The 71,567-nt window shown below is 40.5% G+C and overlaps 2 protein-coding genes and 10 non-coding genes across 13 annotated transcripts; 1 reads left to right on the top strand and 11 right to left on the bottom strand.

Annotated features, from left to right (window-relative positions):
* Window positions 1-25,893: 25,893 nt before the first annotated feature.
* mtpap (mitochondrial poly(A) polymerase) lies at window positions 25,894-36,652 on the bottom strand. Of its 2 annotated transcripts, XM_067486274.1 has the most exons (10): window positions 36,480-36,652; window positions 35,098-35,264; window positions 34,744-34,977; window positions 34,393-34,617; window positions 33,456-33,667; window positions 32,306-32,360; window positions 32,134-32,185; window positions 29,525-29,617; window positions 29,345-29,418; window positions 25,894-26,484 (listed from the first exon to the last, which is right to left on the bottom strand). In XM_067486274.1, exons 1-10 carry the CDS (start codon window positions 36,625-36,627, stop codon window positions 26,161-26,163), a joined length of 1,584 nt encoding a protein of 527 aa, XP_067342375.1. In that variant the 5' UTR covers window positions 36,628-36,652; the 3' UTR covers window positions 25,894-26,160. The 2 variants fall into 2 exon arrangements, with proteins under 2 accessions (XP_067342375.1, XP_067342376.1); XM_067486275.1 differs by having other exon boundaries at window positions 32,134-32,360; window positions 36,480-36,650.
* A 336-nt stretch (window positions 36,653-36,988) lies between these two features.
* On the top strand, window positions 36,989-45,336 carry map3k8 (mitogen-activated protein kinase kinase kinase 8). The gene is made up of 8 exons (XM_067486276.1): window positions 36,989-37,144; window positions 37,646-38,005; window positions 38,148-38,318; window positions 39,420-39,681; window positions 40,547-40,653; window positions 42,196-42,348; window positions 44,074-44,320; window positions 44,482-45,336. Exons 1-8 carry the CDS (start codon window positions 37,094-37,096, stop codon window positions 44,604-44,606), a joined length of 1,476 nt encoding a protein of 491 aa, XP_067342377.1. The 5' UTR covers window positions 36,989-37,093; the 3' UTR covers window positions 44,607-45,336.
* Window positions 45,337-47,684: 2,348 nt separating this feature from the next.
* Window positions 47,685-47,756, bottom strand: trnaa-ugc (transfer RNA alanine (anticodon UGC)). The gene has a single exon. It is a non-coding gene; the product is annotated as a tRNA-Ala (tRNA).
* A 4,203-nt stretch (window positions 47,757-51,959) lies between these two features.
* On the bottom strand, window positions 51,960-52,031 carry trnaa-cgc (transfer RNA alanine (anticodon CGC)). The gene has a single exon. It is a non-coding gene; the product is annotated as a tRNA-Ala (tRNA).
* A 1,443-nt stretch (window positions 52,032-53,474) lies between these two features.
* Window positions 53,475-53,546, bottom strand: trnaa-ugc (transfer RNA alanine (anticodon UGC)). The gene has a single exon. It is a non-coding gene; the product is annotated as a tRNA-Ala (tRNA).
* Window positions 53,547-56,522: 2,976 nt separating this feature from the next.
* On the bottom strand, window positions 56,523-56,594 carry trnaa-cgc (transfer RNA alanine (anticodon CGC)). Its single transcript has one exon. It is a non-coding gene; the product is annotated as a tRNA-Ala (tRNA).
* A 1,443-nt stretch (window positions 56,595-58,037) lies between these two features.
* Window positions 58,038-58,109, bottom strand: trnaa-cgc (transfer RNA alanine (anticodon CGC)). The gene has a single exon. It is a non-coding gene; the product is annotated as a tRNA-Ala (tRNA).
* Window positions 58,110-60,431: 2,322 nt separating this feature from the next.
* Window positions 60,432-60,503, bottom strand: trnaa-cgc (transfer RNA alanine (anticodon CGC)). Its single transcript has one exon. It is a non-coding gene; the product is annotated as a tRNA-Ala (tRNA).
* A 1,471-nt stretch (window positions 60,504-61,974) lies between these two features.
* Window positions 61,975-62,046, bottom strand: trnaa-cgc (transfer RNA alanine (anticodon CGC)). The gene has a single exon. It is a non-coding gene; the product is annotated as a tRNA-Ala (tRNA).
* Window positions 62,047-63,047: 1,001 nt separating this feature from the next.
* trnaa-cgc (transfer RNA alanine (anticodon CGC)) lies at window positions 63,048-63,119 on the bottom strand. Its single transcript has one exon. It is a non-coding gene; the product is annotated as a tRNA-Ala (tRNA).
* A 4,974-nt stretch (window positions 63,120-68,093) lies between these two features.
* On the bottom strand, window positions 68,094-68,165 carry trnaa-cgc (transfer RNA alanine (anticodon CGC)). Its single transcript has one exon. It is a non-coding gene; the product is annotated as a tRNA-Ala (tRNA).
* A 1,443-nt stretch (window positions 68,166-69,608) lies between these two features.
* On the bottom strand, window positions 69,609-69,680 carry trnaa-cgc (transfer RNA alanine (anticodon CGC)). The gene has a single exon. It is a non-coding gene; the product is annotated as a tRNA-Ala (tRNA).
* Between the last annotated feature and the right edge of the window lie 1,887 nt (window positions 69,681-71,567).

The raw sequence follows: 71,567 nt of genomic DNA, 5'->3' as shown, positions 1-71,567 counted from the left end.
TATAAGTTTGCAGTAATGTATAATTACACCACAGCTAGTCTAATTACCAGCCTGACAATGGGGAGACAAAGCATTATTTCAGGGTTAAGTGATGATATAAAGGGTGACAGACTCTGATTTGTTTCCCCTAAATTGTGACAAGCATATTTTCCTATTTTAACTCTTGTGCCACCTGCAGGCACACAAATACAATTTGTATTTGTATTTATATTACTTATTTGAGGAAGTTAATTATTTTATATATATATATATATATATATATATATGATTCATAGAACAAACTATTGTCATTGGTACAATTATCTAGCAAAGAAATAGTAACTTTTAAATGTAACCTTTTAACACTGAACACCTCAATTAAAGATTCTTTACACTGTGCTGAGTCCTGATGTTTCACTTGCTTATGCAAAATCTCAAACTGTGTTTGACTCTTCTGTTGTGCTAAAAAATGTCCCTCAGGTTTCTAATCTACATTCTAAGATAAATGAGTATTTACCAGCGCAACAGTAATGAACAATCCACATTCTATATTACACAAAATCAACTCCCCCTTGAGAGTGACATGATATCTACCCATGCTTTGTGTAGTAATCCTTGTGTGTAATCCTTTTTTGATTTTTTAGATGGAATCTGTCAAAAACATTTGGTCCTCTCTGTCATCCCGTGGTTACAGTATAGGCAAGTCTGGACAAAGCCCTTAGGAACAGTGAGTAGTGATCCTACACCCTGGGGGGCCCCAAGCAAAGAAGCCCATAGACCCCCCACCCCTATCACACTGCTTTTGGGTACCCTAAAGATAAGCTTGTTTCAATAAGCTGAAGCTGATGTTCATAGGCTAGTACCATTGGGGCTCCCTTTCACAATTTCTTTTGGGGGGCACTAAACATTTGCCTGGTTTACTTATTTGCCTGGTTTAATTTCCGATTCTGAGTCTGATTCTCTGAATTGGTGCAATGGCCAACTTTCATGTTCACTGTATGCGACACAGTGGCCCAAACAAGCATTTTTCATGTTAAAAAACTACTGTAAAAGTAGAGGCCATGAACTGGTTTTTGGAATATAATCTTATTATTTAAATATCTGGAAGATCTGAAGAAGGCCATTATACCCATTCCTATGTGCAGGGAGCCAAAATGGACAAGAATGTTAAGGACCATTCTCTATTTGGTGTCCGAAAATACAGGAGCTTTCATTTGATAGAAACGTGCCCCTGGATGTGATCCCATATACAGTTCTCCTCAATCCATCCATGGTCTGGACCAGCTATGCCACTGACTTCCTCTCCTACTGTGGCCCACCTGATGCGACACCATAGTTTCCATCTCTTCTAGATCATTACTGTGGGCTCAAAGGCAAGGTCTTTTTCGCAAGCAAACATTAAGTGCATTAGTTACCTGCATGTTCTCCAACTATTTACATGACAAAAAGAAGGATTCTAGAAAGTACAACTATTTTCTCCACAGACATGTTACTGTATCTTACTAGAACACCGCTTATTTGTCAGTTTTTTGGCAAGACACTGCTTAGCCACCAGGGAAATTTTGCCCTTGTTTGCTTAAAGTTTAGGTTATTTTTAAATTCCAAACCCACTTTTTTGGTCATTTAGTTTAGAGTCTTTACTATCTTTATCCAGAGATAGAGATGGAACCATATGGCATACTGAGCAAGTATGTTGAGAATTTACATATTCTGGAAAAGGAAGTGTAAATGAGTCACTGAGTCTGTTCTCTTTGCAATTCACATCAACTCAACTTTTCCAAAGTTAAAAACTTGCACATTGGTATGTTATTGTCTCTCTGAACTATTTGAATGGCTATTAACTATTATCACAAGTCAGTCAACTAATGACTCTGAAGTGAATGATCTGTGTGCCCATCTCTGCCCATCCACCTCCAGTTACCTCTCCCCCCCCTTTAAGCCACTATATCCCAGCAGTAGGGTGATGATGAGCATGCGGGAGCCACTGACACGAGATTACATAACTCACACCTGGAGCCACAAACAAGATCTCCATTCAGCTTTCACTAGAACGAAAGGACATAAAAACCCTCACTTAAGTCAGAAGAAGCATATCTTCCCAGTGGAGTCTACTACATTTGACCTCTACTAATTCATTGTTCAGTGAGTGAGGAGAGTTCAGTTAACAAGAGGCAGGAAGGGAACATTGAAGCAAACCACAACCACAGGATTGAAGAATGTCTATAAAGCATTTCCTATCAAAACTATAAAGAAATTCCAAAATAGCTAAATGTGATGATAACATGTTTATTGAACTAAAACCAGTAACCTTTTGGTGCTGTTAGCCTTTTTTTTTGTTTTTTGTTTTTTACAGACACTACACATGCAAACGTTATGATTTACTCTCATGTGCATGCTATTATCACTCACTTCCCAGAAGAGATATAAGCAGTATGATATGATTTGCTCTGTGGGGGCCAACAGGTGTGAGAGATGGATGACGGAGAAAACAAGCACACACACACGCTCACACACACAAGACATGGTTTGGATTCCTCGGCTGGGTCCCTCCCTCTCTTGATAGGTTGCTCAGGGATAAGGAACTCTCTCTCCACCCTGAGGACTCACAGCAACCACTGTTAGCTTTTCACAGAACTTGTTCAGTGACTAATTATAGTGTCAGCCTATCTGCACCCACTTTTACATCCAGCTGTTCCACATACTCCCTGACCTTCACCTCTAGCAGAGAATATTGCAGAAAAAAGCTAACTTAGTTCTTACCATACCGGATGGTGTCCGTGGGAGTGAAGTGGAAGCCGATGGCATGAAAAGCACTTCACATAATGTTACATAAGTTCCATTGCACTTAAAAAAGAAACTCACCTGTGGGTCCTACTGCAGCTCATACCAGTTGAACTACATGCTTGGCAAATGCTGCCCAATGCAGAAGTTTGAGAGAAACTGAGCCAAATAGAGAAAAACAACTGAATTGAGGACAAAGAAATTAGCAGATACATGGCACTTTGAAAGGAGTGAGTGGGAGAGGTGTGTCGTGAGTGTATCAAAACAAAACCACTCAACTTTTTCAAGCTCAATTGAACATTAAATCGCTTTGGGCAAGGGAAATATGACACTGTGTTATTTTTGGTCAGCTCCAAAGCACTCTTGAGAGGTAAAGACTGAGACTGAGGCAAGAAGACTAAAAGCATTTGTTGTTTTTCTGCATGTTTATCCTAAATGGAATCTAACCTTTGTGTGCTGTTTTGTTCCGTGCAATGATGGAGGTCTAAGACAAGGAGTGTCTCAAGAATGTAGTTAAAGGCTCAATCTGGAACTCTCAAGGACCCATTTTTGCCTCTTGTTATTTCTACAAAGCTGCATTCTGTGGGACGCATCTGTCATGTGTGTCATGCTTATAGCCCATTGCTCCTCTCAAGTGTATTGTGCATTGTAACAGGGGAAAGAAAGAAGCTGAGGGACGTAATCTGGATTCTCCATTGTGCAGCGAGCCCCACCCGATTAGGTCTGCTTTCAATCAGCAACATGTAGACCTCCTAAGATGCAGCTGCATGTGCACACAGTGCTCAACACGTTCCACTTACTTCCAGCATCTCATTTATTAACATTATCAGCAATTGCCCAGTTCATGGTGAGTCCACTGATGCAGACTGGAGACAGGATGTAGGGTCAGTCCCAGTGCATCACCACTGAATCATTCTTTTAGAGTTTACTAAGAGCCATAGCACCAATCCTGCTGAATACAGATGTTCTAACCTCTATGTGAACCTTGTAAGGTGTATATACACTATAATCTTTGCAACCAGTAATTGGAAGATGTGACATTTTTGTTAAAACACTGTAGAGCTGCCTGCTTTTACCATGATATATAAAACATAATCTTTGTGAGCTGATTAAGTCAGTATAGGATATAAGGAAGGCAGTTTATGGTTTAGCTCTGTAACTGAAGGAATAAATGTTTAAATTCATGTTTTGAAATAAGATACTTACGTAGTTCATACTATGACCGTGTCATAGAGGATGTTTGTTAATATTATGAATACATTTTTCATAAAGATTGCTGTTATAACCCCCTCATGTCCTGCTTCAACACAGTCCTAAAAGCACTGGACACTAAATTATACATTTCACATTAAAAAGCAGTTTACATTGGCTCATTTTTTTTCCTGACTATCCGAGGCTTCAAATTTCACCTTGTCATAGTGATTTTGTAGATGTCTCGTGTACCCCATTTGTGTCACTACTAATTTTGGTGGTGATTACTTTAAACTGCATGGTAAGTTCATACATACTGTACATACCTAGTGCATTTAAATTAATAAGCTGTTCCCTCTATGCATCAAGTCTAATATATTTTATTAATAACTACTGGGCTTTGCAAAAATTGAAATCAGCTTTATCCTGCTGTTGCCTCCCCTTACTGTAATGCTTGAAATTGTGCCTGAAGGAAAGCATTAAATTTTCTTAAATTCTAACAAGGCGTGAAATGCACTTTCATACAGTACTGTTAAGCATTTAGCAACATTTAGCTAATTTCCTTTTTGTCCCTGGTTGTGAAATTTGACCTACTTGCCCTCTGCCCTAAAATCTATTGATATAGGTGCTGGTGAAAGCATGAATAGAGCAGTGCAGGTTAGGAGCTCAGTCATGTTGCAGGGCAGATCTGGAGCTGCCTGGCAGAGACTATTTTGCTCTGAGGTTTGTATGCACACAACCTGTGATCTAAAGCCAGCAACCAACTATCCAACCAGCCACCTCCACCACGTCCCTCTTCCTTTGTAAACAGAGTAATCTGCAGTCCAGCTGCAGCTCAGGGACAGTGGTGGGAGTCAGGGACATGAGGCAGCTCAATAGCAGCTAAACAGAGATGGGATCATGTATAATGTGGCTAACAATTGACTGGATTTCTTTTTGTTCTTTATCTTTAAAAGGTTACATTTAATATCACGCCAATGCAGTCATCCCACAATGGCTGGCTGTGTGTCAGCTATGAGAGGCAGTGCCAGCTTTATAGTATTTTCCAGTGCCATCATTGTTTAGGAGAGGAATAGACCTCCCCACACATCAGGGTGATTCCCCACATGTACTGCATTTCAGCATTCCACACTCTTTCCCCCCATGTGCCATCCAAGAAACCCCCCAAAAGAACAGACTAGACTGTGCCATAAAATCTGATGTAAGGAGGACCACCAACATAGTGAGGGTTGTTGGAGGGCCCATTAACTGATCGTTTTCTACAGCCTCCCTTACCTCCCCAAGCTATTGGGTATTACAATGTCTGTCCAGCAACATCAACCTCAGTGATGTCTACAGGAAATGAGACAGAGTAAAAGACAACTATGAAAACACTGATGCAAGTGCTGGGTGTAAAGGTTGGCAGTGAGGTAGATTTTGTGATAACACTGCTTACTGCAGAGTGACTAGATGATGTTTGTAAGTAAGGCAATAATGAATGCGTACATCTACAACAGTGGACTGGAAGAAAGAACCCACTATTAAATGGTGTGGTGCTGTTGCAAACAGCTGTTGGTGAGGTAACCCACTATGTTTTGTGGTTTTATTCTAATTAGCCAAATGGAGATGAATCAAAAGCAGATATCTTCTTTTTAAAGTCATTTTTAATGCCAAAGTTTAGTCATCTTAAAGGCGAAAAACCCATTTTCTCATCGAGCTGTGGTCTCTGTACAACAGAATGCAAATGCAATGCAAACAAACACAAGTCATTTTGAGCAAAAACCACAGATCTCACCTGGAGAATGTCCCCTGCCATAATTATGTCAATGTCCTGCCTGAAGACACTTTGACATACTGTATGTAGAAGCTGGACATTGACCCTCTAATTAATGGACAAACTGCTTGCCCTCCTGATCCACAGCTGCCCCCAGGCCCTCATGACTGCTCACTACAAGTGTTGTTTGCACTGAAGATGCATCCATCCATTCATCATCTGCTCTGTTTGTCCTTATCTAGTCTTTTTCTATTGTCTTATTGTCCACCTGCAAGTTACTTGAACTTGATTTAGTACTGAGGAGCATGTGAGGGGGGCTAAAATGTAGCTTTCCACCACCTGAACCAAGGAAAAATGTTCAGTTACGAGTCAGTAGGTTCCTACAGTGGAAAACTTCTATTTGAGACAGACAGCCATTCATGCTCACATTCAGAGTCAACGGTTAACCTAATCTGCATGTTCTTAGACTGTGGGAAGAAATAGACTACTGTAAAAAAAAAAGCCTATACAGGCACAGAAAGAAAATGCAAACACCACACAGACAGGCTCCAACCCGATTCAAAGCCAGGACCAGAAGCCACCATGCTACCCCATATTCCAGAAATCAAAAATAAATATCACCTACCTCTGGAGCTCCTCTTTACAGCCTACAAATTTGGTTCAGTTTTAGTGCTCCTGTCCCCTGTTTTCATGTACAAGCAACAACTGTTCATAGGGGGCTAATTGCTCAGCAGTAAACAGATAAGTAACAAGCTGGTGAAGAGATACATAGATATTTCCCTTCAGACATGGTGGACACTAAAATCCAAACTAAAAATGCTAACATCTTGATGATGATAATGATGATGTGTTTCGGTTGTGTGTAAAGCCTGTTCCTTTTTTCCAAAGTGATCAAGAAATCCTTTATTACTTTAAACATGCACTTTAAACTTTTAAAATTTTTTAAAAGTTAAAAGATTTTAAAACTTTAGCAACTGGTCTCCTGACCTTCCAGACATTTACAGACAGTTGTTAAAAGAAGAAAGTATGCTAAACAATGGTAAACATCGCCCTCTTTTTTGAGATGTGTTGCAGCCATCAAATACAAAATGAGCTAATATGTTCCATGAAATGGTAAAACTTCTGAGTTTCAACCTCTGATATGTTGTTTATGTTCTATTATGAATAAAATATTGGTTAATAATATTTGAAAATCATTGCATTCTGCTTTTATTTACATATTGCACATCTTCCAAACTTTTGTGGAATTGGGGTTGTAATTGTTGGCAAATAAGAACATTCCTAACATTGACCAGAAATTATATTTGAGCAGTTGAATTAATGTATAGACTTTAAATTAATAAGAAATTTTTTAAACTGTCTTTGCAGGGTGACATGTTGCTTAGCTGGGGGAGTGGTTAGAGATTGTTGCTTGTTCAAGTCCCTGGCCACAGATGAATTTAAAAATGCGTTGTTCTGTTTTTTCAACAGCAACAGCAGGATCAAAAAACACAGGGGTGACTGTGGTGCAGGAAGGTAGAGCGGCCGTCCACCAATCTCACAGCTGTTGGTTCAATCCCGGGCGCCTCTGGTCACGTGTTTTAGTGTCCTTGAGCAAAAACCCCAGCTTAATTGCTCCTGGTGAATGTTGGCCAGCTGCATAGCATGATACACTCTGCTCTACAAGTGTCTAAAGGAATTTTCCGTCATGTATTTTAATAAATTACCCATGTATGATACAATATTAAATATTTATACCTTTCTGCAGGGGTCTCTCTCCCGCCCACATCTGTATCTCACACATTCATTGGGTTCAGTTTCTACATCCAGATGTCAATGCCCCTTTTTTCCAGGCAAACTGTGATCGTTCAAGGTTCCTCACTCTGGTGAGAGACACACCCATCCCATCTCTGTGGGAACCCAGCCAGTGGAGATGCACATTCCAAGAGATAACTCCATGGGAAAACTGATAGCACGTCTTTGTGAAAGCACTCCAAAACAAACCTGATAACACACTATAAATACAAGACTTCAAGACATTCCACCTATAAGCAGGGTTTCTTTTGCCTTGAGTGCTGTACTGGCAGCACCTATGAACAAGTACAGTAACAAAAGGCATCCATCATAATTATATCATGAACTTTTAAGTTTACACCCACAGGCTGATTGTTTATAGAGCAAAGACATTCCATTTGTCATGTCAGTTTAATAGGCTATCATGTAGGTTGGAGGAAGGAGCGAGTTGTTTTGGGCTGGTGCAGTAATTGCCTTTCTTGCAATACCCCTCCACACATTAACAAATAAAACACTGATTTCAGGAGTTCAAACTAAGTGGCAAGTGCAAGTTGGAGACCGTTCACTACAGCCAGTGGCTAAAAAAAGCATTTCTGTAAACAACTCACCCGTCCCTAAAATGCCACTCCCCCTCTAAGTGAGCTGACCACAACAAATAGTCTGTCTGCATCAATTCAGGGGAAAAACACTGCAACAGATGCAATCTGAGGCTGCACTAAGTTATGAAATGAAGGGAGTTTGATGTCCCAGAGGTGGAGAGGAAATTATACTAATAAATTGCTTTGGGACACACACAACAGAGTCACGTCTGAAGCTCTGGCTTGGGTATGCTGGATTAAACACTGAAAGTGTGTCTCAGGATAGCACTCTGAAATGCAGTATTTAGTCTATTCCAAACATGAGTCCACAACACCCTGTGTAACAACAGGCCAGGGTGTCTATCATCTTAATGAGGCTCTGTTATGCTCTGTGGAGGCTGGATGAAGAACGAATATTAGTGAAAGTGGAGGTCAAGGGTCAGGTGATCCCTTTTATGGATCAGTTCTCAGGAGCACTCCAGGCCTCAGGAGTGGGAAGTGGGGAGAGGGAAGAGACCCTGATGGATCAGTTTGCATGCTTGTGCACTAGCAGACCCTGTACTAATCTGGGCATTAGGAATATAAACAAACAGGAGCTCTGGAGAGAAATCCGCCTTTTGTGCATTTTGTGTTCTACATGGAGATCAAATGAGATTTCTGGGGAGGTTGGAATCTTTTCCAGTGCAGATAAAAGAAAAATAAATGGATTCATATTTTAGAGCTACAATCAAACTCAAACCTCTCAACACCAGCTGTCTACTGGAAGATTACATGTATGCAGCTATATGTGGAGTCACATGGAAAGGTATGATTAAGATGTGATTGCACAGAGCAGGTATAGCAACCCTTCCCCACTGTTACAAACACACACAGCAGCCCCAGCTTATACACACACACACACACAGACAAACACAGAAATACACACAAACACAAACCCTCCTCCACTAGTCTGACTCTACAGATTGCTCACACATGCTCATGGCTCCTGGCTGCCTGCCACCCGCCTCCCGCTCAAGCTCTCTTCCCCCAGCACAGGAAGCCCAGCAGGCAGGCGAGCAGAGCTGAGCGGGATGGTGAGGGTCTGGTGAGAGCACGGATCAGCAGGCCCAGTCTGGATTAACCCAGTGAAGTTTGCACTGGCCACTAACAACAACAGTGATAATCACTTCTGCATCACTCACGCAGAGTACTTCTTCAACTTTCCACACAGCAAAATGATGGGTACACTATGGTCCAATTTGCCTGGTTGCCCTGACAACAACCACACTTCCAATAAATCCCACCATTTCACCTGACTTTAAAACTAATATTTAACTAAAAGAGTTTGTTTGTCAAAAAATACATGAACGGAGGATTATGTGAGCTTGTTAAATAAAAGATGACTGTTCAGAGAAAGATTTGCTATTCATTTAAGTTTCTATTTTGTCTGATATGTTTCTCCTAAAGTTTACTAAGAGAAACAGGTGAGAAACAGTCACTCTTAAGTAGTAAAAGAGAAACAAGGGAGATGTCTCTTTTTTTGTCCTTTCAATTCCCCATCACAAAAGTAAGATTGCAAAACAACACTGAACGTTATAATCCTCACGAATCCACAGATTGTGTATACCAGATAAATTGGATTCAATATATGGTGCATACTCACACTATACACACAAAAACAAAGTTCCACGTCCCTTGTATTCAAAGGATGACTCCATTCTCAATTCACTCATTCTGTAACCACTCGTCTTGTTAAGGTTCATAGGGAGATTGAGCAGAGCTCAGATGTTGTTGGGTGACAGACGGGGTACACCCTGGACAGGTCTCTAGTCTATCTCAGGGCAACACACACAGACACACACTGACAATCATTCACACAAATACAGGCAAGTTAGAGTCACAGATTAACCCAACATATATGTCTCTGGACTTTAGGAGGAAAGTGGGGTACCTGGAGGAAACCCACACAAGCAAGGGGAGAAAATGTGGCTCCAGACAGAAAGGTCACAGCCGATCAGGGATTCAATTCCTGGACCTTCTAGCTGTGGGGTGGCAGCACTAACCACTCCACCGCCGTGCTGCCCTCACTCTTGTCTTACCTGTCTTATTTTCTCTGGTTGATATTAGGAGAAAGCTCTCAGAAATATCCATTCCTTCATGGGGTCCTGAAGCCGGTCCCAGATGTCACCCTGGACAGGTCACCAGCAAAAATAGAAATTAAAATAAGGCTTTACTGCTTGGAAAACTTTGTCTTAAGCAGTAGAAGAGCAGTTTCTTATGGGACTTTATTGTTAGACACTGGGGGTTGGCAAAGGCCAGACTTTGTTGATTAGATCAGAAATTGTTAGATAGGTGTGGCAGGTGTTGACCATTTTACTTTCCCTCATCCATGCACCTTGACAGAACCTTTCTTTCTATTTTGAACACCCAGAATAAATGTACTTTTTACCAACACCAGGTGTTACAGTCTCATAGTGCCCTTTTCACACATTTCAGACATCAAAACAAATGACTCTTTATGAATAAATCAGTGTCCACATTCTAAATCGACCTGACTCAACTTGACTCCTCAATTATACCTCCTCCTCACTATTTAACAAGAAATTAAATCATACTGCTAGCAGGACCTGCCCCTTCTTCCTCAATGTCCACCCTCCAGTCACGTCTAATGCAGTCACTGATACTGACTATTGAGAGGCAGACAGCAATGTCACCTCTATGTGTCTGGGTTCAAGGAGAGGACAGACTGTCAGTCTGACCAAGACAACCTGCTGCACAACTGCACTCTTCTTGTTCGAGAGCCCTTCCTATATTTAGTCTACCTCATGATGACTCCTGCCTGCCCATCAAGGCTTCCATTCACTATTTTATTGTGTTCTGTTCTCACTCTCTATCTCCCACTCAGTGCCTGTAATTGTATGTGACGGAAAAAAACTTGGCATCACGTTGTTATGTGAGGTGTTGAATATCCATCCTCTACAGCCAAAGAGAGAAAAAAAAGAGATATTTCAGGAAAAAATAAAATTATTTCTTCCTCCCTTTCTTCCCTTTTTCTCCAGCACACACCCATGTTTTCATTTTGCAGCTCTGGGTGGAGAGATGGAGTTGGCTAGACAGCAGGTTTCATGTAACTGAAACTGGTGCAAAGGGCTCACAGTTAAACTTTCTTCACTTCCTGCTAATAGCTCATTGTACCATAGTCATACGTTATCCGAAACACAGATGAAGAAGATGAGTGACTGTTTAAGTGCCAAAGTGTTGTTGCACCCCAGGGATCTCCTTCCTTTTTGCAATAAATATCCCTTTTGCGGATCCAATAAATTTCCTAAGATTATGACCCAGACAAACAGAAAGTAGAACAAGGCCTAAGTGTGGCCTATTCATGCTGTACTGTGTGCAGCGGACTTGCACAGAATGAATTCTTCTTTTAGCCATGCAGCTGGCTTAGTGCGCAAAGCTGAGAAAGAAGAAGATGCGAGTCATTACATTCTATATCAGTTGGTGCTTGAATAGGAGGTCTTTTTTCAGATTTCGAGAGAGAGAAAAAATGTGTCTCAGAAGTCAGTTTGGAATAAAGATCTTTTTGGAACATCAACGTGGTTAATATTCAGTAGAATGGGAATTTTCTCTCTCTATAACAGCACTGAGAATAGGAGACTCGAACGCATGCTCCCAGTATCCAAAATATCAAAGCGTTAGCATAATTACTATTCAAGTAGAAGGGACCCAACTGTTTCCACACTCTTCTTCACAATTTCTCGCAGAAAAAAACTTCAAAGGCCTTCCATCACTGTTCTTTTTATAACCCAGCTTTTTCTTCAGCAGTTAGACAAAAGGAGCAGAAATCAAGGACATGAGTACAAAAACAGACCAGGCGGTCAAAGGCAGAGCCATGGATCTAGCATATCTGTCAGACCCATCACGCAGTCAGTTATTGGATTACTCATGGCTCACAGGCTCCCCAGAGGAGGATGAGTGAGACGGAAGAGGAATTGTTTTGTGGGACGTAGAAAATGTTGTGTTTTCTATTTTCGTGTAACAGTGGTCATTATTCTGTCGGGGCTCAAAAGCCTATAAAAAGACATGACTCAGTTAACATTTAGCTCTTTTTGTGAGCGCGTAATGGGCCCACATTTTCTGAATGAGTGCAGAGGGAACAGTGAGACAATGAGCCAGGGTCATCTGGATTACCGTGAGTCTTCTCTTCATTCATTCTCAAATCTTTAGCTCACAGATTTTACTGAAGATTGTGTTATTTATCCCTCTGTCACCTTTAACCTTCCCAATGTTTTTTCTTCATCCTGCCACACTCACTTGCGCTCTCCAATAAACACAGGCCTAAACAAACAAAAGCATTTAATCAGCCCCCCCTTCACTCCGCCCTTTTTTTTGCTTAATTGTTCCTGGGCTCTGGTCGGAGGAAAGAGTGGAAAAATTCCATAGCAGTAAGATAACTTCACTCCTGAGCTGTTTTATTCTAAATTAAAGGCATGTGTGGAATTTCGTGCCAGAGCTCACACATATGAGAGAAGAGGACAATGCAGAAGAGGGCGTGTTACCACAGTTTTAAACGTAAAAATTTTATGTGCACAAAGTGTGGAAGCTCCAAAGATGGGAAAAAGTCTTCAGAAATATAGCAACAGGTTTTTATGCTTGGCTGAGGTGGAAAGGTTTCTACAGTTATTCACCCTTTGATGTTTGACACTCGTAATTTTGTCATTTCGTTGTACCCTCTTCATCTCTAGTGATTTAAGGCACTAACAGTTTCTTTCGATGAACCAAATTTTACTATTCTCAGTACTTATAAATAGAAAGTGCATTACTTCACATTTTTGTTTACTGATTTTGTGAAAATGATGGGTCGATAATGTATAGGTTGCATCATCAGTGTTACTGGTCATGTACTTCTTCACATACTTTGTGTTATTTTAGAGGATTTCAAATGTTATCCTCTAGAGGGAAGACTAGAGCCTAATCATCTCTCAGTGAAAATGACGTTTCTTCCTACTTCACCCACAGCGTAAGCAGAAGGCACGGAGAATAGATTAATGTTAGGACTATGAGAGAAAATGCAATAGATATATAGATGCAGGTTTTACTTCAACACTTCCTACTTGTGGTGATTGTTGTGGTGATTCAAAGCTGCTGCTGAGATGATTTCATACTGCATTTACGTAATGCTTTTATTCCCAAAGCATCAAAACGCTTTGTCTAATGATTGTAACAAAACATGGCGTACGTGGTTACCTTAATAAGGAAGTATTTTTGTGCCGTTGTGACTGTTTGTCGCATTTTGTTTTTATGAATTGACTTTCGAACTTAACTGGAAGTTTTTGCAGAGCGTGTTGCTAAGGAACACCAGCACACACAAGGGTAAATTGGGGTTCAGTGTCTTGCCCAAGTACAATTTGTCCTCTAGGCAGGAGGAACCAGGAGTCAATCCACCAATCTTGTGGTTTACAGATGAATGATACACCAATTGAACTATAGAAACCCCTATGACATTTGTCCTTTCCCTTTCACACAACCGACAAAACCATTTGTTGAAATAGCGCCGCCATCTAGGGAATCATCTGAAATGCTGATATAGTGGCTCCAAAGTGGTGGCCAGTTTCACGCAGGCCCTAAGCAGTTTACATGATAAAAACTGTGTGAACATAGCGGTTTGGTTAGATGTAGGCAAAAAAAAAAACACACAAGACTAGGTTAGGGGTTAGGTAATTATTAAAAATTGTTATAATGTTGTTACATTTTTGGTTCAACAGACAAATATAAAGCATGTGTAGGCAAGTAGCAGGAATAAAAACAGGAGTCACGAAAGAAATCAATGACCACTTTTTCTTTTACTGCTGCTGTCCTTGTACTACTCTTCCTCCACTTTCCCGCCCTGTCAGTTCCTTGTGAATAAAGGCATTATAGAGGCTCAAGCCCGGCTGCACATACCCCAAATGCCTATTTAATCAAAAGAAAATAAACCTGGCCAAATTCATAAATTGGTGTCTGCCTAAGTTAACCTGCCTTGCTTGTGGGGGAATTGAAACCTGCTGTTGGAGCATGGCCCATATTTCTTTACCCCCATGCCTGCTACCTAAACACAGCAGAGGAAGGCACACCCTGCACTCAGCTCATACATTATGGTTGGGAAAATGGACCCAAATGAAAATATGGTTCTTTGACATTTATGTTAGCAGTGTAAATTGCATTTTGTGCTCATTCATTCATGTGGGTGAATAATGAAATATGATTCCTAAAATAATCTATTTTTGATGTTCCATGCCCCAAAATAATCAAATGTTTTCCTGCTGTAGCAACTGGCTTTACAGCATTCTTCACCATCTTAGGAGTAGCAACTTTCCATGGACTCCCGTCTGCCTCTAGCATAGCTGAATCTGTATGAGCTCTCCATCTCCGACACAACATCTCTTGGGGTTTTCTCTGAACCACAACACAGCTCTTGTTACAGAGTATTTGAGGTTGAATTTTTGCGGAGAACGGCCTCCATCCAGGAAAAAAGCATCAACATCACGCTGGTCTCGGCCTTCGACCGCACGGCCTCTTCCTCTGCTCTGCCTTATCCCAGACAGGGTTATCATGTTACCATAATGATTCCCTTCAGAGGAAAGGCCTGTCTCTCTCAGGCCCCCAGTCACGCTCCAGACCTCTATCTCACTTCTGGTTTAATCTTGCCTCCCCTTGTTTTGTTCTTACTCTTTTTTCCAGCCTATCCTTGTCCACTGCTGGTTACAGATCTCCATCTCGGTCACAGCAGACATGCAGCTCCCCGACATCAGCTTTCTCTGAACTTTCACACAGTGATGTTCTTTTTCAGGGGCCTCATTGGACAGATGATAGGAAAATGCCTTATATTAAAGGGCTACAGGGCCATGCAAAATGTAAACATAACTGGAATGGAAAGAATAATAATGGCCTGACCTTATAGCTCCAGGGAGGTTGACCCTCATAACCTTTTGATTTGACCTATTGGCTGGAGGGGAACATGCAAAGGCAAATCATGCAAGGATTTGATTGATAAACATCACAGCACCTGGAGTAAAGTCTAAAAGTATATTGACAAGAGTTTATTATATTTCAGATTGAGTGATTTGTTGTTGAGGCATAGTTTTTAAAGAGTAATGTTCCTGCACAATCTTCTATAGTGTTTATTGTGGGACAGCTTCACCTAACTCAGGTAGATAAAGGAATAAATCATCCTCCAAAAACCTGGTACAACTTTCAACAGTTGATAATCAATCACAGAGGCAGATAGGAATGTCTCCACTGACGGTACCTTTCCCTGACCATGCTCTGCAGAATGCACAGTCCCAAGTGATTGGCATGACTCTCACTCTTCTCACACAGGAAAAATATGTATGCATTTACTGAGCTATTAGTTCTCTCCACCTCCATATGAATAAACACAGACTGCACATTCCAGTGGATAAATGTTTTGCAAATGAGCTAAAAATCTCTCCACGTTTTCTCTTTGCACATGTGCAAACATTCCATTCATTCAGCCAGACTGTACCTTGATGAAAAAAACCAAATGAACTTTTTGAATGCTGATACATATGCGCTCCCTTTATAGGCAAATGTTAGATTACGTATATTGACTTGTTAAACTTAACTCTTTTTGTCTTTCATTTATTATTATTTAACAGAGCTAAGCACCAGTTATTCTGAACAGTAAATCCTTCACAATCTTTGATCTTTGAAAAACCCTAAAGGTCTTGTAACAACGCTTACGGATGTACTGAAGCTATTTCCTAGAAACCCCAGAGACTCTTCTAAACTCTGGATATAAATCCATCCAATCTATCCATCTGCTGCACAACATAATAGATTTTTAACCCATTTCACAAGCTGCAAAACTGTTACCTAACCTAAAGATGGCAGTAAAAAAATTCTAATTGTCAGATGAAATTAGTTGTTCATACAAAAAGTTAAATTATTGTCATACTATACATACAATATTGTCAAACGATATTTTTAAAAATGGTTTAAAAGTCTTTATTATGTTGAAGCCTTTTGTCCTATAAAGATGGTTTGAGGAATCTTTGTGGATTCTCCAAATACCTTGGAAGATTGTTTTGAATGAGCTTCTGGGTTTGTCAAAGCTTACGGAGAATTTTATTTCCGATAAATGCATGTTTCCGCACACCATTGGCTTTTAAATGTAATGATAATGTTTAAGAAGCATAATTGGGTTATAAGTTTGATATAAGTTGAAGCAGGAAACTTGCATTGTAATAAACATGATTTGCTGTTCTGTGTGCTAATATGCAGTTAACTATAAGCCGTGATAATCAATATTTTTTAGATTAGCAATGAAGTAAATAACTATGTGTAATGTTAAAGATGTGCCATATTTGTGACTAACCCACTCATAGCTGTCTCTACATTTCCCTCCAGTTCTATGGAGCAATCTAGCATCTTAAAGCTATATTGTTTTGGTTTCACCACCCACAAACAGTTCTGGTTCATTCTCACTGGCATTACTTCCAGATGCAGCAGACAGCTGTTTTTAGTGAAAAGCCTCTAAAGCCCTGCTAAACTCTACCTACCCAGCACCAAACACCAAACTATATAAGCAGATTATTTAGCATTTAGCAAACTAAATACGCAGTTAACGACCAGCGGACATACTTAGAACATATGGAACATTTAGCTATGCAAAAACTGGACTGATTTTATATTAATAAATGTATGCTAATGTTGCTCTTAACGGTTCCATATATTATCCTTACAGGGTAATAAAGTACTGAGTAATGTTCATGGTGATCAAAAAATAAAATGATGGCTAATATATTGTATATAATTATACATTCCCAGCCCATTTACAAATGAATGGTTCATGGTTCAAAATCCACAAGAAAAAACTAAGTAAACAAATTACATTGAGGGAAAGTGGATACAATAAAAAAGTACAGGTCAAGCAGTCTGGTCAGGCAGCCAGTCTATCACCCAATCAGGCAGTCAGTCTCCCATGTTAGTGGGCCACTACAGATGCTCTCTAATGAGCTGGGAGCTTTTGATCCAGTGGGCCCTACTACATTCCACTGGCTCTATTAAGACTTTGCCGCACTATGTGAGCTGATAGCGGCTTCATTAACCAAACTATGAACCTGCACAGGAAGTGGATAGGGGGCTTTATTGAGGTTTTATTACGCCAGAGGAACCAGGGCTAGTTTAATTGAAGCCAACGAGGAAAGTGGGAGTAAGTTTGGGGGGAGGGGGATGGGGGATGGGGGATGGGGGATGGGGGGGTAATCTGCATTTCATCTCTGCCTTTTCCGCTATTCTGCCTGATCTTAAGGAAATCAAAGGTGCAGACAAAGGGAGAGAAGAATGAAAAAGCATTGCAAAAATAGTATAATACTCCTGAGAATGAGTTTATGTTTTTTTCCTTTCTCTCCTTCCTGCACAGCCAACTTCAATCTTGTTGTGCCCATGGCATGCATCAGGGTCTGTCTGAGGTAAACAGTGATGATGTATTTTCTAATATTTTAGAAAATTTGGGTCAATTGTAAGAATGGATACCTCCATAGATAGTTCAGGGCCTGTACTTATACAAACTACAAGTGTTGATTTTCATGTCAGAGCACATGAGGTGATAAAAGATCTGCACTCCTAATTTTAGAAACCTAGATAAAGAGTTGTAGGGGTTGTTCCATATGACAGCATGCAGTCATAGTGACGCTGTGATAGCAGAGATAGTAGTTATTGACCTATTTTTGTATTTTTTTCTATACAAATGTGATTCCCCTGTCATTATCCACACTCAACACATCTGGATGAGTTCATGTGACATTGTGGGGGTGTAGCTGAATGCTAGCTCCCATCAACTACCCACAGACACAATGCTGATCTGTGTTTGCCTGCCAGCAGAGCCACTCAGAGCTCAAACGGAAACACAGAGCTGCCTTTGTGTCCACCCTTACATCCATATTGTCCTGAAGTGAGCCCCACCAACTGAAGCATTTGTTTCCATTGGTCCCTGGTAGCATCTTCACCTTCAAGGGGCTCTGAATAAAAGCTAAGATTTATATTTGTCTTACATGGACAAAATGGAGTAATTAGTCAAAATGTAATAAAGACCAGACTTGACCTTTCCGCTGCCATATCAAAAATGTAAAAAATGTCAGCATATTAAAAGTGTGATTAAAAAAAGAACAATGTTTAGGAAGCAAAAAGACCACATCCACTAAATCTACAGTAGTGCCACAGTCATCTTAGTTACATCTGGTTGTACACCAATAAAGGTACATTAATATGCTTGTTGTCTTTATTTTAGCAGAGCATAGAGATGTATTATCTATAGAGAAAATGTACTCATGTCTAGTTAAATACACTATGAATTGAATGCATGCTTGAATGCATGCTACATGAAAACTTTAGCAGCTACCAAATAAGTTAAAGCTGACAGCTGTTGAGGCTGATTAATGTTTTGGTAAAGTTTTTTGTTTTTCAATAGATCCCATACAGAGACTTAAATCAACAATGAACAGCAGCCCCAAAATGCAGCAAACTGCAATGCACAGTAGGTCTTCTGCGAGATCAGACCAGGCACATGACACACGTCAGTGAGATTTGGATGCCCATGACCCTCTTGCTGGACCACTGCTAGTCCTTCAATTCTTGGACTCTTCCTGGTAGTTATGGTAGGTACTCTAATACAATGCAAAAAGCACTCCAGTCCACAGTGCAATTCACACTTGGGTTTTTTGCTATGTATTACTTTGTCACATGGACAACCACGTGTCAGTGGCTGTGGATGCAAACAAAACAATGCTAAATGTACTGTAGCTTCAAAAAGAAATGTACTTTAATCATGTTGTGCAATTGGCATTTGGATGTTTTTTTTTCCTGACATCCTGCTCTAGTTGGAGCTCCTAACGGCAGTTGCCTAGTGAGTTTGAACAAGTCTCTTTCTGTAGGGCACCAGCAGCACAAGGCTTGTTTTCAGTCTGTCTCATTTAATTTCCGTCGCTCTTTCTTTTGCACAGATTTCCAATTTGTACTTACTGGGATACAGTAGGATGGAGGAAAAAAACATCACATACTAGTATTTTAGGAATTCAGCAGCCACCTACAAGTGACATCTGAAATTAATTGTGCGTGTAGGAGTTCAGGGGGGTGGGGTAAGGGGATTTTTTCCATAGAAGTGAAATGCATTGAGGTCACAGTCTATACTGCTAAAGCAATACGGCTGAAGGAAAATAATTACACTAAAGGGAATAAACTACTGCAAAATTGACTGGAAAAATAATATGTAAAGTAGTAGAAAAGGGGAACCCCTGACTTCTGCTCTGAATTGTATCATTACAATTTTCTGGAATTAACGCTGTTACATATGAATAGAAGGGATCCCAACAGTGATGAGAATTTAGGCTAAAAAGATGATAGAATGGTATGCCATTGATTTTACCATATGCACATGTATTATTTTTGTGCTGTGACATAGTTCAGTGTCAGTGAAATCACATGTTATAACTAATAAGTGAAAATAACTATTTGATTTTAACCTCTGAGATATAAAATCTGAGTTAGCCTTGAGAGTCTAATAGGTGTAAAAATGATAGCTTTACCCTAAGCAATCTAAAGTGTATACCATAAATTTCAGAGCTGAGTCACACAAAAATATATCAACTTCCAGTAGAATTCATCCATTATTGAGCGTAAATGCTACTAATTGTTTTACTGACATTTCTTGGATTTATTATTTATTATTTTTCTCCAAGCTCTAAAAAGCTACAGAAATAAAATAACCAAAAAGGAAATACTATTCTCTGGATAAACAGTTCATTGCTCATGTGAGTACTTTTGCTTGCCTTGTACCTCACTTGTAAGTCGCTTTGGATAAAAGCATCTGCTAAATGACTAAATGTAAAGGTCGCTAATAGATAAAGCATTGCAATACTATACACTAGGATCACAAGCTACAACAGTAGCCAGTCCAGAAGAACATTCAGCAACATGAAGTTGACTTTTATACTTCCCTACAAAATGTTACTCTCTTTCAGAGCTGATTGTAAACTTGTGGCTGGGCATACATTTCATGAGTCCATAGAAGTGTGTCTCTTAGACAGGTCCATCCAGAGAAGGAAAGCCAAGGCCAGGGCTGACATGCAGGCTCTCACATAGCCGATAAGGAAATCACTGGCTGTAGACTGTAGATTAAGCTCTTACAAAAAAGGGAGGGGAAATCTGGTTTATGAGGACAAAAGAAAGAGGATATTAGTAATCAAGCCTCTGGCTCAAGGCCAACATTATTATCTGTACAGCCCCAATGCTGTACCATCAATGCAGACACAGACCTGATACTCAGGTCAGGAACAGTGTCCTTCACATGAAGCTTTGCTTAGTCTCACATCCAAAATAAATCTGAAGGTGTTTTCATATTTTAAAAATGATAAATATATATATATATATATATATATATATATATATATATATAGAGAGAGAGAGAGAGAGAGAGAGAGAGAAAGAGAGAGAGAGAGAGTTTTTTTGTTTTGTTTTTTGAACTTGTCTTTTCTGATACTCACAAGATTTGTACACATTTGTGCTCACAGGTTTTTATTCTGTGCCAAAAATTAAAAAAAAGTCTTTCAGATCAAGCTCTCAGTAAAGCTGAACAGAGTCTTATGGGTTTGAATACTGCAAATTATAATGGTGTATATTGGAAAGAAAGAAATGAAACATGTTTTGATTATACAGCTAAAATATTTTTGGAAAAAGAACACAAAACTTATTGGATTGTTTTTTATTTTTTAAGAAATTGAACAAGAGAAGTGGCGATTAAGAAGTGTCATTTTGTAACATGTAATTACAATTACATTGCATTTAGTTTAAGATACTAAATTGCACTCTCTAAATACTCAGGTCAAATCTGCCAAATCCTCTTCTTGACACCATAGCTGTAAGATGTATTGCTATAAATAAAGGACACTCAAGATAGTGATCATACAATATGTGGTATAACACTTGCATTCTACCCAGGAAAGCTTGGTGAAGCAGTGTGGACAGGGTGCATTTCCATGGTTGCCCACCCATGTCCATGATCACTGTGATAGCAAAGTGGCAGGTCACCCTCTGTCACAACATACTGTACAGTTTCTGTCTCAACAGAGCCTCATCTGGCTCATGCTGAATGGATATAGTTGCTGGACTGTCCAGCCAAGAAAAGAATGTGTAAACCACTACGGTCACAGACACTCAGAGGACTTCTATGCCAAGCTACAATTAGGCAACCATGCATCCTTCACTCAAACAATGGTACTGTTGGCGGGTACAGTAAGTCCCAGGCGTTCACATAAACACATGGCATACATTACTGTGTTGGTTGCAAACAGTTTACTTCAATGTTTTCATTGTGGAGGGAGTCATAGACATACAGACTGCTGCAGTTTGACTGTGGCCATTGGATTGAAATTTTCAATAGCTATGAGAGTACAAACCTGTGCAGCTTTGCACAAAGCTGTGCAAACCTCAGAGTTCTTGGCATGTATCTCTGCTGTCTCTCATCACATCTTTTGTAAAGTCATTCTTAGAGTTAAAGAAGTGGGAATTCTCAGGGTAAGAAGGAGCTTGGGTCCCGCAGAGGCCACTGGGATGCTAGTCCTTCAGCCAAGGAAAGCCAGCGTAGTCCCCTCAAACAATGTTGCAGGAACAATTCATGTAACTGTAAGAGGGAAGTGGTTTAGAGATTAGTTTCTCCACATGGCTCCCAGGTCTTTGTGGAGTTGGTAAAGGTGAGTGTAAGGTGTGGAATGGTGATTGGACAGCTTAATAAAACAACTTGTGAAAGTTTTCTGATTAGAACTCCACATCAAACCATTTTCTCCAGAAAACAGTTTAGGAGCATTCAAAGTTAAATTCATGCCATGAAACTTTTGGTTTCTTGTGTTCCAAATTATACATTCCTTTCAGCATTTTTCCTCAAAACCCTCATGTGTTTTAAACCTTCAAACCACCTTTTTACATTCTTTCAGGCTCTGAAGGTGCATTAAGAGCCAAGAGAAAAACCAGCAACACAAACTCTGGCTATTACCCCACCAAACCTCTGGACTTCCTCCACATGGGCTAATTCATCTTTGACTTTTGCTAGTTTTCCTAATAAATTAGAGCCGCTGATGTGCCACCTGCAAACACCCTAGGTAAAGGTCACTGCCAAACATAGCCTTGGTCCCTTTGCAATTTTAAGTTTCTATCACTGGGAGACAGTCACATAAAATCTTGAGATGATAAATAATTGACATTGACACTGACCTGTGACAACCTTCTGGGAAGCATCTATCCTCCTAATTATGCCATAATCTGTTTAATAAATGAAAGCTAGTGCCATTAAAGAGAGGTTGATAAATTAATAAAAAACAGAGCACCACATTCAAAACCACAAAACTCAAATCAGAAAAGCCACAGCTCTGACATGTAGTTCTTTCACATGAACCCCACAACACCCAGCAGTGCCATTTCATCAAATCCCAGAGGTGCTGATTTCCCCACCCAGTGCTTCTCTAACCACCACGTCTCATAACTGCTTTGTCGCTCCACCAGAGCACATCCATCAGTCAGAAACGCCGTCATGGAAATAAACAAACTCTGCAAACCTCAAAGAATGCTGCCACTCTGAGAGCAGAGGAAAAAGATGGCTGAGATGGAGAGAGAGGGATATAGAGAGAGGCATGTTGAATTTAAAACAGAAATTAATGCTAGAAGAGAGGAGGCAGGGACAGTGAGGGAAGTTCAAAGCCAGAGGGGGTGTGAGGCAGTGGATGGGCTCTCTTCCGCCTCACTCCTTTCCTCCCATCCGTGCCTTGCCCCCGTGGTGGTAGGAGGGGAATGGGAGGTAGTTAAAAGTCTGTCCTCTCACCCCCGCTGACCTCCCACGGCAATGAGCAGAAAAACAGCTGTGGGCTGCACACTCCCTTCTCCTCAAACACTGTCCCATGGGCCTGAAACGCATTTACAAACAGACTCAGGGACACACACTTAGAACGTGAACCTGCAGATGCACTCTCAACATATTCACCCTGAGGTATTTTCACTTTCTCTATCATGCACATACAAACACTCAAGTTATAAAGCTTTATAAAAAAAAAGGATTTTTATGACCTTTCTTCTTCCCTTGCTTTAGCTTGGACCACATTTCAGGGATTGTGATTAGTAGACACACTGACTGTATAATGGAAACTTAATTAGAGGATAAAGTGGGGTGTATTTTTTCACACACAACCATTGGGTTTTCAGAGGTCAATCCATTCAACAGACTCTGCCACAGAGTGGGCTTACTCTGAGTCCAGTGAACCGGGTGATCACATTGATGGACTGCCTAGTTCTATAAAGTTCCTTTGAAAAATAATTAGACCTCTTTTATTTGAAATGGAAAAATCTACACTCAATAACCCATAAGCTTCTCACTCCTGGATTTTTGCCATTCGCTTCATTATTCCTCACAGACACTCACAATCTCCATCAGATTAGATGGAAATGAACTGAACCACCACTGTCATAATGAAAAATAAATAGTAAATAGCCTGTACTTTAATTTACATAGGACTTTTATCAAAAGTACTTTTATTTCATTCACACACACAAACACACCCCAATGATGGCTGCTGCCATGCAAGGTGCTCACATGACCAACCAGGATGGGTTTAGTGTCTTGCCCAAGGACATTATAACATGTAGCCAGGAAAGGCTGAGTCAAATCACTGACACTGCGGCCTCTGAACTGCCAGAAGCCACAGTGTCAGTGTACCCTGTTACCAAACTGTTACCCTGTTTGCCTGAACCGCCTACTATAGAAAGAGCTCGGCTGGTTGTAAACCCCTTTTCCACATTTGAGAACAGAGCTCTCTAGAAAGGGTTTGAAATGCTTGCCCTACACTATGCATTGACAGAAAAGTTACTGCAGAGGTCTACAGTTGCTTGGTCTTCATGGCTTCATTTTTGTCCTGACATGCAGTTTAGTTCATGGGATCAGGATATGTGCCGTTCTAAACTATCAATTTCAAATGTAGACTGTATGAATGCAAATTAATGGCCAAAATTTGTGGGTCAACATTGCAATTTACACATTTATTCTGTCAAAAAAGTGTGCAACAAGTGAAGCAAGTGGAATAAATCTAGGAAATAATCTACTGTGAAGCATTCACAGTATGTGATCCGAATCTTTATTATTATCATATTATTTCTATGTTCCATATGTTTTTTGGCACTTAACTACTTTAGCCTACTTTCAGCTAGAAACACCGTTCAAACTTCAGTCAGCTTATTGAGGACATGTGCTCTACCATTCCGCCTTTTAATATCTTTTATACTTTTTTTAAAATCATAATTAATCATAATGAATAATCAACTTTATTTTGAGGTACTTTTTGGCCAATTTTCAACTCTCTGTCCATTAGTGTAGAATGTTGGCCCAGCTAGAGTTGGTGACATCACACTAACGTCTAGCTTCAACTTCTACTTTTTCTTCAGTCAACATTCCTCAACAAATTATACATTAAAACCTAGATATTTCTATGTTCTTTCAGGAAATGTAACTCTCATAGTGGCAGGAAGGCGGCTCTTTCAGTCTTTGGCCAGAAGTGAAGAGTGTGCCATCTGAAACTCCCATTGGAGCCCATTATAACAGAGATCGAGAAATTCTCCTCAAATCACAAACGGGGGCTGTTTTAATATCGCAGATCTGTCTTAATTTTATTGAGTATCTTTAAATAAAGTATATCTCTGTGTTCAATGAAGCTTTCTGCTGCTCACAGTTTTTTTGTTTTGTTAATAGGACCAATACTTTTTTACATTTTGCGAGGCAAATCTGAGCGGTTTATAATCTGTCTTCAGCGAACGTGACTCAGCAGATTGAAAGCTGTTGTTGCCATGGTAAGGGACACAGCTGAATCAGGTTATTAGCCTCAGAGCTGTCTACAAACTGCGATTTTTCTCCCAAATGATACACAGTGCAGACACTAACCCACTTTCAAAATAAAAGCCTTTTTGATAGTTTTTGGTATTTAAATGGTAAAATAAGCTTGTAGTTTTAGTCTACCTGCTGTAATAGGTCCAAGTTTCCTGATTCAACAATTGTTGAATCTCTTACATCTCAATGTGGAGAAAGTTGAAATAGTTCTGTAAACTTTGACCTACTGAGATTTTAACATTAACATTTAGAAATGGTCATAGTAGTTTACAAATTCTACTTTTCATGTGTTTAACTTAAACTTTGCACCTAGCCATTACATTTCTACAGTTTCCAGGGGATTTTTGATACTATTTCATGTAACATGTACTTGAGGTAAAACTGTTCAATCCTGCTTATTTTCTACTTTTTTCTAATTCTTTTACATTTTTATAGTAAAATGTAAAGCCATTTTAAATAAAAGATTTTTTTATTGTCTTTTTGTCCACCCAGCTGAAAAAAAAACAAAACACACTTTATTGTACTCCGGCATTTGTTTGTCACTAGTACATTTAATAATTTAATAATTTAATTTCCTATTATTTGCTATCTCAACTGTAATCATTTGTATGACAATATCACCAGTTAACAAACATGGGAGAGGGATTTAAAAATAGGGACCAAAAAGTATATTTCCTCCTACCCCTTATTTACTATGATATAAATTACTTTTGATGAGACCCTTTAGTGGTTTTTTTTAAACTTTTGCAGGCCATAACACCCAACTGGGCATTTGCAAGAAAGCTTAATTATTTTATCCATTTAGCAATGTCAACAAAATAGTGAAAATAAATATACATGGTGATTTAGTGTGTAAACAGATTAAACTGTTAGTCAGTGTTAAGGTATAACATCCATCTGTAAAGTCTTCACTCCTACAGGGGAAAATGGTAAGACTCACATCAGTTTCCACAATATAGGCTTTATTTTCAGCAGAGTAGGTCAGTCTACAGTCCAATATATAGAGTTCACTCCTTTATTTCAGGTCCCAAACAAAGGCACACACAGGCCTCAGTACTACCCTCCAGTGTTCATATTGGTACTACAGTCCAGGAGAAGGTGATCCTGTTCTTTCCTCTCCTCCTTTGTGAGGGGGGAGTAACACCAGTGCATGAGATGAAGTATGATGAAAAAAATGGGGGTTGCTTAAAGAGAGACTATAAACTTTGCTAACTTTTATTCTTCAGCGATTCTAACAAGCTCTTGATCCGTTCACTGGCTGGCTCCCGTCTCTTTCTCTTACGACCTTTGATCCCTGCAACCTGTGAGGGGAGCAGGAGGGTAGCTAGTCCCCAAGTTGTGACGGTGTCTCCACCACTGCCACCTCTGGGTGTGTTTGTGTCACTCTGCTGGAGCAGCCAGGAGCTCTCTTGACACAGAGCCACAAAGCGCTCTAGCTGGGTGACGTTGACGTTCTTGCTGACATTTAGAGAGGTTTCAAATGGGTTCTGGATGTGCAGTGGGGCCATCTCTGGTTTGTTCTGTTCCTTGCCCTGGAGAATAAGAAGGGGACAATTTACAGTCAAAAACACATTTGTGAGCAGCTTTAAGTACAGGCCTGTATGTACTCTATGTTATGGTCCCTCTATCTTGTTGGTCATGGTTTTAGCTCTTTGCTGCTGTATCTGGGGCAACTTCTCCACAGGGTAGCAGATGGCAGAAGGAGAGACATGGATATGGCTCTGGAAGATATTTTGACTAGAGCTGTGTTAAAGGAGAAGGAACTTAAAAAGGGCAAAAAGTGGCTAGATACACAGTATATGTGGGGAATTTATGGTCTATGTTTGCATCCATCAGTCATGCCCATGAAATGAACCATCAATGTGTTGGGTCAGAGAGAAGTCAAGAACCTTACATGGTACTTTGCATGCCATTTCCTGCCTGAAGTCTGACAAAGGAGCTGGAGAATACAGGGATTGAGTGTGAGGGGGGCAGGAGGACAGAGGATGGCAGCGTTAAGTCATCGGTCAGGGAGTGCAGCAGACAGCAGAATTGTAGCACAGTAAAGCAGATTTATGGCCATTGCTGCACTGGTGAAAGCCTATATGCATGGGTCATGGTCAGTCTACCTGCAGGCTCCCTCTGCTGTGTCTAACTTGATATTGGTCTCATATATTAGGCTGCAGGCTCTTGCTTTCCCAGCAGCAGAAATTCATTTCATCAAACACATACAACTTATATACTGTAGTATAAATGAATAAAAACCTTCAGTATCAACTACACTGGATATGTAGATAGGATATTATTTAATGTTTTAAATTGACACAGGCTCAATATTGTTCCTGCCTTTAAGATACAGCAAAATTTCTGACCCATTTGGTTTGATGTTTTATTTGATTAGTAAAAACTCCCCATTTTAGTCCCAATATAGATCCTGATTCACACACACACACACACAGAAAAAACAGGATAAATATGGACCTAAATAGAGCAAATATGCATTTGTTTACACTCCTCCTAATTGGGATCTTAGATCATGGGCGCCGGGCCCTGTGGGGCCAGCATCAATCACATATGACAAGGACAGCTGTCATCTGTGTGTGGGGGAAGACGCCATCCACTAAACACTGCCTTTATTACCAACAGATTTCCCTGCTAGAGCTCAGCTCTAGTAAGGTCTTCTTTCAACTTGTCCTTCCAGCTTCAAGCAATGTTGAGTTCTTTTCGGAATATCTGATTTGACGATGTGGCAGTTTTGATTTTGAAGTAAAATTAAAAATGGTAAAGATGGCCTTGGGACATGGAACTGACCAATAGGTGTTGTCAAACAGACATAGATCTTGATCAATTGTTACGTGCCTCAGTTCTATGAGATTAAGTAATTAGACTTTTTTTGCTATGCATGTCTCTGGTGCTAAAATAAAAATACCCTTGGCATTTGTCTAACTCGCTACTTCTATTCCGGCATACAGCCTTTGAAAATATTAACACATCTGCCATATACGTATACGGGCCAAATATTGGCAGTTTATTGGTCTAGTTCCATTTCTGAAGATAGAATAACATCCAGTTTTGGTCACAACAGCAGGTGTTCAAGACACACCGGTGAAGGTGTGGCTGCCATTTATTTTCTCCGTATGGTCAAAAAAAAAAATATAATAAATAAATAAATAAAATATAATGCACTTCAATATGACTCCACCACCCACTTTGTCCTCAATAATAAACCTTAGAATTATCACTTTTCTGACTGTTTCTACTCAATTATGACATTGTAAAAGTAGACTTCAGGGCAGAGCTGTTGTATTGGATTGCAAGGTGTAACTAATAAAGTGGCTAGTATGTGTAAATTAAGTACGAAACAATTAATAAGGTGAATGTAAAGTGTTTCTAAGGGCACCAGGCTTTAAGTTCACTATACTCATATAAAGGGGGTTGAAAATGTTCCTAAATGTGAGGATTAAAGATCATCTTTTGGGTAATAAACTCCCCTCAGTTATTACCTGTTAGGACTTTACCTTGCAAAGTACTGTGAGACCTGACTGTCTCATCTTAATTTCCTGCAGCTGAATCACAAAAGTTCCCTAAAACAGAGCCTTGAAACACATCAGCACTTGTGTTTAACAATTCTAAGCCAGGATCCAAAAACCTTGGAGTCATCTTTCATTTCAGTTAAATTTGAGGTAAAACAAGTCAGCTATCAAATCCTGTCATGTTTCCTTTTTGTTTTTTCAAACAACACCCTTTCTTTTCAGTCTAACATTGAGAAAAAAAAACCCAAAACAAAAACAAAAAAACCCCCACAAAATTACTGTGTCTCCTCTTGTAAAGACTACTGTAACTTACAGCATTTTTGTTTAGTCCAAGATACACTAGAGGATGTTAACAGTTAGTTTAAAATCAAGGTGCACAACTGATAAGACTCCACAGCTGGTGCTGGCCTCACTACACTACCTAAAATTCCCCTTGTGTCAAAGCTTTGCTGTCTTGGCCCTGAGTTACGGAACATTGCCAGTCTGTCTGGGGGCCAGATCAGCAAACTCAGTTTAACTGCCTTTTCTCAATAGTAATTTTCTATTGCTTTGTGTCAGGAATTGCTTCTCTTCGTGCTTATTGTTTTAATAACATTTCTTTGTCTTTTGTTAAATTATGTATTAAATTTCTTTGTCATTAACCAACACTGAGTTAGAAGTGATATTAAGAAGTGATATATAATAAGAATTCCCTACCGTTACATAAATGTGGCTTTGCAAACATCTAAAACTGTTAAAACATTTCCGTGCCTGTGCAGGGCTTAAATCACTTTCAATTTGCTAAAGATTATTCATAAGATATATAGACAATGGAAATAGTCATTGTTAGGGAAATTATTTGGTAACGTGCAACCTTATTGATACGAGTCATCATACATACCTTCCTTATATTTATGGACATCCTGCTGAATGGAAAAGTGGCATAGAACTCAAAAAATTCACACAGAAGTTGCTCTGAAACAAGGAAAATAGTTAGGGGGAAGGGCTGCTAACAGAAACGCTGTTATCAATAAAACTGAATTGTAGCCTTACAGTCCTAATTCCACACTCTCATGCTCACCTAGTGTTTCTTTGTTGCTCTGGACCTGGATCTTGCTGAAGTCACTGACAAATGTGCAGTCATTCCCCTCAATCACGCTCTTGTCCGTGGGACCTTGTGGGACAAGAACAGAATTCAAGGCCAATGACTGGCTTTACACACCTATGATGGCCATAAACAAGACACAGATAAATGTGTCTGTGCATTGTAAAAGAGGAAACAGTGAGAAAAAGGGGGGATGAGAGAGAGAAGGTACCTGTGCATGCAGGTGGACAAGGGAAAAAGAAAAGAAAAGAAAAAAAAATAGAGCATGGATTATGTCCTTGCTCGGATGGTTTATGTCTCCGGAAGTGCCCTTGTTACCAGTGTCCTTCACCATACTGGGGCTGGTGCTGGTGTGGGTCTGTATTTTACGCTGCTGTTTAAATAGCTGCCTGTGTGCTGGTGAGTGTGGGTCCAGAGGAGGTGGGGGACATCGACCTTCCCAGAGTGATGGGTCCTTTATTGCCCTGTAAGCGCTCTGTGTGATAGAGATTGCACTAAACGGGGGTTGAAAAGGAGGTGGTGGAGGGGTTGAGGTTGCTTTTGGATGGCAATTATAAGGCAGCCAAGGTGACAGAGAGATGGAGGGAGTCACAGAGGGCCTGCAGTGGACGAATGGCCAGACACAGGGTTAAAGGTTTGTTACAAATGTATTACAGGTTGGGGGCACTCTCAACTCATGCTTTACTAACATGAGATTATAATACAAAAATGTCCAAAAAATTCCAAAGAAAAAAACAAAAACAGCAGCAAGAACAGAAAACCAAATCATACATGATGTGGTGGATATGATAACATAGAAGCTGGTGTTTCCTTTTAATAAGAGGCAGGCAAATATGCTCTCAGGTCAGCGACTAGCCCTACACAGTACAAGGAAAATCTGTGATGTGTGATAACATTGTTCAGTGTTGCAATGAAGATATGTTTGGCAATAATTAAAAATAAGTGGGCATATTGGGTCATCATTTCCAATGCCCTTCTGTTTTACACACTGCAACACAGACCTCAACTACATCTAAATTTAAAGACAATGGTGCCGATATTAACCATAGGGTGAAGTTTATAAATATAGGGTGAAGGGTGAAGTTTATAAATATCTAAATAATAAAAGTATTTATTATAATATTAAATATTATTAATATTAAGAATAAATATTACAGAAACCAGCCACCATCATTTACTGATCCTCAATCAGTCTCTACTGCTTCGGCTGATAAAAGTCACTGCTGGATAGGCACAGCTAGTAGAAGGAGGGGGCTGGAGTGTGGGTACTGCTGTCAGAGAGAATCTTCTAGGACTTGCCCAGTTTTAAGTTAATACATAGTTAATTAGGCTAACCAGTGGCATACATACAGTCATAGTTTTAGCGTATTCATAGCAGTTAGGGTTAATGTGACATTACCATTTTTCTACAAGTTTAAACTTGCTTAACGTGCGTGGGTACTTAATAGATGCCAGTATCTTGCACGTCAGCTGGGCTTACTATCTGCCTGGTGTCCAGAGTAGTAGTTGTACTTTCCACCCCACCAATACAGAGAGGGGAAAGAGACGGCATTATTAGCTCCACAACATACTTTTAGATCTACTAATCCCAATCGCCAGTAAAATGGTGATTCCTACCAGGAGTCACTCTCACTGGTGCACATAAACAAATACTGAAATTGCACGCTATAAAATAAAATATTCCCAGGCAGAGTGTGAACGACTGGCATGTGTAAAATGTTTTTTCTTGTGCACTTTTCCACACTTGGACAATGTTTTTATGCATTTTCATTTTGCAATGTTGAAAATACCATTTACTGGTCAGCACTATCATCTACAAGGTGAAAATCACCTTCAATTTTCTGCATTGTATGAAGAAAATTAAACATGATGCAGAAAACGTCCTACTGCGCCCTTCTGACTCTTAATGTTCTTCGTGAAGTACTTGAAGTCTTTTAATTAGATTGCCTTTTAAAAGCACATTGTCATTCTTGGGTTGAACTGTCAAAAGTATAAAGCCACAGGCCAAATATTTTGGACTGTTTGTGCGTTGGATGCAGCTATATTCCAATTTGGGGTGTAATGACTTTCTCACTTGATGAGAAAGTCCCTCTTTGCTTAGTATGAGAGTCTTACTTATGACATTTTCCCCTAGTTCTGATGCTTTTTCTCCATGATCTCAGTGCTACCAAGTAGAAAATGTTCTACTGGAAATTTAAGGTGCTGACATATTTATAACAGTTGAACAGTGGCTGCCGATTAATTTGCTTAATAAAATAATAATCTAAAGACTTAATAATGGATAAAAACCTATTATTGCCATACAATAGTTATGCGGAATGGCTTGCCTCATTTCAAATAAAGATCTAGATAGAGGACTGTATGAAATGGCAATATATTAGATCTGTATCATGTGCATAATGTAAAGGTCACAGTGTTGTTATTAGGCACTGTGACCTGTCATGTCAGATTTCCACAATCTTTGTTATTGAAGGATAGAGAAAAACCAATGTATGTACTCATATATACAAACAAGAGCACTGTGGGGAATCATTGAAGTCCCTAAATGAACCATCTCCTGAATGAAAGGTGGTGCTGGGTGCTACCTGCAAGGTCTCTGAGGTGGTCCAGTGTGGGGATAACAGGAGAGCTCCTCCTCTGCAGGAAGAATAACACCATGACAGTGAGGGAAAAGTTAGTGATCCAGGCCCCAGGGATACTGCTTGTGATGCCATGAGCTCGGGCCCAGCAGCGCACTGTGAACACCAGGTAACGCACCCGTGGGTCAAGTTCTCCATACAAGTAGAGCAGCTCTGTGCTCTTCATAGCCACCCTGTTGAGAACACACAGAGTCATTAAGTTCTACATTTATTCATATACGTAGTTTTTTATTTTTTATTTTTTTTAAACTTTCTGAGTTGACCTGACTTCTAGCAGACCTACTATGCTAATTTCACTTTAGTACTAGCAAAAAGGTTAAGGTTCAGAGCAATTGCACTGCAATAGGACAATAAATTACCCAGAACAAGCTCAGAATCTGCAGAATCATAACATTTCAAATAGAAATAAAGCAGTAAATATGATTTCAAATGCTGATTCAAATTTTTTATAATTATTTCGCATTTTTTCATATATTTTCCAACTCCATTATTAAAATGATGAAGGATACAAAACGAATACATTTAAACACTTTGCCTACAGACCTGTGATTAAACAATATCAAAACCAGGGAGAATAAAAGCATCAGAATAATTTTAAACTAACTAAATGAGAAAAAGTGAAAGCCAAAAGTTCAGGGTCAGTGAAATCGAAACACCACCAAAACCACCACTAGAGAGCAGTCTTCACTTTGTCATGGGGATTTTCTCAGCAACAGTTGTTCTTAGTTTTTCTTACACACAGACACACACACACACACACACACACACACAACTATAGTTCCCTGCTTCAAAGATCTCAGAGCATGATTTGAGAAAAGTCCCCCTCATATCCACCCACAATGGGTGGTTCAACTCTATTTCCTTAGAAACTGCAGAGTGGTTTTCTGTACGTTAGCAGGTGTGTACGTGTTTGTGTTGCCATCCACAAAGACCAGATATTTTTAAGGCTACAAGGGAAGAAGAAGTGAAAAACAAACAAGCCCCTTCATTGGTGTTGCTGCTTAGTTTCACCAAGGAAAACATGCAACTGAACTACTTGCAGCACATCCTGCCTGCGTCTAGTTTCTGTTTGGGGCTTTTGCAACACCAGAGTGGCCAAAACAATTATAAGAACAACAGAGAGGTAGCAGTTTCTGCCAAGAAAGAAGTCTAATTTGTCAGCTTTAGTAGACATTTCATAAGATGAAACTCATATCTTTACTAAAATAAAAGCACCAAATCAAAGATGTGGATAGGTCAAAGTTTTATTATGTGCAAAGGGTGAATACCTGTTGTTGGCCGTGAGGTCACACTGAAAACCAGAGGGCTGGTGGGCGAAACGGACAAGGGGACATCGGGCATTGAGAATCTTCTGCACCCCGACGCATCCAGGCCCAAACTGGTCTACACACTCCCCAACAACCGACAGGATGCTCTGGGTGACCGCACGCTCCGAATTGGCCCTCTTCATTTGATACTCCAGGGACAGACCTGATTTTGGCTAGAAACAGGGTCAGATGTCAAGTAACCCTCTCTTCTTGTTACTTATTGTACTGTATTTAGTTATTGAAAGGACAAATGAAAAGTTGATTTCAAACATAGGTTTTTACCCATTCTAAACAAAGCCTAACGTTCAATTTGTCAGTTACAAAAGGAGAAAATAAGACTAGCTGGTAGGCATTTGATTTCTTGCACAAGGACACGTGAACAGGGCCCGGCTTTAGCTACCAACTACTCCACTTGAGTATTTCAGATTAAATTAAAAAGTAAAAATTATCACACGAGACCAAGTCTGCAACTAATTTTACAGATTCATTTGCTGATTGTTGATTACCTATAAGTTGAAGTTTTGCTGACACAACTTCCCAAAACAGTATCTTGAAATATAGATTAATGCAAAGTAGTGAGGTGAACTTTTTCTCCCCTAGGTTTTACCCAGGAGAACTTGCAAATGACTGTGGCCACAGCAGCTGTTTGCAGTTGCACTTTTGCTTGAAAAGGCGAAAAGTGGGGCGTCAATGTGGCCAGATCAGTAGTACACCTACAAACTGACATTTTTGTGGCAGATGTGTCACCCCATAGCAACATTTTATGTACAGCAACTGTTTGATCAACTGTAACTTAAAGCAATACAGTACTAATGTAAAGGATTTCCCACTGTCCTCGTTTTGTTTCCAGAAATAAAATCACATTTAGTTAATTAAGACTAGAAACCGCCATTATTACCATTTTAACATTCCATCCCCTGATGCCATCCAGGTCCAGAAACATGTCTAGGTCACAGCCAAGCTTCCCAAAACCATTGACCGATGAGCCAAATGGCTTGATAGTGCATTCTGGGAAATAAGCTGCAGCAATGTCCTTAAGTAGAGAGCAGACTAGAAAACGTAGCCTGCTATTCTCCTCTGTTAGTTGATAGGACTCTGTCAGGGAGGTTATCTGTTGGTCTATCTGAGGGCAACAGAGAAGACAATGAGAAGGCTATTATTGTTCATACAATAGTTTAGACATAAATGTTATTTTTATGTATTTATTCATCTATTTCTTTAGACTTTCTGAGTATGGTATTCCACTTACAGTCTCCTCTCTGGAAAGTCTCTGTATGAGCTCACTGATGGGAATGGTGGTTTGTGGTTGGCACAGTTTGCCAGACAGCTGATTTGGAGTCTCAGCGGAACCCAGGTTTCTCAGTGAAAGCAGTCTCGATTTGAAAGGCACCACTGATTCATGGCTGATGCTTGGGATGGCAACTGCTTCAAGTAAAGAGGCAACACTTTCCCTGTTGGTAAACTCCACTACAGCATACACCCCCTGAGGAATAAAACAAACACACATTCTTAGCATCCAATTGAACTTTTTCATACATGCACCATACATAAAATTTGTAAAAAGATTTATTTTTTTAATCAGGTGTGTATTGTTTTTACTCACATAGCTTTCATAAAAAAAGTATTTGTTGATATTTCCATGCCTTGACATATACTTGAGGAACTTTTTGTCATTGGTTCTGGAATGGCAGCTGATGAGCACAGATCTCTCTGCTTGTTCTTGTCTCTCCGCCTGGACGGCATATAATGACTTGCATCCATCCTTTTCATCTGACAAGATACAACATTTTCAGGCACCGCATATCTACTCTTAAGGAAACATTTATTTATGGTCAACGTTTAAATGTTCTGCAATTATTTAGCATTTTTTCACTTTACACTGCTTCTCATTCACCTATTCTTACTCAATCACACACACAAATTAAGTGGGTATGCTTACTGGCCTACGTTCACAGAGAGCAGCTAAGTTGGGTTTCAGTGTTCTTGCTCAAGGACACTATGACATGTAACTAGAGGGGATCAAACCAACAACCCTGGGATTGGCGAACCTCTGCCTCCTGAGCCAGTCATTTAGTCATGTTTAGCATGGCATTGATGTTGTTAAAGATGACGTTTGCAGAAAAACAATATTTGAGCCAACAGGTTTCCTCTGTCGTTTATATTGTGTATCGTAAGGTTAGATTAAGAGGCGTATGTATAGATTAGACGTCATCAATGACGTCATGTCACTGTCTTTTAAGTTTGCCTTTTAAGTTTGCCTTTTAAGTTTGTTTCTATGGCAACTAGTTATAACAACTTATAAGGAAAGTTTGATACAAGAAGTAGTTCATTTCAGCTTTTGGATAGATCTAGCTATTAGACCTGACAGAAAAAAAAACGGTCTACAAAAGATAGTGTGCAGCAGTGGAGGCAAACTGTTTCTTACCTTGTTCGTTTGAATTAATTTGTGAACATATTTGTGAAATTACTTATTCGTATACGTGTACTCCAGAATTACTTCCATTATCAGCTGAGAAACCTGGATTTAAATGAATGTTCAGTGGTCGTCATACAACGATCTCAGGAATGGATAATTGTTGGACCACCGGATACGAGTAAGTTCGCCTCTACACTGAATCTTTTAAAAGAAGTATGAAAAGCATGTCAAAATGACTCGTGTTTCATTGATTACATTCACACGTATTGTAAACTTTTAGTTTGGTATATATATCATCCACAAAACAGTACCACTTAACGTGCTAAAATAAAATCATCACGTTTGCATGTCTGTGAAGTGACAATCGCTAGTTATTTTAAATTCCTAAAAACAATGCTAATTTGTGACTTTAAAAATTTCTTATAAGTAACACATAGTGCACACATAGTGCACACTAGCCAATGTTGCTGAATGAAGTTTTGAATCTGCCTACGTTACTCTACGTGCAGCGATGTGTCAGGGCTAGCCTGTAAGCTAAATAACATTGTTTGGCAGCTTTATATACTAACCAGTTTCATCGGTACGAGTTGCCTCTGCTTGCGCAGCAACATTTGTTCCAATACTTCTTTGAAGAAATGTATCAGCGTTCTGTAACCACTTCACCAAGCCGCCCCTTACCCTCATATGTAACATGCACACTGCTAAGGACGACGCCATTGCTATTTGCAAAGAAATTAAAAAGCGCATGCGCAAAACTCTGTGTACGGCAACCGAGACAGCACATAGTTCACATTTCGCACTAACACAATTGGTTTATATGCTTTTACTGTTATTTTTGTAGCAAAGCAGAGTTACAATAAGGTAATTTACAATTTTCTCTTTTGTTAATGATCTTTGATTTGCCGTTATTATAATTCAATTTCAAGCGTTGCCTTTACTAAAAGCAACAAAACACTTATTTGCGGGGGTGCGAAAGGTGCGAGCTAGTTCGAGCATAAAATAAATACTAAGACATTTATTTTGATCTGACAAAATAGAAGAGAGGGAAAACGAAACAATGCAATGTGCATATCGCTGGCACCTGACCTTCAAGCCTACTCCACCTACGACTACACTTCCTCTACTTCCCCTTAACACAAGCTCACGCCTCCAGGCTCAGTTATTCCGTTTTTCGACGCAGTAGATGGGCGATGGAGAAAAAGACACCAAGTTAGCTTCTGATTCAAAGAATACGGTAACTAGATATGATCCTGAAATTAAAGACATCGACTAAACATTTTAGAGATTGGTTGTATTTTCTGTATGTAACAACATTATTACTAATATGCTTTCTTCCTGGAAGAAGGATTTCTTAATTGATTTCCTTTACATTCTGACATGACAATCTAAAAATTTTCATTATTAGGAATGTGTGTCTAACAAAATCTTTGCAGAAGTGAATGATTTGCGTGTCAAAATTTGTTAAAAAATAAAAAAAAAGCTAGATCAGTATTTTTAGCTCACCATTTTTACAAATAGATTATCTGCATTTTGTTTATTGATTGAAAGCTTTTATCGGTTTTTCCGGCTTTTTTTCTGAAACCCCCTTCACCCAGCTGTGTATCCAAACAGCTGTACAGAAGCTTCAATGCTGTGAAGGTGAACTTTTTAAAGCCAGGAACTGACAGATCACAGAGCAACTTTACTACCAGACTGAATTTGTTCATAAACAGAACTCCTAAATGTTTTATTTTAGATCGACCAGGAGGAGCCAGGCATCAAGATGGATTACAAATATGATAGTGGAATTGACCTGCTGTTGGCTCACATGAACATAGAAGACATTATCAACGCTGCAGAGACTCTTTACCAACTTGAGGAGGGCGAGGAAGAAGGAGGATTGTCGTTTGAAGAAGAAAGTCTGTCCCAGGAGGAGATGGACGAGAATGAGGAGACAGGAGACTCAGAGAGGGAGCAGAAAGACTATTCTGATGCAGCTGGTGGCGTTCGGTATGGGACGGTGACAGACCTCCTGTCTTTTGTCAACGGGCTCTCCAACATGCATGCAGCAGGCCTGCAGCATTTGCCTCAGGAGATGGGAATCTTGCTGAATAAGGTGGGATGTGCTTTTCTTTCCATTCTCTCATTATGACTTTATAGCAAAAATTACATTTATATGTACAATATGAAACTTTGCATTTTGTTATGGTCAGCATTTGCAGTATTTTCTTATTTTTAAATTGACCTTTTTTTTACAGAAGGACATGGTTGTAAACAAAGGACGGTACCAGATCAATATGGATGTGCTGCTGTTTCCATGGTTGTTGACCTATAAGAATCATGGGTCTGGCCTGGTGCCCAAGGGCTCATTTGGAAAGGTCCACTTGGCTCAGGACACCTCCACAAGAAAGCGAATGGCATGCAAACTGGTTAGTCCTGGTGTGCAGTAACTGACTTCTCAGAACTCTGGCTGTAGGTGCCAGATATTTCACTGCCAAGTACAATTTATTCAGAGCCACTGCACAAACACACACTTTGTTAATACAGTGACTGTTATTGTCAGTGTGACATTTGACTTCATTTCTCTGTAAATAAAAGAGGAAGATTGCTCTTAAAAGAAGAACTAGTTTTTTATGAAAAACTAAATGGGACAAGATGGTTGCAATAATGTAAATTTAACAGTATCTGCCAACAGATTCTCTGAATGTTTGAGGATTGATCTAATTTGTTATCTGTTCAGAAAGAAAAAAGGTGAGAGGGAGTTTGAAGTGCGTGCGTGCGAGTGTGTCTCTTGGAATTTACCCCTAGCTAGTCTGAATCCTCATTGTTGACTGGCTTACTGGCTTACTGGCAATAGAGTATGTCCTTGGAAGCAAGTTGCAAAAGATTTCCTGCACATCAACAGACAATCTGAGATAACAGTATGATTACAGAAAAATTCATCCATTGTGTAATAAAAACGATTTTGAGAATCAGTTGGGGCATTCAGGTATTTGCCCTATTGCCAAGATTCAGATAAATAGAAAAAGATGTGTATCTATTTACAAAGCCTGGAAATATGGGAAACAGCTAGCCTGGCTCTGTCCTAAACCACAAATTGTTGTTTTTACATGTCTGTGTGTGTAAATGCACAGAGCAGTTTAAATACATTTTAATTACTAAGCTTTAGAGTTGCTGGAAGCCAGATTTTTTCTATGTTTACCTCTAGAACAGGCCAGACTAGTTGATTCCCCTGCTATCAGTCTTTAGACAAACTTTTAGTGAATGAAAAAGACCAGATAGAGGAGGAACGTGCTTGCTTGGGCCACCTACCAGCACTTTTTCACCTAGATTATCTTTTATCCAACTGGATCCATTTCACCACTACCAAAACCAAAGTTTGAAAATGGGAATCTATGCTGACAATTCTGATCAGAATCTTTTAATTTATACGTAAGGGATTTCAGAAAGCCCAAACGTTTCCTTCAAATAGCACTATGGTATTAGTTTATGATGACCCATTTATATATATATTATGGTCACTTTAACAGATTCCCATGGAGAATTTTAAAGCCGCTGACGTTGAGTTCCAGGCACGGTTTCGACATGAGAACATAGCTGAACTCTATGGTGCTCTGCTCTGGGACCAATGCGTCCACCTGTTCATGGAGGCTGGAGAGGGCGGCTCGGTTTTGGAGAAGCTGGACAGCTGCGGACCCATGAGGGAGTTCGAGATCATCTGGGTGACCAAGCAAGTTCTACGGGGTCTAGAATACTTGCACTCTCATAAAGTCATCCATCATGACATCAAACGTAAGAGCACAAGAAAAACTCATGGTGGTTTTACTGTAGTTCAGTAAGCTTGCTTTAAAATTTATGCAATATCAGTTTTACCCCCTTTACGTCAAAGCGAACACAGAAGGATGTATTTCTTGTGAACAAATCTAAAGAGATTTGTAAGTGCTGAGCAGGATGCAGGTAAATCCACCACAAACCAGACAGACCACATAAATCTGAAATTTGACAATCATACCCCCACTATTTGACGGAGTATTTAATAGGTTTCCTCTGCTGTGGGGTTTAAATGATGCTTTAAGAGGAAATGTTAAAAGGAAGCCATGTCGCATTAATGAAAAAAATGTGGTAGGTAATGACTAAGATTACAAGAAGACTGGAGAGTTATAGGAGGTAGGGCCCAGTTGTGGTTTGATTTGATGTTGTTTTATGTTTGTTGGACCACAGTGGGTCTGCTATGATCAAAGCATTTTCCAATGACTCTGAGCCTTATGCCCTTACGGCTTCTCTTCTGTCTGGAAATTCCTCCCTGATTCACAGCATGCTCTTTTGGGGTTAAATGTAGTATGCAGAGAGGCATTTGACAAGCCTCATTCTGTGTTCTGAGTACAATGAAAATATGTAATCATACTTTAGTGAGGTTTTCATGCAAAAAGTCATGAGCCTTTTCATAAAAGACGTGCTCTCAAATTATCTGTCAAATTCCATTTCTTAACACTTATGACTTTATTTCTTTATTTCTTCTTAGGAGGGTTCGTTGGCCTTTTAGCATGTGACTAATTCTCATTACCTCCGCAAAGCAAATCAGGAAAACTATCATACAGAACAGATTTTCTGAAAGATGCAGTTGCCTATAACTCTTGTTGTTTTTCTTTTACCTTAGCCAGTAACATTGTCCTGATGTCAGACAAGGCAGTTCTGGTGGACTTTGGCCTGTCAGTTCAGATGACAGAAGATATTTTCATTCCCAGAGACCTGAGAGGAACAGAGGTAAGAAGATAAGCCAAAGATTGGATGCAGTCTATATGTAAAGTCAGGTTTGCATATATTTGGGCAGAGAAACAGTTTAAACGTTTTGGCTCTGTACTTCATCACAGTGGATTTCAAATGAAACAATGCTTAAAGCATAGACTGAATTTTATGGTTTAGTCAAAACAAATATTGGATATTGGTGGCTCCTGAATATTTGGACGGTTGGCTGCTCAGCTGTTCCAGTCAGGTGTGCTATTTCCTCTTTATTTCACTTCCAAGTAAACAGATCAAAGGTTTATTTGCTGCATTTGCATTTAGAACCTGTTGCTTGTAAGTGTCAATAGAAAAGTACTAAGAGCTCTCACTGCCAGTCAACTTATCATTATCAGGCAAAAAAAAAACCAATCCATCAGAGAGGTTAAAAACTTTAGGTGTGGGCAAATCAACTCTGATATTACTGCCTTCTGTTGGACAACAGGTCATGTATGCAGAAAGAGAGGGCAATTATTTTTGAACCACCAAAATTAGGGATTTGTGAGATTTGTGACTAAACCATTAGATTACAGCTGACAGTCTACGCTTTAAACATATCTTGTCTATTTCATTTCAAATCCACTGTGATGATGCACGAAGACAGAAAACTCTCTGTCCAAATACACAAGCCTGACTATACATTAATTTCTTTCTCCAGTAAAAAATGCATTTCTTTCTTTGAACTTGAGTGTGTTTGCTAGGAAAGGCAGAACTCATCTTGACTTGTGACTCAGGCTAAATTTCCCCAGAGATTTTGACAAATCAGCCTTAAGACTTTTCCGCACTCCTCTCTCTCTCTGTCCCTCTCCCTCCCTCCCTCCCTCCCTCTCCGTGTCTCTGTCTCTGTCTCTCTTGTCCAGTATTACTAGAGACAGTCACTGATTGGCAACAGAGCAGTCAGAGCACCCATCGACCTCACTTATGCTAATAATAGTCTGCTTATACTTGATGTTCTCAGTGCACTTTTTTTAATCAATACTTGGGAACTTTTAGGTTATTCCAAGAGATTTCTCACAAGCATCCTCTCTCCTTATGAATCTTCATACAGTAGCTTTCCCATGTTTTGGACTGTTTTGAGTAAGATTTATGTGTGTGCATGCACCCAAAGCTTCTCGTGGCTTGGAAATTCCCAGAGCAGGCACTCAAGGGTAATAAGAGAAAGCACAAATACACTGGCCTGCTCAAGCTTACATTAACATAGGATAGCAAGCCTGGAATTTCCAGCAGAGAGAGAGTGGTGGGGATGATGGTGTGGAGAAGATGACCTGTGGCATTGTGTTTTTCTGTCATACTGCAAAGGTCATCCTGCTTCTTCACTTCATTTAGCTTGACACGCGCAGCATAGGTCTAAAGGTTAGTGAGTTTGTTGTAACTGAAAACCCCCTTTATTGCACGAGGCTGTTTCCTGTTTATTGTACTGTACTGAATAAAAGAGGAACTGCTTTCAGTTCTGCACTTTTTCCTTCCAATGGCCTCAGCAGAACCTGTTAAATCTAGTTCATGAAATGTGTCTTTTCTTTCACTTAGATGTACATGAGTCCTGAGCTGGTTTTGTGTCGTGGACATAACACCAAGACAGACATCTACAGCCTGGGCACAACCATCATCCATATGCAGACTGGTAGCCCCCCCTGGGTGCGCAGATACCCACGCACAGCCTACCCCTCCTACCTCTATATCGTAAGTACCGTTACCTTGTAATAGATATTGCTAGCAGTGTGGCTTTATTCATGGTCATATCAGTTCGTTGGGTCACCCACCACCACAATTCAAATTCAGCAATGTATTACAACAGAGCTCCAATGATTACTTGCACACACCAAGACACACTAAGCCAAAACAAAGAACTAGCAGTAAGGCCTATTGTTGTGTTGCTTTATTTCACCTTCGTCGGGGCAAAAGAAAAGGGCACCCCAAAGAGAACAGCCAATAGCCATTCTGCACCTGGAAAGAGGAAACTGCAACTGTCCATTCCAGCAGGTAGCAATAGCCTGTATTCATCATCTGGAAATGGAAAGCAGAAGGACAGAACTGTGGATACACGTAACAAATTGGAAATGTAGAAAAGAGCCAGCCTCTCCAGAATCATGCTAATCAGTTGGTCTTCAGGTTTTTCTTTCTAGACAGTCATGTTGCTTCTTTAACTTGCTTCTCTTCTTTTGCACTTATTCACTAAACTGAACAAGCCACACTGTTCGCCATGAAAATTCTCCACCTCGGATTTAATGATTTTGCAATGTTGTGATCAGAACAATCAGTTCATCCAATTCCCTAAGATTAATGCACAAATTGGCACAATTTAAAAAAATCATAAAAACATTGAAACATGCATCACAGTGTTTTTTAAAAAGCTGTCATGAAACCAGGTATTTTAGGCCACTTCAATAAAGGGAAAAAAAGGTCCGTGAAACTCTGGAGCAACTAACTAGTGCTAGTAGTTTGTGGTGTCTTTGTGGGCAATGGACAGTTGCCCTACCTGCAACTAGGGCAACAAGACAGTTGATTCAGAAAATAATTGGCTAATGAATCAATAACTCCCGTCACCAACTGTTTGCTGGACTTCTATCCAGTTTTATACATCAACTGTACTTTGTGTTTAGTGCTTTTTATTACTGCCATTTTTAAAATGTCTATAATCAGTATTGGTACAAATAATGGTACATGTTAATTTGGTAATAAATAATATATAAGCAATAAAACAACATATTGTTCTCATCCCATTACTGTAAGTATATGTGTAAGGAAGCACTATTAAGGCTAAACTGTATAAGGGGTTTTCTTGAAATTCTTAATCAAGACCAGAAACATATCTTAAAAAAATCTCTATTTAAAAGCGTATTTACTCTGCAAATACATGAAGTATTTGCCATTTTATCCTGATGCAATACTCTTGACAATTATTACAAATTCTTCAACACAACTTTAACTTTAATGCACCCTAAACACTTGTATATCACACTTGCATTCCACAAGATTAACCATAAATCATATCTGTATTTCAAAAAGTAACATACTGTTCCATGACCTACATATCTTCCATTGTCTTGATTGCTGTGTGATACAAATAGGCTGTGACTGCTCACAGTCTGTGACCTGTGGCCCATTTTGTCAGTCACTACTTCTGTTTCTTTAAAAGGTTTTCCATGACACGAGTTCTGTGCTTTCAAGAAGTCCCGTTTGTGTTTTTGATGATTATCAGCTCTTGAATTAAACACTTACTCACTTCCTTGTGAAACTGCTTTCATGGAGAAGTGATGTTGCATAGTGATTCCACACTTTTAATAGTTTTTACACAAAGTTAAAAAGTTAAAATACACAAAGATCACTCTCTGTAACTTTAATTTTTATTTTCTGTCTCACTGCAGTTTTCTTTCGCCAATTTTTGCTCTTCCTGTGTCGCAACAGATCCACAAGCAAGCACCCCCTCTGGAGGACATACCTGAGGACTGCAGCTTGGTTATGCGCTCTTTCCTGGCTCGAGCCCTGGAAAGGAACCCTGCTCTGCGAAGCTCTGCATCTGAACTGCTGAAAGATGAGGCCATCAACCCGCCCAGAGAAGATCAGCCGCGCTGCTGGAGCCTTGACTCTGCTCTAGAAGAAGCCACACACACATTGCTACGGCAACAGAGCCAGCACCATGACACAACACAGGGTAAGTACCTGGTTGCTAAGCTCGACGTGTTTGGAATGATAGACATATATATTTACATTGCCATCAGCAATACCTTACTATTACGCTTATTTGCAAGCTCAAACACTGAAAGATAAATATGCTAACACTATTTGTGCATGTACTTTTTTGTGTTTCTGCAGAATCTTCTCTGTACTCTGAAGGCTCGGGCCACATGAGGAGAAAAGGCTCCTTGTACATTGACCTGGGCGCCTTGTCAGGCTACTGTAAATTGGTGGCAGGGCCCCCAGCTTCTGAATATGGCTAACACCTGACCCCAGCTCATCATTTGTGTGGTTGGACAAGCCAACTGATAATTTAGTCTTAGCCTTGTTTTAGTCAGGCTCAGTATTCGCTGTGAAGCCCACTCAGATAGCTCAGACAGCTGTTGGTGACACACTGTTCAGGAACTGACAGTGTCTATAAGATTAGGTGTAATGAATGGAACAAGCTCAACCTGAAATGGATAACACCGCTGGACAGGGGCTGGACAAGGTCCATTATGAATAATCGAGCATTAGCTGTTGGTACAATTTCCCAGATGTCCTTGTGTGATGTTTGTACATGCTTTATTACAGTGTGGTAACAATAAATAAATGTACCTTGTTTTTTCTCATTGATGTATGATGCATGATGGGGTTTATACAGCAGTTGTTTTATGATCTAAAATTCTAAATTTTATGAAGTGTGTATGCACTATGCAGCATACATGTATGATGTGTAGTTCTTTATGGACTTTGTCTTGTTTATTCCTGTGGAATATGTATAGAGTGATTCTGATATGGAAATGGAGCTTCTGTGGAATCCATGTAATTTTAAATTTGGGTTCTGTACATCCTGTGAGATGATGTCTGCTGTGCATTTTACTTGAAAAGTGTTGCTTTACATGGATTTTCCGTAGTCCTGGGAATTATAAATTCCCCTAACTTTGAATATGTATAATTTATCACGCAATAAAGAAAAATAAAAAATCCCATATTGTTGGTGATACAGCACTACTTATTTAAACAGTTGATTCATTTTAGATTTGCTGCTTCATAACCAAGAGAGATTACAATGAAACAGAATGTTAAGTCAGTTTGTTATACATTCACTCTCTTGATTCCTTCTACTCTCTTGTTCTAACATATGTCCTGACTATAGGACTATAAGCTGTTATACACTGTGTACTACATTGTGACATACTAACAAGTTCTGTATGAGACATTTCCCTTATTAAAAGTTCTTACTATCAACCTACTTTTGCTTAAACCCTTTAATAATACAAAGATGATATTCAAGATATCTGACGAGTGGTAACGCAATGAACAGGATGGAGTTTCTACATCAGTAACACGAGTGGGTGGGGGGTACTAAAGTCTCCCTTTTCTCCCTCTTAGGCTGTCTGTTTCTCTTTACTAAAAATCAAAAAAAAATTAGACCCACCCTAATACGAAGTGAAACCGCATGATGCATTCATATAGAAACTGATGTGGAACTAAGTCACTTGATATTTAACAATTTTAGAACATTTCCAAATGTTTTGAGGTTATTACTGTCAAAGGTGGTTCAACCAGTTCTTAAAAACATTAAAATTATTGTGCTTAGTACTTCACATTTCATTTATGCAAAAAAACACGAAATTACAGTGCAAACAGTGCCACTGTGGCACTGTGTGTGTTAAGTAGTGCCACTGTTACAGTGGCACTACTTAAACCTACTTTCCATCAAATATGATATCCTAAGTCTAAAGTATACTAACATATCTAATGGACAAATGTATTACAAATGATCCTTTGTAATGATCCTGTAATGAAATGATAGTTGACACTTGACAGCCATATTTACTAAATACTTTGTTGTTTTACAATGCTACTTAACATATTTTCATTTTGTCTATGTGATACACTGTTCATTTAAAATGTCCCTCTTATAAGGTTTTTCTGGAATTAGTTGTTTAGTTTTATTTCCTCATTTAAAGTTTGTTAAAAAAAAAGTTTTAGTTGGAATATTTTACCCTGTTCTCATTGTAGAGTTTAAGAAAATTTCAATTGTCGGGCAGATTGTGGCATCATAACGATTTTCCATCATTCTAGTGAAACAATGTTATTCTTTAATTTTCAATATACAGATACAATTTCCCACTTTTTGTTTTTGTTATTTTGGATGCATGACCTCTACTTGTAATGAACAACATTGTAAGCTACTTTTACTTTAACAAAGAATATACATATCAATTTGACTGTGACGATTTCATGTCATCCGAAATAAGTTTGATATTTTTAGTTGCTAAAGGGCTATTAAAGTCTAAGATAGTGACAGCAAGTGAATACTCATTACCCTATGTGAAGAAAACTTTATGACTGATAATGTTCTTGAAAAGCAGTGTTTACATGAGAAAGAGCCACAAAATGATAAGGAAAAAACCCAAAGTAGCACTTCGATGGAAGCTTCTGACTGTGGGTTTTCCTGGATTCTCCAAGTGGCAGCTAGGTCACATAGTTTAAGGTTTAGTGAAGCCTTTTGCTACTATAATTTTAATTGTTCTTAATTACTCGTGAATAATATCCACTGTCTACTGACTTTGCATCAGGGAAATCCAAGTGGTGGAAATGTGTGAACTGTATCTCCTCTATCTACAGCTCAGGCCTACTCCTCTTTCTGTAAAAGGGGTTTCCTGTGATTCTGAACTGAAAACAGCTTACTCACTGGTTTCAACTGCACATGACAGACGAATACTACCATCTGCTGGTAATAGAAGATATCCGTCCCTCAAGCACTCACTACTGACTGCATTCTTTCTAACTTTGGCATGTGAGCAATTCAGAACTTTGTCAACTGTGTTTCAGCAGTGAAAAAAGAACCCCCCCACTGACACACTGCTTCCATTTCTCTCTGATCTGTAGCTGACACTTCAGCAAAATTGGTCAAGTTAATGTCAGACATAGGCTGGCCCATGGTTTGGATTCCAATCATGAAGACTCTTTAATGAATACATATAATTTATCTGAAGTCATGTATTCATTTTTCAGTAATTACTGAGCTCAAAAACTGATGCTTTATCTCATTCTTGGTGACATTGTTGACAAAGAAGAATTGTCATAATTTCAAGTAAGTAGTAGTGTGGTATTTTAGTTATTTGGAGTAGTATTTACCATTTTATGCCCTGCCGGTTCCACCACTTGGTCCGTTAGCTGCCAAGTCACATGTGAAAAATTAGAAAATAAATGAAACCATGTCAATTGGCAATATATCTGGACAACATAATGCCAGTCCCGTCTGTAAAAACCATCTCCTCATTGAAATGTATATCATGAGCTCTCTGTTCACCCAAGTCACATAGCAGGCTAACAGTTATGAAAATAAATGGAGATGCCGGGGATTGAACCCGGGGCCTCATACATGCAAAGCATGCGCTCTACCACTGAGCTACATCCCCAGCCATGACGATCAACTTATCTATGATACTAATTTTTAAAAGAGAATTTCAGAAAGTAATTTGTTGATACACATTACAAACGTTTAGTGCACTGCGTCCCGCTATAAGGGTGAGCGAGTCAAATATTTTGCACAAGCACAGCATGCGGTCTACTCATAGACTAGATGCACAAGTGGACGACGTGAGAGCTCTCAAAATATGAAGCCACGGGAAGTCGGGTGACCCTGGTGGCTGGTTGCAGTACAAGTAATAAAATCGATACTTTTACTCCACTACATTTCTAAATAAAGTTGCGTTACACATTTCATATCAATAGTGAGAACACTTAACCAGGTATAGCATTATTCCCGTGCTACAGTTCCATGGCCCTGCTCGGGCACTTCTCAAAGGGTGCCGGTGTTTTGCTGAGATCTGCATTTGCAGGGCAGGCGCGCACACCGCTAAGACAAAATTCCCGGAATAATGGTCTGTTTTCCGACATAAAGCCACTGAACTCATAGTAAAACATGCCTTCAAATGGCGATCATTGAATGCGATGCCAAATGTACTCTGTCAAAGTCGATCAAACGGCGCACCAAACGTTTCCTTAACTTGGTTTTACCTCTTCTTGTCTCAAATACTGCTTTATTATGTGATATTACTACATGGGTTAACACAATACAGGTAAGAAATAAAGATGTCTAGTGAGTGATTGGTTAGAATCCCCAAAAGACAGGATAAAAGCCACTTCAAATGATAGTGGGAGATGTTTTGTGACTTCACCAATCGAGGGCAACAATAAAAGAGAAAGAAAACATGGTCATGTCAGACAAGGAGGAAGAGGAAAAGGGCAAGGACAAAAGTTAATCAGATCAAGTTTCACCTAATTTTTACAGTACAGTAAAAATACAAAGCAAGATGTCTTAGTACATTTTTCTAACTGTACTATAAAAGGGGACAAAATAAAGTATTAAAGGAAATGTGTCAGCATAGTATTACAGAATGTTGAACGTTAATAATAAAAGTATATAAATTAGATTATACAAAATATGGTTTTGCTTTTATCTTTATTTTTAATTTAATTTTAAGTAGTGTGTAATGATGGCTGTGTAGTGTTTATGCAGTAGCTGGTTTAGTTTGTCATTTGACACCAGTGTTTGGTTCTTGACTAGCTGTAATGAGTTAGCTAAGCTCTGTGCAGTGCTGTCAATCAATTTATAACAGCAGGTTGTATCAAAGCACAGAGTTCTATTAAAACACAGTGATCTCATAGTAACCATGACTATGACAATGATGTCATAGTAACCATGAGATCAAGGCCACAGTGTCATAGTAACCACATCCCACAGACCACAAGTTTGTGCCCAGAGTCTGTACAGTGAACACTTTTGCACAGTTTATATGCGTTTTATCACACACAAAATAGTAAATGACTAAACCTGAAACTAGAGAGCTACAAAAGAACAAATTAGGAATGGAAGAGACAAAACAAATAAAACGAGATCATCTAAAGTCATCGGAAGACAGATGGGTAAATGCATTTTACACAAGCATCAAAATAAGTTTGTTACAGCAGAGATTTAGTTACAGTACAGTACAGTACAGTAAGAAATCCATCACATAAAATGTACATGTGAATCTGATGTTAGGTCAGAGTTCAGTATGTGAAGGGTGCACTTTATAGGGTTTGGGTTACTAAGACGTCAACTTCAGTAAGACATTGAATACTTACATGTGTGTTTCTCCACTAGAATTCAACTACAAGAACCATGGAGACAGACAACATGGATGAAACTGTCAGCTCGCTTGTCTCAGAGATAGTCCAACAGTCTGTATCAGACCTCAATGAGCTGATGCAGTTGGTCAAACACTGGGAGGCAGATGAACGTGTCACATCTCACACAGATGACTCAGTAACCGGTTGTTCCACCCAACAAAAGACTGAAGAATATCTGACGTGGTTCTTTGACCAGAGGCGAACTTTTGCTGAGAATCTCTCGGATGAGGAGAACAAAGAGGTAAAAATGGTTCCAGCCAAAATCACAGCTAAAGGGCTACCATACCTCTCCACCATATCAGAGAATAAGAGGAAGTCCTCATCCACTTCCAGTCCAAGTAGCATCTCAGCCATCTTGGAGTTGACAAACGTGGCTGTTGCTCAAGGGACTGAACAAGCTGACTGGACACTGGAGTCCACAGATTCTGACAGCAAAGCTGAACAATCAGTCGAGCCAACATTATTAAAAAGACTAAAGAAAACTTGGAGTAATTGGTTTGGAAGAAAGAAGAATAATGAGGATGGATCCGTTTCAGAGAGCCAGGAGGATGAAGACATTAAGGACAGAAAGTCTGTCTCTTAAATCTGAACAAATCCACCTCTTCAGAGGTAAAATTACACACACACTGACACTATGACCACATCAGATGAGTTTTGACAAGTCAGGAATCATATTGATCATTATCTTCATGCTTTGGAAGCTTGTTTTTGTACTGCACTTGAAAGTATCTTGGATAAAAATGTCTTTTAAATTACTAAATGTAAACGATTTTACATCTCTGCTTAAACGTGTTGTTCATTTCTTTCTATAAAGAATCAAAAAGAGCAGGATGAGGATCCAGCTGGGAGCCTATCATCTTTTGGTCTGCAGCAATTAACTCAGCCTCTTTAGGCCATGGTGTTCCCAAAGTCATTGTAATGTACAGTGTTTACAGAGCAGGTGATAATGGCAGGAACACTTCAGAGTTTGGATGGACATTAGCTCATTACAAAAATGAACTTATATTTAAGAAATATCTGGTTATTTGATTAAAGGTGAATTGAAATAGATAGATTCTATTTAAGCTACATTTCAATAACAGAGCATTAAATTCTTCAATTATACCCAAGTTTGAATCTACCGGCTGTGTCCCAGGAGACCTGAAAACAGCATCAATCTCCACTGTCTTAAGTATCTACTTAATTTCAAGTCAAGTCAATAAGGCTAAATTATGAGAGGGTTGTGGCCGGAAGGGTATCTCAAGCAGGGGAACACATTTCCCTGATGGGCAAGCCATTGATCTTTGAGGCAGTGGCACAATGAGGTATGGCAATTCCAACCTTCACCTGGGGGGGTGGTAATGTGCCAAAAGTGTGCAATCTGCTGAAACGTCAGAGGCAGAAGAAGAACTAGTGGTGGAAATGGATATAAAAGTAAACAAGATGGACGGGTACAGCTCATAATATAATTTCCTATAATGAGCCTCTGACTCATTCCTGATCCTATCCATCCTCGTCACTCCAAAAGAGAACCTCAACATAAGCTCTTCTACATACAACTCTGCCTCTTTGTCTTTTTTTCAGTGCCACTCCCTCTAAGTCGTACATCGCTTCAAAGTTTCAAAGATAGTTGGCTGTTGTCTGCAGTGCGCTGAATATTGGTTCAGATGCTGCGCTTGTTGCTGAGATGCATTCACTGTTGACAGTATAGATTTAGTACATTAGCTTCTTTCATGAAACTTATTGCAACTTTAAAACCCGGACGAACCTCAACCTGAATCAGATCCGCTCTCTCACAGATGAGAAATAAACAGACTGGCATTTTTAAAAGCACGTGGACATGCCAGGAATTGATCCCAGGGTCTTGCAGGTAAGTCATGTCAAATGGACTTCTTTGTAGTTAAAGTAGTCGGCTTGTGCATCCAGTAACATTGCCTTGCAAGCCGTCTTCAATCCCTTTAAAGAAGAATTTGCAGATTTGGCTGTCAAGGACTCTTGGATCCCTACTTGTTCATGTAAAGACCCGCTCCAACAGAGTAAGCAGTGTCAGACACCATTGCTGTAGTGGTTTTCATGCATCCCCAGGAAGATGATGATCATTAGGAGGCCACACCTAACGATGTAATGAAGGTCATTTAGAGCTGTGTAGAGCAATAGTTAGCTGGGGATAGTTGGAAGACAAGCAGGGACAGTCATTAAAACTTTTGCAACTTGAAAACCCGGAAGAACCTCAACCTGAATCAGATCAACTGTCTCACAGGTGTCAAATAAACAGACTGTCATTTTTTAAGTACATGGACATGCCAGGAATTGATCCCAGGGTCATGTCAAATGGACTTCTTTGTAGTTAAAGTAGTCGGCTTGTGCATCCAGTCACATTGCCTTGCAATGGTCATGAAGCAAGCCCAAGTCAGTTTTTTTCCACTCTCAGGTGAGAAACAAAGACACTATCATTTCATTAAAACACTTGGAGATGCCGGGGATTGAACCCGGGGCCTCATACATGCGAAGCATGCGCTCTACCACTGAGCTACATCCCCAGTTGCACAGCAATATAAGCCATACACATGGGAATAGGAAATAGAGCCGTCTTCAATCCCTTTAAAGAAGCATTTGCAGATTTGGCTGTCAAGAACTCTCGGATCTCTACTTGTTCATATAAAGACCCGTCCCAACAGAGTCAGCGGTGTCAGACACCATTGCTGTAGTGGTTTTCATACATCCCCAGGAAGATGATGATCATTAGGAGGCCAAACCTACCGATGGAATGAAGGTCATTTAGAGCCGTGATTGTTTGAAAACAGCAACTCTTGACTTTTTTTCTAGCGCATTTAGAGCAGATGCTTACTTTGAGATTTCGAAAGTACCGAAAGACGACACAATTTTCAAATCGCTTAACAGAAGACAACTGCGATGGCCGGGAATCAAAACAACTTCAACTACTTGGAAGGCAGCTATGCTCACCACTTTACCACCATCGCTTCAAAAGCCCTTTTTTTTCATTCTCTTAAAAAATCTAATAGAGTATACAGAACAAGTCAGTAAAGCGTCTCAGTCATCCGGGTCTGGAAGGTAAGTCATGTCAAATGGAGTTCTTTTTTGAGTTGAAAGAGTTTCATTAAGTTTCAAAGATAGTTGTCTGTTGTCTGCAGTGTGCTGAATATTGGTTCAGATGCTGCGCTTGTTGCTAAGATTCATTCACCGTTGACAGTATAGACTTAGTACATTAGCTTCTTTCATGAAACTTATTGCAAGTTTAAAACCCGGATGAACCTCAACCTGAATGAGATCTGCTCTCTCACAGGTGAGAAATAAACAGACTGGCATTTTTAAAAGTATGTGGAGATGCAAGGAATTGATCCCAGGGCCATATACCTGCAACGCATGCCCTCTACCACTGAGCTACATCTCTGATTGCACAGGAATGCAAGCCATACACATGGGAATAGGAAATAGAGCCGTCTTCAATCCCTTTAAAGAAGAATTTGCAGATTTGGCTGTCAAGGACTCTTGGATCCCTACTTGTTCATGTAAAGACCCGCTCCAACAGAGTAAGCAGTGTCAGACACCATTGCTGTAGTGGTTTTCATGCATCCCCAGGAAGATGATGGTCATTAGGAGGCCACACCTAACGATGTAATGAAGGTCATTTAGAGCTGTGTAGAGTAATAGTTAGCTGGGGATAGTTGGAAGACAAGCAGGGACAGTCATTAAAACTTTTGCAACTTGAAAACCCAGATGAACCTCAACCTGAATCAGATCAACTCTCTCACAGGTGTCAAATAAACAGACTGTCATTTTTTAAGTACATGGACATGCCAGGAATTGATCCCAGGGTCATGTCAAATGGAATTCTTTGTAGTTAAAGTAGTCGGCTTGTGCATCCAGTAACATTGTCTTGCAATGGTCATGAAGCAAGCCCAAGTCAGTTATTTTCTACTCTCAGGTGAGAAACAAAGACACTATCATTTCGTTAAAGCACTTGGAGATGCCGGGGATTGAACCCGGGGCCTCATACATGCAAAGCATGCGCTCGACCACTGAGCTTCATCCCCAGTTGCACAGCAATATAAGCCATACACATGGGGATAGGAAATAGAGCCGTCTTCAATACCTTTAAAGAAGCATTTGCAGATTTGGCTGTCAAGAACTCTCGGATCTCTACTTGTTCATATTAAGACCCGCCCCAACAGAGTCAGCGGTGTCAGACACCATTGCTGTAGTGGTTTTCATACATCCCCAGGAAGATGATGATCATTAGGAGGCCAAACCTAACGATGGAATGAAGGTCATTTAGAGCCGTGATTGTTTGAAAACAACAACTCTTGACTCTTTTCCTAGCGCATTTAGAGAAGATGCTTACTTTGAGATTTCGAAAGTACCGAAAGACGACACAATTTTCAAATCGCTAAACAGAAAACAACTGCGATGGCCGGGAATCAAAACAAGTTCAACTATTTGGAAGGCAGCTATGCTCACCACTATACCACCATCGCTTCAAAAGCCTTTGTTTTTCATTCTCTTAAAAAATGTAATCGGTAGAGTATACAGAACAAGTCAGTAAAGCGTCTCAGTCATCCGGGTCTGGAAGGTAAGTCATGTCAAATGGACTTCTTTTTAGGTGAAAGAGTTTCATTAAGTTTCAAAGATAGTTGGCTGTTTTCTGTAGTGCGCTGACTATTGGTTCAGATGCTGCGTTTGTTGCTGAGATTCATTCACCGTTGACAGTTTAGATTTAGTACATTAGCTTCTTTCATGAAACTTATTGCGACTAAAAAACCCGGATGAACCTCAACCTGAATCAGATCCGCTCTCTCACAGGTGAGAAATAAACAGACTGGCATTTTTAAAAGCATGTGGAGATGCCAGGAATTGATCCCAGGGACTTATACATGCAACACATGCCATCTACCACTGAGCTACATCTCTGATTGCACAGCAACGCGAGCCATACACATGGGAATAGGAAATAGAGCCGTCTTCAATCCCTTTAAAGAAGCATTTGCAGATTTGGCTGTCAAGAACTCTCGGATCTCTACTTGTTCATATAAAGACCCGCCCCAACAGAGTCAGCGGTGTCAGACACCATTGCTGTAGTGGTTTTCATACATCCCCAGGAAGATGATGATCATTAGGAGGCCAAACCTAACGATGGAATGAAGGTCATTTAGAGCCGTGTAGAGCAATAGTTAGCTGGGGATAGTTGGAAGACAAGCAGGGACAGTCATTAAAACTTTTGCAACTTGAAAACCCAGATGAACCTCAACCTGAATCAGATCCACTCTCTCACAGGTGTCAAATAAAAAGACTGTCATTTTTTAAGTACATGGACATGCCAGGAATTGATCCCAGGGTCTGGCAGGTAAGTCATGGCAAATGGACTTCTTTGTAGTTAAAGTAGTCGGCTTGTGCATCCAGTAACATTGCCTTGCAATGGTCATGAAGCAAGCCCAAGTCAGTTATTTTCTACTCTCAGGTGAGAAACAAAGACACTATCATTTCATTAAAGCACTTGGAGATGCCAGGAATTGAACACAGGGCCTCATACATGCAAAGCATGCGCTTGACCACTGATCTTCATCCCCAGTTGCACAGCAACAGCATAAGCCATACACATGGGAATAGGAAATAGAAAAGTCTTCAATACCTTTAAAGAAGCATTTGCAGATTTGGCTGTCAAGAACTTTCGGATCTCTACTTGTTCATATAAAGACCCACCCCAACAGAGTCAGCGGTGTCAGACACCATTGCTGTAGTGGTTTTCATACATCCCCAGGAAGATGATGATCATTAGGAGGCCAAACCTAACGATGGAATGAAGGTCATTTAAGCCGTGATTGTTTGAAAACAACACTCTTGACTCTTTTCCTAGAGCATTTAGAGAAGATGCTTACTTTGAGATTTTGAAAGTACCGAAAGACGACACAATTTTCAAATCGCTTAACAGAAGACAACTGCGATGGCCGGGAATCAAAACAAGTTCAACTATTTGGAAGGCAGCTATGCTCACCACTATACCACCATCGCTTCAAAAGCCCTTGTTTTTAATTCTCTTAAAAAATCTAATCGATAGAGTATACAGAACAAGTCAGTAAAGCGTCTCAGTCATCCGGGTCTGGAAGGTAAGTCATGTCAAATGGACTTCTTTTTAGGTGAAAGAGTTTCATTAAGTTTCAAAGATAGTTGGCTGTTGTCTGCAGTGTGCTGAATATTGGTTCAGATGCTGCGCTTGTTGCTAAGATTCATTCAGCGTTGACAGTATATATTTAGTACATTAGCTTCTTTCATGAAACTTATTGCAAGTTTAAAACCCGGATGAACCTCAACCTGAATGAGATCTGCTCTCTCACAGGTGAGAAATAAACAGACTGGCATTTTTAAAAGTATGTGGAGATGCCAAGAATTGATCCCAGGGCCTTATACCTGCAACGCATGCCCTCTACCACTGAGCTACAGCTCTGATTCCACAGGAATGCAAGCCATACACATGGGAATAGGAAATAGAGCCGTCTTCAATCCCTTTAAAGAAGAATTTGCAGATTTGGCTGTCAAGGACTCTTGGATCCCTACTTGTTCATGTAAAGACCCGCTCCAACAGAGTAAGCAGTGTCAGACACCATTGCTGTAGTGGTTTTCATGCATCCCCAGGAAGATGATGATCATTAGGAGGGCACACCTAACGATGGAATGAAGGTCATTTAGAGCCGTGTAGAGCAATAGTTAGCTGGGGATAGTTGGAAGACAAGCAGGGACAGTCATTAAAACTTTTGCAACTTGAAAACCCAGATGAACCTCAACCTGAATCAGATCCACTCTCTCACAGGTGTCAAATAAACAGACTGTCATTTTTTAAGTACATGGACATGCCAGGAATTGATCCCAGGGTCATGTCAAATGGACTTCTTTGTAGTTAAAGTAGTCGGCTTGTGCATCCAGTCACATTGCCTTGCAATGGTCATGAAGCAAGCCCAAGTCAGTTATTTTCCACTCTCAGGTGAGAAACAAAGACACTATCACTTCGTTAAAGCACTTGGAGATGCCAGGGATTGAACCCGGGGCCTCATACATGCGAAGCATGCGCTCTACCACTGAGCTACATCCCCAGTTGTACAGCAATATTAGCCATACACATGGGAATAGGAAATAGAGCCGTCTTCAATACCTTTAAAGAAGCATTTGCAGATTTGGCTGTCATGAACTTTCGGATCTCTACTTGTTCATATAAAGACCCGCCCCAACAGAGTCAGCGGTGTCAGACACCATTGCTGTAGTGGTTTTCATACATCCCCAGGAAGATGATGATCATTAGGAGGCCAAACCTAACGATGGAATGAAGGTCATTTAGAGCCGTGATTGTTTGAAAACAACAACTCTTGACTCTTTTCCTAGCGCATTTAGAGAAGATGCTTACTTTGAGATTTCGAAATTATCGAAAGACGACACAATTTTCAAATCGCTAAACAGAAGACAACTGCGATGGCCGGGAATCAAAACAAGTTCAACTACTTGGAAGGCAGCTATGCTCACCACTATACCACCATCGCTTCAAAAGCCCTTTTTTCATTCTCCTAAAAAATCTAATCGGTAGAGTATACAGTACAAGTCAGTAAAGCGTCTCAGTCATCCGGGTCTGGAAGGTAAGTCATGTCAAATGGACTTCTTTTTAGTTGAAAGAGTTTCATTAAGTTTCAAAGATAGTTGGCTGTTGTCTGCAGTGTGCTGAATATTGGTTCAGATGCTGCGCTTGTTGCTAAGATTCATTCACCATTGACAGTATAGATTTAGTACATTAGCTTCTTTCATGAAACTTATTGCAACTTTAAAACCCGGATGAACCTCAACCTGAATAAGATCTGCTCTCTCACAGGTGAGAAATAAACAGACTGGCATTTTTAAAAGTATGTGGAGATGCAAGGAATTGATCCCACGGCCTTATACCTGCAACGCATGCCCTCTACCACTGAGCTACATCTCTGATTGCACAGAAATGCAAGCCATACACATGGGAATAGGAAATAGAGCCGTCTTTAATCCCTTTAAAGAAGAATTTGCAGATTTGGCTGTCAAGGACTCTTGGATCCCTACTTGTTCATGTAAAGACCCGCTCCAACAGAGTAAGCAGTGTCAGACACCATTGCTGTAGTGGTTTTCATGCATCCCCAGGAAGATGATGATCATTAGGAGGCCACACCTAACGATGGAATGAAGGTCATTTAGAGCCGTGTAGAGCAATAGTTAGCTGGGGATAGTTGGAAGACAAGCAGGGACAGTCATTAAAACTTTTGCAACTTGAAAACCCGGATGAACCTCAACCTGAATCAGATCAACTCTCTCACAGGTGTCAAATAAACAGATTGTCATTTTTTAAGTACATGGACATGCCAGGAATTGATCCCAGGGTCATGTCGAATGGACGTCTTTGTAGTTAAAGTAGTCGGCTTGTGCATCCAGTCACATTGCCTTGCAATGGTCATGAAGCAAGCCCAAGTCAGTTTTTTTCCACTCTCAGGTGAGAAACAAAGACACTATCATTTCATTAAAACACTTGGAGATGCCGGGGATTGAACCCGGGGCCTCATACATGCGAAGCATGCGCTCTACCACTGAGCTACATCCCCAGTTGCACAGCAATATAAGCCATACACATGGGAATAGGAAATAGAGCCGTCTTCAATACCTTTAAAGAAGCATTTGCAGATTTGGCTGTCAAGAACTTTCGGATCTCTACTTGTTCATATAAAGACCCGCCCCAACAGAGTCAGCGGTGTCAGACACCATTGCTGTAGTGGTTTTCATATATCCCCAGGAAGATGATGATCATTAGGAGGCCAAACCTAACGATGGAATGAAGGTCATTTAAGCCGTGATTGTTTGAAAACAACACTCTTGACTCTTTTCCTAGCGCATTTAGAGAAGATGCTTACTTTGAGATTTCGAAAGTACCTAAAGACGACACAATTTTCAAATCGCTAAACAGAAGACAACTGCGATGGCCGGGAATCAAAACAAGTTCAACTATTTGGAAGGCAGCTATGCTCACCACTATACCACCATCGCTTCAAAAGCCCTTGTTTTTCATTCTCTTTAAAAATGTAATCGGTAGAGTATACAGAACAAGTCAGTAAAGCGTCTCAGTCATCCGGGTCTGGAAGGTAAGTCATGTCAAATGGACTTCTTTTTAGGTGAAAGCGTTTCATTAAGTTTCAAAGATAGTTGGCTGTTTTCTGTAGTACGCTGACTATTGGTTCAGATGCTGCGTTTGTTGCTGAGATTCATTCACCGTTGACAGTTTAGATTTAGTACATTAGCTTCTTTCATGAAACTTATTGCGACTAAAAAACCCGGATGAACCTCAACCTGAATCAGATCCGCTCTCTCACAGGTGAGAAATAAACAGACTGGCATTTTTAAAAGCATGTGGAGATGCCAGGAATTGATCCCAGGGCCTTATACATGCAACACATGCCATCTACCACTGAGCTACATCTCTGATTGCACAGCAACGCGAGCCATACACATGGGAATAGGAAATAGAGCCGTCTTCAATCCCTTTAAAGAAGCATTTGCAGATTTGGCTGTCAAGAACTCTCGGATCTCTACTTGTTCATATAAAGACCCGCCCCAACAGAGTCAGCGGTGTCAGACACCATTGCTGTAGTGGTTTTCATACATCCCCAGGAAGATGATGATCATTAGGAGGCCAAACCTAACGATGGAATGAAGGTCATTTAGAGCCGTGATTGTTTGAAAACAGCAACTCTTGACTCTTTTTCTAGCGCATTTAGAGCAGATGCTTACTTTGAGATTTCGAAAGTACCGAAAGACGACACAATTTTCAAATCGCTAAACAGAAGACAACTGCGATGGCCGGGAATCAAAACAAGTTCAACTACTTGGAAGGCAGCTATGCTCACCACTTTACCACCATCGCTTCAAAAGCCCTTTTTTTTCATTCTCTTAAAAAATCTAATAGGTAGAGTATACAGAACAAGTCAGTAAAGCGTCTCAGTCATCCGGGTCTGGAAGGTAAGTCATGTCAAATGGAGTTCTTTTTTGAGTTGAAAGAGTTTCATTAAGTTTCAAAGATAGTTGTCTGTTGTCTGCAGTGTGCTGAATATTGGTTCAGATGCTGCGCTTGTTGCTAAGATTCATTCACCGTTGACAGTATAGATTTAGTACATTAGCTTCTTTCATGAAACTTATTGCAACTTTAAAACCCGGATGAACCTCAACCTGAATGAGATCTGCTCTCTCACAGGTGAGAAATAAACAGACTGGCATTTTTAAAAGTATGTGGAGATGCAAGGAATTGATCCCAGGGCCATATACCTGCAACGCATGCCCTCTACCACTGAGCTACATCTCTGATTGCACAGGAATGCAAGCCATACACATGGGAATAGGAAATAGAGCCGTCTTCAATCCCTTTAAAGAAGAATTTGCAGATTTGGCTGTCAAGGACTCTTGGATCCCTACTTGTTCATGTAAAGACCCGCTCCACCAACAGAGTAAGCAGTGTCAGACACCATTGCTGTAGTGGTTTTCATGCATCCCCAGGAAGATGATGATCATTAGGAGGCCACACCTAACGATGTAATGAAGGTCATTTAGAGCTGTGTAGAGTAATAGTTAGCTGGGGATAGTTGGAAGACAAGCAGGGACAGTCATTAAAACTTTTGCAACTTGAAAACCCAGATGAACCTCAACCTGAATCAGGTCAACTCTCTCACAGGTGTCAAATAAACAGACTGTCATTTTTTAAGTACATGGACATGCCAGGAATTGATCCCAGGGTCATGTCGAATGGACGTCTTTGTAGTTAAAGTAGTCGGCTTGTGCATCCAGTCACATTGCCTTGCAATGGTCATGAAGCAAGCCCAAGTCAGTTATTTTCCACTCTCAGGTGAGAAACAAAGACACTATCATTTCGTTAAAGCACTTGGAGATGCCGGGGATTGAACCCTGGGCCTCATACATGCGAAGCATGCGCTCTACCACTGAGCTACATCCCCAGTTGCACAGCAATATAAGCCATACACATGGGAATAGGAAATAGAGCCGTCTTCAATACCTTTAAAGAAGCATTTGCAGATTTGGCTGTCATGAACTTTCGGATCTCTACTTGTTCATATAAAGACCCGCCCCAACAGAGTCAGCGGTGTCAGACACCATTGCTGTAGTGGTTTTCATACATCCCCAGGAAGATGATGATCATTAGGAGGCCAAACCTAACGATGGAATGAAGGTCATTTAGAGCCGTGATTGTTTGAAAACAACAACTCTTGACTCTTTTCCTAGCGCATTTAGAGAAGATGCTTACTTTGAGATTTCGAAAGTATCGAAAGACGACACAATTTTCAAATCGCTAAACAGAAGACAACTGCGATGGCCGGGAATCAAAACAAGTTCAACTACTTGGAAGGCAGCTATGCTCACCACTATACCACCATCGCTTCAAAAGCCCTTTTTTTCATTCTCTTAAAAAATCTAATCGGTAGAGTATACAGAACAAGTCAGTAAAGCGTCTCAGTCATCCGGGTCTGGAAGGTAAGTCCTGTCAAATGGAGTTCTTTTTTGAGTTGAAAGAGTTTCATTAAGTTTCAAAGATAGTTGTCTGTTGTCTGCAGTGTGCTGAATATTGGTTCAGATGCTGCGCTTGTTGCTGAGATTCATTCAGCGTTGACAGTATAGATTTAGTACATTAGCTTCTTTCATGAAACTTATTGCAAGTTTAAAACCCGGATGAACCTCAACCTGAATGAGATCTGCTCTCTCACAGGTGAGAAATAAACAGACTGGCATTTTTAAAAGTATGTGGAGATGCCAGGAATTGATCCCAGGGCCTTATACCTGCAACGCATGCCCTCTACCACTGAGCTACAGCTCTGATTGCACAGGAATGCAAGCCATACACATGGGAATAGGAAATAGAGCCGTCTTCAATCCCTTTAAAGAAGAATTTGCAGATTTGGCTGTCAAGGACTCTTGGATCCCTACTTGTTCATGTAAAGACCCGCTCCAACAGAGTAAGCAGTGTCAGACACCATTGCTGTAGTGGTTTTCATGCATCCCCAGGAAGATGATGATCATAAGGAGGGCACACCTAACGATGGAATGAAGGTCATTTAGAGCCGTGTAGAGCAATAGTTAGCTGGGGATAGTTGGAAGACAAGCAGGGACAGTCATTAAAACTTTTGCAACTTGAAAACCCAGATGAACCTCAACCTGAATCAGATCCACTCTCTCACAGGTGTCAAATAAAAAGACTGTCATTTTTTAAGTACATGGACATGCCAGGAATTGATCCCAGGGTCTGGCAGGTAAGTCATGTCAAATGGACTTCTTTGTAGTTAAAGTAGTCTCAAAGATAGTTTGCTTGTGCATCCAGTCACATAACCTTGCAATGGTCATGAAGCAAGCCCAAGTCAGTTTTTTTCCACTCTCAGGTGAGAAACAAAGACACTATCATTTCGTTAAAGCACTTGGAGATGCCGGGGATTGAACCCTGGGCCTCATACATGCGAAGCATGCGCTCTACAACTGAGCTACATCCCCAGTTGCACAGCAATATAAGCCATACACATGGGAATAGGAAATAGAGCCGTCTTCAATACCTTTAAAGAAGCATTTGCAGATTTGGCTGTCAAGAACTTTCGGATCTTTACTTGTTCATATAAAGACCCGCCCCAACAGAGTCAGCGGTGTCAGACACCATTGCTGTAGTGGTTTTCATACATCCCCAAGAAGATGATGATCATTAGGAGGCCAAACCTAACGATGGAATGAAGGTCATTTAGAGCCGTGATTGTTTGAAAACAACAACTCTTGACTCTTTTCCTAGCGCATTTAGAGAAGATGCTTACTTTGAGATTTCGAAAGTACCGAAAGACGACACAATTTTCAAATTGCTAAAAAGAAGACAACTGCGATGGCCGGGAATCAAAACAAGTTCAACTATTTGGAAGGCAGCTATGCTCACCACTATACCACCATCGCTTCAAAAGCCCTTGTTTTTCATTCTCTTAAAAAATCTAATCGGTAGAGTATACAGAACAAGTCAGTAAAGCGTCTCAGTCATCCGGGTCTGGAAGGTAAGTCATGTCAAATGGACTTCTTTTTTGAGTTGAAAGAGTTTCATTAAGTTTCAAAGATAGTTGGCTGTTGTCTGCAGTGCGCTGAATATTGGTTCAGATGCTGCGCTTGTTGCTGAGATTCATTCAGCGTTGATAGTATAGATTTAGTACATTAGCTTCTTTCATGAAACTTATTGCAACTTTAAAACCCGGATGAACCTCAACCTGAATCAGATCCACTCTCTCACAGGTGAGAAATAAACACACTGGCATTTTTTAAGTACATGGACATGCCAGGAATTGATCCCAGGGTCTGGCAGGTAAGTCATGTCAAATGGACTTCTTTGTAGTTAAAGTAGTCTCAATGATAGTTGGCTTGTGCATCCAGTCACATTGCCTTGCAATGGTCATGAAGCAAGCCCAAGTAAGTTTTTTTCCACTCTCTGGTGAGAAACAAAGACACTATCATTTCGTTAAAGCACTTGGAGATGCCGGGGATTGAACCCGGGGCCTCATACATGCGAAGCATGCGCTCTACCACTGACCTGCATCCCCAGTTGCACAGCAATATAAGCCATACACATGGGAATAGGAAATAGAGCCGTCTTCAATACCTTTAAGGAAGCATTTGCAGATTTGGCTGTCAAGAACTTTCGGATCTCTTCTTTTCCTTTCGGCTGCTCCCTTTCAGGGGTCGCCACAGCGGATCATGTGCCTCCATCTAACTCTATCCTCTGCATCCTCTTCACTCACACCAACTAACTTCATGTCCTCCCTCACTACATCCATAAATCTCCTCTTTGGTCTTCCTCTAGACCTCCTGCCTGGCAGCTCCAACCTCAGCATCCTTCTACCGATATATTCACAGTTTCTCCTCTGAACATGTCCAAACCACCTCAATCTGGCCTCTCTGACTTTATCTCCAAAACATCTAACATGAGCTGTCCCTCTGATGTACTCATTCCTGATCCTGTCCATCCTCGTCACTCCCAAAGAGAACCTCAACATCTTAAGCTCTGCTACCTCCAGCTCTGCCTCCTGTCTTTTCTTCAGTGCCACTGTCTCTAAGCCGAACAACATTGCTGGTCTCACCACCGTCTTGAACACCTTTCCTTTCATTCTCGCTGATACTCTTTTATCACACAACACACCTGACACTTTTCTCCACCCGTTCCAACCTGCCTGCACTCGCCTCTTCACCTCTTTTCCACACTCACCGTTGCTCTGAACCGTTGACCCTAAGTACTTAAAGTCCTGCACCTTGTTCACCTCTGCTCCCTTTAACCTCATCGTTCCACCTGGGTCCCTCTCATTGACACACATGTATTCCGTCTTGCTGCGGCTAAGCTTCATTCCTCTGTTTTCCAGAGCAGACCTCCACCTCTCTAGATTTTCCTCCACCTGCTCCCTGCTCTCACTACAAATAACAATGTCATCTGCAAACATCATAGTCCAGGGAGATTCTTGTCTAACCTCATCTGTCAGTCTGTCCATCACCAGAGCAAACAAGAAGGGGCTCAAAGCCGATCCTTGATGCAGACCCACCTCCACCTTGAACTCCTCTGTCACACCTACAGCACACCTCACCACTGTCTTACAGCTCTCATACATGTCCTGCACCACTCTAACATACTTCTCTGCCACTCCAGACGTCCTCATACAATACCAGAGCTCCTCTCTCGGCACCCTGTCATACGCTTTTTCTAAATCTACGAAGACACAATGCAACTCCCTATGACCTTCTCTGTACTTCTCCATCAGCGTCCTCAAAGCAAATACTGCATCTGTTGTACTCTTTCTAGGCATGAAACCATATTGCTGTTCACAAATACTCACCTCTGCCCTTAGCCGAGCTTCCACTACTCTTTCCCACAACTTCATTGTGTGACTCATCAGCTTTATTCCTCTGTAGTTGCCACAGCTCTGCACAAACAAACTAGTCAAAAACTCTACTGCCACCTCTCCTAGACACTTCCATACCTCCACAGGTATGTCATCAGGACCAACTGCCTTTCCGCTCTTCATCCTCTTCAATGTCCTCCTCACTTCACTCTTACTAATCTTTGCTACTACCTGCTCCCCACCAGTCACCTCTTCTACTCTTCGTTCCCTTTCATTTTCCTCGTTCATCAACTCTTCAAAGTACTCCTTCCATCTTCCTATCACACTCCTGGCACCTGTCAATACATTTCCATCCTTATCTTTAATCACCCTAACCTGCTGCACATCCTTTCCATCTCTATCTCTTTGTCTGGCCAACCTGTACAAATCCACCTCTCCCTCTTTAGTGTCCAACCTAGCATACAAGTCCTCATATGCTCTTTGTTTGGCCTTTGCCACCTCTATCTTCACCTTACGCTGTATCTCCCTGTACTCCTGTCTACTCTCTTCAGTCCTCTCAGTGTCCCACTTCTTCTTAGCTAACCTCTTTCTCTGTATACACTCCTGAACTTCCTCGTTCCACCACCAAGTCTCCTTGTCCGCTTTCCTCTTTCCAGATGACACACCGAGTACCCTCCTACCTCTCTCCCTGATCAAATTAGCTGTAGTAGTCCAGTCATCTGGAAGCACCTCCAAACCACCCAGATTCTGTCTCAGCTCCTCCCTGAAAACTAAACGACATTCTTCCTTTTTCAACTTCCACCACTTCGTCCTCTGCTCTGCCTTAGTCCTCTTCATCTTCCTCACCACCAGCATCATTTTACACACCACCATCCTGTGTTGTCTGGCTACACTCTCCCCTACCAATGCTTTACAGTCACTGATCTCTTTCAGATTACAACGTCTACACAAGATGTAGTCTACCTGAGTGCTTCTCCCTCCGCTCTTGTACGTCACCCTATGTTCCTGCCTCTTCTGAAAGAAAGTGTTTACTACAGCCATTTCCATCCTCTTTGCAAAGTCAACCACCATCTGACCTTCTGCGTTACTGTCCTGAACACCAAACCTGCCCATAACAGTCTCATCACCTCTGTTCCCTTCACCTACATGCCCATTGAAATCTGCACCAATGACAACTCTCTCACCTCTGGGGATGATCTGCATCACTTCATCTAACTCAGTCCAGAATTTCTCCTTCTCTTCTAACTCACATCCTACCTGTGGGGCATAACCACTCACAACATTGAACATCACCCCTTCAACTTCCAGCTTCAGACTCATCAACCTGTCTGACACTCTTTTCACCTCTAGAACATTCCTCACAAAATCCTCTTTCAATATAACTCCTACTCCATTTCTTATCCTATCTGACCCATGGTAAAACAACTTGAACCCTGCTCCTAAGCTTTTAGCCTTGCTACCTTTCCACCTGGTCTCCTGGACACACAGTATGTCCACCTTCCTTCTCTGCATCATGTCGATCAACTCCCTAGCCTTCCCTGTCATAGTACCAACATTCAAAGTCCCTACTGTCAGTCCTACATTCTTAGCTTTCCTCTTCTCTCTCTGCCTACGAACACACCTTCCTCCTCTTCTTCTTCGTCTTCGACCAACAGTAGTCCAATTTCCACCGGTACCCTGTAGGTCAACAGCACCGGTGGCGGTCGTTGTTAACCCGGGCCCCGACCGATCCGGTATGGAAGTCTTTGTCACGATTCGCATGTTTGAATTGGCATGTGTTTTACGTCAGATGCCCTTCCTGCCACAACCCTCTGCATTTATCCAGACTTGGGACTGGCACAAGAAGACACTGGCTTGTGCCCCCTTGCGGTTGCATTGACTCTCGGATCTCTACTTGTTCATATAAAGACCCGCCCCAACAGAGTCAGCGGTGTCAGACACCATTGCTGTAGTGGTTTTCATACATTCCCAGGAAGATGATGATCATTAGGAGGCCAAACCTAACGATGGAATGAAGGTCATTTAGAGCTGTGATTGTTTGAAAACAACAACTCTTGACTCCTAGCGCATTTAGAGAAGATGCTTACTTTGAGATTTCGAAAGTACCGAAAGACGACACAATTTTCAAATCGCTAAACAGAAGACAACTGTGATGGCCGGGAATCAAAACAAGTTCAACTACTTGGAAGGCAGCTATGCTCACCACTATACCACCATCGCTTCAAAAGCCCTTTTTTTTCATTCTCTTAAAAAATCTAATCGGTAGAGTATACAGTACAAGTCAGTAAAGCGTCTCAGTCATCCGGGTCTGGAAGGTAAGTCATTTCAAATGGACTTCTTTTTAGTTGAAAGAGTTTCATTAAGTTTCAAAGATAGTTGGCTGTTGTCTGCAGTGCACTGAATATTGGTACAGATGCTGCGCATGTTGCTGAGATTCATTCACCGTTGACAGTATAGATTTAGTACATTAGCTTCTTTCATGAAACTTATTGCAATTTTAAAACTCGGATGAACCTCAACCTGAATCAGATCCGCTCTCTCACAGGTGAAAAATAAACAGACTGGCATTTTTAAAAGTATGTGGAGATGCTAGGAATTGATCCCAGGGCCTTATACCTGCAACACATGCCATCTACCACTGAGCTAAATCTCTGATTGCACAGCAACGAAAGCCATACACATGGCAATAGGAAATAAAGCCGTCTTCAATCCCTTTAAAGAAGAATTTGCAGATTTGGCTGTCAAGGACTCTTGGATCCCTACTTGTTCATGTAAAGACCCGCTCCACCAACAGAGTAAGCAGTGTCAGACACCATTGCTGTAGTGGTTTTCATGCATCCCCAGGAAGATGATGATCATTAGGAGGCCACACCTAACGATGGAATGAAGGTCATTTAGAGCCGTGTAGAGCAATAGTTAGCTGGGGATAGTTGGAAGACAAGCAGGGACAGTCATTAAAACTTTTGCAACTTGAAAACCCAGATGAACCTCAACCTGAATCAGATCCACCCTCTCACAGGTGTCAAATAAACAGACTGTCATTTTTTAAGTACATGGACATGCCAGGAATTGATCCCAGGGTCTGGCATGTAAGTCATGGCAAATGGACTTCTTTGTAGTTAAAGTAGTCGGCTTGTGCATCCAGTAACATTGCCTTGCAAGCCGTCTTCAATCCCTTTAAAGAAGAATTTGCAGATTTGGCTGTCAAGGACTCTTGGATCCCTACTTGTTCATGTAAAGACCCGCTCCAACAGAGTAAGCAGTGTCAGACACCATTGCTGTAGTGGTTTTCATGCATCCCCAGGAAGATGATGATCATTAGGAGGCCACACCTAACGATGTAATGAAGGTCATTTAGAGCTGTGTAGAGCAATAGTTAGCTGGGGATAGTTGGAAGACAAGCAGGGACAGTCATTAAAACTTTTGCAACTTGAAAACCCGGAAGAACCTCAACCTGAATCAGATCAACTGTCTCACAGGTGTCAAATAAACAGACTGTCATTTTTTAAGTACATGGACATGCCAGGAATTGATCCCAGGGTCATGTCAAATGGACTTCTTTGTAGTTAAAGTAGTCGGCTTGTGCATCCAGTCACATTGCCTTGCAATGGTCATGAAGCAAGCCCAAGTCAGTTTTTTTCCACTCTCAGGTGAGAAACAAAGACACTATCATTTCATTAAAACACTTGGAGATGCCGGGGATTGAACCCGGGGCCTCATACATGCGAAGCATGCGCTCTACCACTGAGCTACATCCCCAGTTTCACAGCAATATAAGCCATACACATGGGAATAGGAAATAGAGCCGTCTTCAATCCCTTTAAAGAAGCATTTGCAGATTTGGCTGTCAAGAACTTTCGGATCTCTACTTGTTCATATAAAGACCCGCCCCAACAGAGTCAGCGGTGTCAGACACCATTGCTGTAGTGGTTTTCATATATCCCCAGGAAGATGATGATCATTAGGAGGCCAAACCTAACGATGGAATGAAGTTCATTTAAGCCGTGATTGTTTGAAAACAACACTCTTGACTCTTTTCCTAGCGCATTTAGAGAAGATGCTTACTTTGAGATTTCGAAAGTACCTAAAGACGACACAATTTTCAAATCGCTAAACAGAAGACAACTGCGATGGCCGGGAATCAAAACAAGTTCAACTATTTGGAAGGCAGCTATGCTCACCACTATACCACCATCGCTTCAAAAGCCCTTGTTTTTCATTCTCTTAAAAAATGTAATCGGTAGAGTATACAGAACAAGTCAGTAAAGCGTCTCAGTCATCCGGGTCTGGAAGGTAAGTCATGTCAAATGGACTTCTTTTTAGGTGAAAGAGTTTCATTAAGTTTCAAAGATAGTTGGCTGTTTTCTGTAGTGCGCTGACTATTGGTTCAGATGCTGCGTTTGTTGCTGAGATTCATTCACCGTTGACAGTTTAGATTTAGTACATTAGCTTCTTTCATGAAACTTATTGCGACTAAAAAACCCGGATGAACCTCAACCTGAATCAGATCCGCTCTCTCACAGGTGAGAAATAAACAGACTGGCATTTTTAAAAGCATGTGGAGATGCCAGGAATTGATCCCAGGGCCTTATACATGCAACACATGCCATCTACCACTGAGCTACATCTCTGATTGCACAGCAACGCGAGCCATACACATGGGAATAGGAAATAGAGCCGTCTTCAATCCCTTTAAAGAAGCATTTGCAGATTTGGCTGTCAAGGACTCTTGGATCCCTACTTGTTCATGTAAAGACCCGCTCCAACAGAGTAAGCAGTGTCAGACACCATTGCTGTAGTGGTTTTCATGCATCCCCAGGAAGATGATGATCATTAGGAGGCCACACCTAACGATGGAATGAAGGTCATTTAGAGCCGTGTAGAGCAATAGTTAGCTGGGGATAGTTGGAAGACAAGCAGGGACAGTCATTAAAACTTTTGCAACTTGAAAACCCGGATGAACCTCAACCTGAATCAGATCAACTCTCTCACAGGTGTCAAATAAACAGATTGTCATTTTTTAAGTACATGGACATGCCAGGAATTGATCCCAGGGTCATGTCGAATGGACGTCTTTGTAGTTAAAGTAGTCGGCTTGTGCATCCAGTCACATTGCCTTGCAATGGTCATGAAGCAAGCCCAAGTCAGTTATTTTCCACTCTCAGGTGAGAAACAAAGACACTATCATTTCGTTAAAGCACTTGGAGATACCGGGGATTGAACCCAGGGCCTCATACATGCGAAGCATGCGCTCTACCACTGAGCTACATCCCCAGTTGCACAGCAATATAAGCCATACACATGGGAATAGGAAATAGAGCCGTCTTCAATACCTTTAAAGAAGCATTTGCAGATTTGGCTGTCATGAACTTTCGGATCTCTACTTGTTCATATAAAGACCCGCCCCAACAGAGTCAGCGGTGTCAGACACCATTGCTGTAGTGGTTTTCATACATCCCCAGGAAGATGATGATCATTAGGAGGCCAAACCTAACGATGGAATGAAGGTCATTTAGAGCCGTGATTGTTTGAAAACAACAACTCTTGACTGTTTTCCTAGCGCATTTAGAGAAGATGCTTACTTTGAGATTTCGAAAGTATCGAAAGACGACACAATTTTCAAATCGCTAAACAGAAGACAACTGCGATGGCCGGGAATCAAAACAAGTTCAACTACTTGGAAGGCAGCTATGCTCACCACTATATCACCATCGCTTCAAAAGCCCTTTTTTCATTCTCTTAAAAAATCTAATCGGTAGAGTATACAGTACAAGTCAGTAAAGCGTCTCAGTCATCCGGGTCTGGAAGGTAAGTCATGTCAAATGGACTTCTTTTTAGTTGAAAGAGTTTCATTAAGTTTCAAAGATAGTTGGCTGTTGTCTGCAGTGTGCTGAATATTGGTTCAGATGCTGCGCTTGTTGCTGAGATTCATTCAGCGTTGACAGTTTAGATTTAGTACATTAGCTTCTTTCATGAAACTTATTGCAACTTTAAAACCCGGATGAACCTCAACCTGAATCAGATCCGCTCTCTCACAGGTGAGAAATAAACAGACTGGCATTTTTAAAAGCATGTGGAGATGCCAGGAATTGATCCCAGGGCCTTATACATGCAACACATGCCATCTACCACTGAGCTACATCTCTGATTGCACAGCAACGCGAGCCATACACATGGGAATAGGAAATAGAGCCGTCTTCAATCCCTTTAAAGAAGCATTTGCAGATTTGGCTGTCAAGAACTCTCGGATCTCTACTTGTTCATATAAAGACCCGCCCCAACAGAGTCAGCGGTGTCAGACACCATTGCTGTAGAGGTTTTCATACATCCCCAGGAAGATGATGATCATTAGGAGGCCAAACCTAACGATTGAATGAAGGTCAATTAAGCCGTGATTGTTTGAAAACAGCAACTCTTGACTCTTTTTCTAGCGCATTTAGAGCAGATGCTTACTTTGAGATTTCGAAAGTACCGAAAGACGACACAATTTTCAAATCGCTAAACAGAAGACAACTGCGATGGCCGGGAATCAAAACAACTTCAACTACTTGGAAGGCAGCTATGCTCACCACTTTACCACCATCGCTTCAAAAGCCCTTTTTTTTCATTCTCTTAAAAAATCTAATAGGTAGAGTATACAGAACAAGTCAGTAAAGCGTCTCAGTCATCCGGGTCTGGAAGGTAAGTCCTGTCAAATGGAGTTCTTTTTTGAGTTGAAAGAGTTTCATTAAGTTTCAAAGATAGTTGTCTGTTGTCTGCAGTGTGCTGAATATTGGTTCAGATGCTGCGCTTGTTGCTAAGATTCATTCACCGTTGACAGTATAGATTTAGTACATTAGCTTCTTTCATGAAACTTATTGCAACTTTAAAACCCGGATGAACCTCAACCTGAATGAGATCTGCTCTCTCACAGGTGAGAAATAAACAGACTGGCATTTTTAAAAGTATGTGGAGATGCAAGGAATTGATCCCAGGGCCATATACCTGCAACGCATGCCCTCTACCACTGAGCTACAGCTCTGATTCCACAGGAATGCAAGCCATACACATGGGAATAGGAAATAGAGCCGTCTTCAATCCCTTTAAAGAAGAATTTGCAGATTTGGCTGTCAAGGACTCTTGGATCCCTACTTGTTCATGTAAAGACCCGCTCCACCAACA

Source organism: Channa argus, chromosome 19 (assembly GCF_033026475.1).
Source record: "Channa argus isolate prfri chromosome 19, Channa argus male v1.0, whole genome shotgun sequence".
Taxonomy (NCBI): domain Eukaryota; kingdom Metazoa; phylum Chordata; class Actinopteri; order Anabantiformes; family Channidae; genus Channa; species Channa argus.
This window is presented reverse-complemented; position numbering and strand designations above follow the sequence as displayed.

Excerpts from the sequence above, each read along its gene's own strand:
- map3k8 (XM_067486276.1), top strand. The coding sequence starts at position 37,094 with ATGGGCGATGGAGAAAAAGACACCAAGTTAGCTTCTGATTCAAAGAAT. Across the intron at positions 37,145-37,645 it reads CTTCTGATTCAAAGAATACG|ATCGACCAGGAGGAGCCAGG; the intron begins GTAACTAGATAT and ends GTTTTATTTTAG. Across the intron at positions 38,006-38,147 it reads TGGGAATCTTGCTGAATAAG|AAGGACATGGTTGTAAACAA; the intron begins GTGGGATGTGCT and ends TTTTTTTTACAG.
- mtpap (XM_067486275.1), bottom strand. The coding sequence starts at position 36,627 with ATGGCGTCGTCCTTAGCAGTGTGCATGTTACATATGAGGGTAAGGGGC. Across the intron at positions 35,265-36,479 it reads AACTCGTACCGATGAAACTG|ATGAAAAGGATGGATGCAAG; the intron begins GTTAGTATATAA and ends GTATCTTGTCAG. Across the intron at positions 29,419-29,524 it reads GAGCAACAAAGAAACACTAG|AGCAACTTCTGTGTGAATTT; the intron begins GTGAGCATGAGA and ends TCCTTGTTTCAG.